The sequence below is a fragment of the Salmo salar genome, chromosome ssa14, assembly GCF_905237065.1.
Source record: "Salmo salar chromosome ssa14, Ssal_v3.1, whole genome shotgun sequence".
Taxonomy (NCBI): domain Eukaryota; kingdom Metazoa; phylum Chordata; class Actinopteri; order Salmoniformes; family Salmonidae; genus Salmo; species Salmo salar.
The window spans coordinates 11371844-11430055 of record NC_059455.1 but is presented as its reverse complement, the minus strand read 5'-3'; the positions used below and the strand labels follow the sequence as shown (position 1 = coordinate 11430055).

The window sequence follows — 58212 nt, the reverse complement described above, 5'->3', positions numbered from 1 at the left end:
ATTTTTCTTTTTCGTACTTCTGCTGTCTCAAAGTCTGGGCTAGGGCTTGATTAATTAAGGGCTGTTCTAGTGCTCCGGCACAGCAGTCACTGTGGCTGGGCTGAGTTACAGAGCTGATGTGATCAGTGTGTGTGTGTGTGTGTTAGTAGGCCATCAATAGAAGAACAGGAACTGGCATTAGCAGCACCAGCAGTTAGCAGTGCACACATGGGTTAGGTAAAGTTAGTCTTACATGATAACCATAGAAAAATAAATGAAAATGGATTGCAATTTATGATCCTAAGGAGAATATAAAGAAATTAAATTATCTGGGATAAAAAAAAAAAAATCTGTCATGAATAAAAAATGGTCAACGTCACCCTTTGTTCAGAGAAATGCAACAAGTTAATGAGTTTACAGCAGCAAAACAATGGATTTGGGGGCACTTTGGGTTCAAAGAGCAAACATATGATATATCGACAATAAAAGCACTAAAATGAAATGGTCTCTTGCAAATCTAGAGAAAATAACAAAAGCTGAGAGAAAAATTTACAAATGGCTAGCTCATTAACTAAATGTGTTATACCAAATCTGAAATTATAGCAAGTCCTCTTGAAATAAAATAACCGTTTAATCCAGATGTATTGAAATTAGTAATATATACAGCAGCTGAATTGTCTTCTTCCATAGTTTAATTACATCATGTGTAAACACTTCACATTCCACCTAGCAATAATCCAACTGGGTCAAAGAGTCTGAAAACAAGTAAATAAGTACAGTATAAAAACACTGAATAGTAGTACCATAGTCGTGAACAGGGTGTATCAGTCACCCAAGTCTATGGAGGCCACAGAAATTAGATTTTGTAAAAACGTCTTCAATTCATATAGATAAACTCCAAGATAACATTGTAGTCAACTTTTAATTTTAGATGGTTACATCATTTGAACACATAAAAAGTGGGACGACAATGTTCCCATAGACGATGATAGTAAAGTAGAATGAAAATACAAATAAAATGCAAACAAACAGAGCAAGCCAATAAAAACCTGCCCTCTGGACGGAAAATACAAATCATGTGACCAGAAGTAAAAAGGACATGGCCAGCTGCCAAGTAGACTCATCTCCTGCCATGTGTCTCTCAAGCAAATCACTCCTGTGAACTGTCACCTGGAAGGAGAAAGGTAGTCCTGGAACTTAGATGCTGGTGGGAAAATGCCCTATTGGCACTCTCGCACCAGGAAGAGGCAGCTTCCTGGTTCTGTCGGCTACTATGGAGACGGAGGAGTCAGTGAAGCGGGCGACATTCAGAAACTGCTAACAACGTCTAACACAGACAGTTCCACAGATCCACTGATGATCTTAGTTTTCCTCCTCTCCCCTGTCCTCTCCCCAGTGTGTGTGACTACGGCATGAAGCCTAGATGAATGGTCCATCTTTCATGTGCGCTAGTTTGTTTTGGGGTAGATCTTCTCATAGAAGAAGTTCTGAGCCAGCAGGTAGAGTTCCCCGTCCTTCTCCCGGACGGCGTGAGCCCGGACAAACTGGAACTGCTCCAGGGCAAACTCGTAGAACTCGTTCTCCATCTTCCAGATGGCGGACTGCTGCAGCTTGGCGCTGGATTCCTTGGTGGGCGGCTTCTTCTCACTTGTCTTCCTAAGGTGGGATTTCTTCCCTGTTGGGTAAGGGGCATATCGTTTTTAGTTAAAGATGGTATGTAGAAAAGTGAGAATTGGTCTCTCACAGAGCAGCAACAAGTGAAAATGTGCTTTTGTTTACACACTTAAATCACCTCTCCTGTGACAAAAGGTACACCTACTGTATATGCTTCAACACATTAAAAAACAGGTACGTCATCATTCTACATACGATTGGCTGACACTAAAATTAAAAAAAAGCTGGAAAAAGACTAAATCAATCTCACCTTAGTGATAAATAGTCCTGAATAAAGTCCTAATCTAAAACGTCCTCTCAGTAGGAAGTAGGCATTGGTAGCGTACCCGTTTTGTAGAGCTCAGTGGCGCCCCTGAAGAAGCGCGGCAGCGCCGCCTCCAGCATCATTACAAAGTCCTCCAGCTCCTCAGTCACCCCCACCAGCAGGTACTCATTGACCAGGTTATACTTGGCCTGCTCCAGAGCCCAGTGGCTGCCCACGTTCCTATGGGGGGGGAATTGATCGACTGTCTATCAAATGTATTTAGAAAGCCCTTTGTACACGAGATGTTCAGATTTACATCTAGAATGATTTCACATTGGATACACTGGCAGCTCCGAGCTGAATTGCAGTATACAGTACAAGCACGGGAAAACAAATACAAAAATCAATAAACTGCGTTACAAATCAAACAAATAGGCTAGTCTCGCATTCTCGACAGTTCAGACAGGGGGCAGAAAGAGAGGGGGGGATGATACAGATTACAAGAGAGAAAAAGCATATCAAAAGGCATGCAATAGTATGTATAATGGAGGTAAGTTTAAATGGATGTTAAAAGGGTTCAACTGTCCATATCCCAGCCCATTAAGAAATGTGTTATAGGTTAAGAATGCAGGGTATGGATGTCACGTAAGTAGGGGTACATACCAGCATTCGGAGTAGTGACCACAGAAAAAGGGGATCTGCAGCCACAGCTTTTCCGGGGCGCAGTCCGAGCCACCCGCCGACACACACTCATCAAAGGTCTGAATCACATCAACGAAAAATGTAATGTGGCATTACCTATGGAAGCGTGTTTTACTGTTCAAATACATTGTATATAGTACGGCTAATAAATCAAATATAATCATTCTGTCCTAAGTGGAACCCTAAAGACGGAATCCGCATTACGGGAAACAGTCCTACTGTTCGCTCCAGCACCTTTGTTATCGTTTTTGTTTTGTGGACGAAACAGAGGTGAGGTGTGTCGAGCAGTAGGTGGGGGAAAAAAACCCAATAAAACGGCAGTACATATTGCGCTGTTCTACCGCGCATGCAAAGATGTACGAGATAACGCAGAGGACTGTGGGACTGACCTTCTTATCCCCCTGTTTTCGGCGCCGCAGGCCGGGCCGGTAGTCGTCCCCAAAACGCAGGAAGTAGTAGTAGGACACCAGGCGCTCGATGGGGTCGCGGATCACATTGATGTAGACGGGCTTCTTCTTCACTCCAAACCTGGGTAAAAACAGAAAGCTAGTGTTAGAATAAATTGTTTAATGATGTCCTACCCGACCCGTATATTACACATATATTGTCTAAGATGACCTATGAACAGACAATATCTTAATCGCGGGCCTGTTCAATAAGTGATGGTGTTATCATTTATTGTATAAGGACTTACGTCTAGCATAAAGACGTTAGAAATGACATATCTAAGATGACCTATGGACACGTCACAAGTTGCAAATCTAGGCCCTGTTCAATAGGACAGCGTTGCTTCAACTTGCCATTACGACACCCCTTTTCATACGATTTAAAGCCGTATCCCTTCGATAGGCTGCAACCATCTGTGACATTCTGAATGTTGCGCAATAGTGATGTAGTATTCTATTAGACCACAAGGGGGAGACAGCAGCAAAAGGGCTATCTGGTAGGATGTGTGCAGTAGTGAGGGGTTCTCACTTTGTAAAGTCCAGGAAGGAGACGTGGCCGTGGTAGAACGCCGGCTTCATCTCCCTCCACTCTGTCACGTTCTTCACAAACCGCACCTGAGCAGGTAGGCAGCGGCAATTAATGCATGACATGTGCCTATGCAATCCCCTCTTCAATCTCTCCCTCCCTCGCATTCACTCTTGCCGATTTTTAAAGTGACACCAGCTGCCACTCGTCGTATGCTGCCAGAATTCTAATGCAGCAATGTTTTGACCTCTGCGGAAGAGCGAGAGAGACGTATAGAGTTACTCTATACGTCTCTTCCAGAGGTCAAAACATTGCTACATTAGAATTCTGGCAGCATGTAAACAGTGGGCGACGAGTGGCAGCTGGTGTCACTTTCAAAATCGGCGGACGGCCTCATTGCAATGGTTGGAATGGATCACGGAAGAAACCATGTGTGTGGAGCCTTTATATTCATTCCATTCCAGCCATTACAAAGAGCTAATCCTCTGATCTCTCCCTCCATCAGCATCCACTGTATGTAATATTTTCCTCTAATCAGCTACATATAGAGGGACGTTAAACCCTTGACCCTCTGGCCTCAACTCGCTCACCTGGTCCTGCATGGACATGACTGGGTTGTTCTTGGTGGTGTTGATGTGCAGCACGTGGTAGCGGTTCTTGCCACACAGGTCGTAGGCGATGTTGGTGAAGGAGGTGCTGGCCGTCTTGGGCACGCGGTTGTAGATAACCACCACGTCCTCGCCGCCGGCCGCCGAGGGGGCCTCCCGCTCCCGCAGGCCGTCCTGCGTGTGCCTCTCCTCGATCTCGTGCACCTCGTGCCTGGCGATGGCCCGCTCTGCCCAGAAGAAGAGGAGTTAAAGGGTTAGTCCACCATATTATAGACCATTTTTTCCACTTAAAAAAAATGGATACCAAACAAAAAACATCATCTTCAAAGTTTTACTGGAAGAACTATGCAGATGCAAAGTCTGGTAACAGAATTTTGGTAAAATCTCCCTCAGTGTGTTCTATGTGACCACGTATTTCAAAAACTCTTAAAATACCTGCTCAAAATGAAAGATTCACAGATGTCTGCAGAAAGAATGGGGTGTCAGCAATGACGTGACACCTTGAGTTTGAAAAAAATCTATTTGGGTTATTGAACTACAGTAAGTGAAGTGAATTTACACGCGGTAGAATAATTGCTTTAATTGAATTTCATCTTCGGTCCCTGATCTGTACTACACAGAAATGCATAATTATAGATATGAATGTCATTCTCTTCATGGTGATGTGTCCTAAATTTGGTACACAAAAAAAAAAAGGTAGAAATATGCAATATCCTCCTTTGCATATTTGATAATAATAATAATAATAATAATAATACAACACACATTATACTCTTATCCAGAGCGACTTACAGGGGCAATTAGGGTTAAGTGCCTTGCTGAAGGGCACATCAACAGAGCCTTGTTGGCTCTGGGATTCAAACCAGCAAACTTCCAGTTACTGGCCCAACGCTCTAACCACTAGGCTTCTTGCAGCCCAGACATAGACATCTATGTTTCACAAATTTGAACATCAAAGTAGAGCTCAGTATAGCACATAACTGTACAGTACAGTCAAGTAGAGTATAATTCAGTACATTATACTACCCTACCAAGCAAAAAGGCAGTAACTGCTCATTTGGTCGAAAATGAATGAGTCATTTTTGCTACATTAAATAGATGCTTAATCATCTCGACAAGTCTCCTGCCTCTATTGTATTGTGTTTTGGAGAAAATGGGGGTCATGTTAGCAGTAACTGCATAAAGTTACTGTGAAACCAAGGTAAATAAAAAACCATTTTTCTCAGTTCCACGCTATGAGCAGTTACTGCCTTTTTGCTTGGTATAGTGTACTCAACTCTAGTGTGCTCTGTGCACCTTACTCTATTGAACTATACTCTACTCTGCTGTCCAAACTTGTGCAACATAGAAGCTTATGATTGCTTCAGATTTGGTCCGTTCCAAATCTGAACCAATCATTGACGTCTATGTTTAGGCCAAATGAAGACCGGTTCAGACGTCTGTGGACGTTGAAATCAAGGCCAGGCTGGAACGATAAAATGGCAACGTCCATGGATGTCTTGTGCTCAGTGGGTGAGGAGACCACCAGATGACAGAAAGAAAACAGATATGAGCTGAACATTACAGTATGCCAGTGGAAGGGAAGTCAGTAGCAGGTGACCCAACTGTGGTTTGTGACTACGATTTCCCCATTGTATCAGATTTTAATTGCAGAAATTCCATTATCAATTTTTCTGAAATTCTGTTACCAATTTGGTAACAGAATTTCAAGTGTTAATCACTTAATTCAAAATTAATATATATATGTTAAAACACTAACTAACAGATAGGGTATACCTTTCATTATCCTCCCTAATGAGGGAAAGAAATGAGAAAATATCTAAAAGATGTGGGCAGGGGTCTTCACTTCAACATTGTGTATGTATGTATTTCTAATACAGTTTAAGACTTTCCGGTAGATGTTTTCTAATCTATTTGAAAATAAATCAAAGCCTTTGCTTATTCCTAATAGGAAATGTATATATGCCTTAAAGACCAGTAGCAAAAAAAGAAAAATAGATAAAAACCAAAATAAATAAAAAACTATGGGTCCTTAGGACACTTTCTATTTAGGTAAACTATCCCTTTAAGGGCCTTCAGCACCTACTATTAAAACAATTGTGTGACTGAAACAAAAAAAATAGGCTTCTGTGTCAAATCAGTTTCAGATTGACTGGTGGTGACAATGGCTCAGATCTGTGCTGGAACACAACAACACTCCTGCACCTAATACTCGTGGGAACACAGAGCCAAGTCAGCCCAGGTCATGCCTATCCATGTAGACACGCTGGCACCTGGTAGAGGGGAAATGAAGATGTAATCTGTGATCACTCTGCTTCCCCCTCTGCCATCCCCACATACACCATCCCCCATATGCCCTCCCAGGCGTCTGCTTATGTCCCACTGATCAAAGCTAGCGCTAACCAACCGTGCTAACAGCTGGTGCTAGCCACGATACTGGGCTGTGACAGGTGGCTGTCTATGGTCGTCTGTCATCATGACCATCGATAAATATGGTCATGAGTAACACCCAAAATAGCTAAGTGACCCCCCCCCCACCCCACCTAAAGCACATAGCCATAAAAGAGCTGTTATCGGACCGTTACAATTTCATAAATCAGGGCCCGTATCCACAGTAGGAGTGCTGATCTAAAAGGCTAAACTGATCTTAGATCAAAATTAATGTGATTATATGGACAGTTGGGTAGCTGATCCTAGATCAGCACTCTCACTCGGAGATGCCATGTGTGCGGATTCGAGCCCAAATCTCTAGGCCTAGAACAGGGGTTGACAAAAAGCGGCCCGCGGGCCAAAACCATCCAGTGTGAAATTTTTGGGGACCTCCTAAGTTGTCAATTTATTCATTTTAGAAGAAAAAAAATTGGGGGGGGGGTAAAAGCCCTAATATCATCAGGAATTCAACCCCCCCCAAAAAAATAAAATTTAATTACATACAGTGCCTTCAGAACGTATTCATACCCCATCACATTGTCTGTTACAGCCTAAATTCAAACTTGATTTGATTTTCTCACGCACCTATACACAATACCCCATAATGACAACGTGAAAACATGGTTTAGACATTTTTGCAATTTTATTGAAAATGCAGAAATATATCAGTTACATAAAGTATTCCCACCAGTCAATTCATGTTATAATCCCCTTTGGTAGCAATTATAGCTGTCTTTCTGGGTAAGTCTAAGAGCTTTGCACACCTGGATTGTACAATATTTGCACATTATAATTTGTCAATTCTTTAAGCGCTGTGAAGTTGGTTGTTGATCATTGTTAGACAGCCATTTTCAAGTCTTGCCATATATTTTCAAGATGATTTAAGTCAAAAATGTAACTAGGCGACTGAGGAACATTCAACGTCATCTTGGTAAGCAACTCCAGTGCATATTTTGCCTTGTGTTTTAGGTTATTGTCCTGCTGAAAGGTAAATTCATCTCCCAGTGTCTGTTGGAAAGCAGACTGAACCAGGTTTCTCTCTAGGATTTTGCCTGTGCTTAGCTCCATTATGTTTATTTTTGTATCCTGAAAAACTCCCAAGTCCTTGCCGATGACAAGCATACCCATAACACGATGCAGCCACCACCATGCTTGAAAATATAAAGAGTAGTACTCAGTGATGTGTTGGATTTGCTCCAAACATAATGCTTTGTATTCAGGTCATGAAGCTCATTTCTTGCAGTTTTACTTTAGTGCCTCATTGCAAACAGGATGCATGTTTGAGTATTTTTTATTCTGTACAGACTTCCTTTTTGCTCTGTCAACTATGTTTGTTTTATGGAGTAACTACAATGTTGATCCATCCTCAGTTTTCTCTTATCACAGCCATTAAACTCTGTAACTGTTGTAAAGTCACCATTGGCCTCATGGTGAAATCCATGAGTGGTTTCCTTCCTCTCTGGCAATGAAGTTAGGAAGGACGCCTGTATCTTTGTAGTGACTGGGTGTATTGGTACACCATCCAATGTGTAATTATTAACGTCACCATGCTCAAAGGGATATTCAATGTCACATTTTTCACCAATAGGTGCACTTCTTTGTGAGGCATTGAAAAAAACTCCCTGGTCTTTGTGGTTGAATATTTTTTAAATTCACTGCTCGACTGAGGAATTTGTATGTGTGTGGGGTACAGAGATGAGGTTGTTATTAAAAAAAGAATTGTTAAAAATCACCATTATTGCATACAGAGTGAGTCCATGCAACTTATTACTCCCAAACGTATTTAGGCTTATCACAACAAAGGGGTTGAATACTTGACTGAAGATACTACAGCTTTCATTTGTAATTATACTGAACAAAAACAACAATTTCAATGATTATACCGACAGATACAGTTCCGATAAACGGTCAGTCATTTGAAATAAATTCATTAGATTTCTATGGATTTCACATGACTGGGCATAAGCCCACCCATTGGGGAGCCAGGCCCAGCCACTCAGAATGAGTTTTTCCAAACAAAAGGGCTTTATTACAGACAGAAATACTCCTCAGTTTTATCAGCTGTCCAGGTGGCTGGTCTCAGATGATCCCGCAGGTGAAGAAGCCATATGTGGAGGTCCTGGGCTGGCATGGTCACACGTGGTCTGCGGTTGTGAGGCTGGTTGGACATACTGCCAAATTCTCTAAAACGACATTGGAGACAATTTCTCTACAATAAACTAACATTAAATTCTCTGGCAACAACTCTGGTGAGCATTCCTGCAGTCAGCATGCCAATTGCACACTCCCTCAACTTGAGACATCTGTGGCATTTGTGTTGTGTGACAAAACAGCACATTTTAGTGACCTTTTATTGTCCCCAGCACAAGGTGCACCTGTGTAATGATCATGCTGTTTAATCAGCTTCTTGATATTCCACACCAGTCAGGTGGATGGATTATCTTGGCAAAGGAGAAATGCTCAATAACAGGGATATAAATACATTTGTACACAAAATTAGAGAAATAAGCTTTTTGTGCATATGGTAAATTTCTGGGATCTTATTTCAGCTCATGAAACCAACACTTTACATGTTGCGTTTATATTTTTGTTCAGTATAATTGGAGAAAAATTCTAAAAACATAGTTACACTTTGGGTGTTGTGTGTAGGCCAGTGACAAGCTCAATTTAATCATGCTGTAACACAACAAAATGTGGCAAAAGCCAAGGGCTGTGAACACTTTCTGAAGGCACCGTATGTGATCGTGTCTCAATGGAATCAAAGCATGATTGTTATTGTCAAATACAATTTATTTTTGGGCTTAGTTGGGCTCAGTTTGCAGTGTACAAATTATTCTAATTATATTCGGCCCACCTGCCGCTCTGAATAAAAATGGTCTGCGGCTGAATCTAATCTAGTTACCTACCCCTGGCCTTAGCCTATTCCCATGGCATGTCCTAAATATTGGAGACTAGTCACTAACTGAATCAGGATCAGCTCTCCCTAGCTGTAAAGCATAATGAGCTGAACTTAAAAACAGGCCCCAAACCGAAAGTTAAGAGCATGGTGTTCAGTACCAACAACAAAGCATGAGTTACAGCCTTGTTGTAGTCCATGGTGTTGAACAAGCTTAGTTAGAAACCCACTGTATCTGAGCAGAGGGCGCCAGACACTTAAGCTAATGGTCGACTCTGAGGTAATTTAATTACTGGACAAAAGGCCTGCTCTTAAAAGAATAATCACTCTGGCCACACAGTGCGCTTCCATTCAGTTCCCATTTCCGTTGGTTCCCCCTTCGCCTCCATATAATTCCAGCTAATTAATGACCTATGGCGGCAACACAGTCTTAAACACTAAACCGATACCTATTATTCTGAACACATTCTAAAAACACCAGCCGAGATCGCAATAGGCTATTTACTACAATTTCACGCTTAATTCGAATTTCCAATCAATCATACTCGGCGGGAAATCCGCAAATGACAGTTTGTCATACATTACGGCCATCTCATAAGATCTGATAATAACAACAGGGGTGATTATCTTTTCTCCAGGCAGCTCATACATCCATCATACTCCGTGGCTATTCATCCTTGTTAGCCCCCCGAGCCAAAGTCTAGGCTAAGGGGTAATAGAGATTGGCTATCGCCAGTCTGAGAGGTAGACGCCTTGTGTCGTTCTGCTTCAATAGCGCTGGATTGCAAAATCAATGGAGTATGACAGGGAGGAGATCTAGGTTGCAGCTAGAAGAAAAAAAAGTAGAAGTGATGTTCCCCCCCCAACATTAGCTTTGCCCCGTTTCCTGGTGGATAATTAGGAGTGAGACACACATTCTCGCTCATGCCGCACATGTATTATTTGTTTACCGTAGTGCCAGGAGTGAATAAAAGTGTGTGATTAGTTGAGGAGGTGCGAGTTGAGAGAGCTACACTCAGTTTCTATTGAAGACCTGCATAGACATGTCAAGCGTATTGTATGAGGGACCCGTGTGCTAACTTTTCACAGCTGCAGCAACTAGAAATTTACAGGAGCCTGATCAACTAAATGCTTCATCAATGACTGTACAGAACTACCGTTTCAAACAAATGCATGACAAAAAGAAACACAGACCTACACAAACATCAGAATCTTGCAGCGTTTGTGAAGAATTGACAGGAAGTGAATGAGTTAAAGCAATTAAATTGTAAGTCTTCTTTTTAGGACAGATTACCGTAGCAGGGGGGATTTTCCTGGCTTGGAGACAACTGCAGCTTTGATGGCCCATGAAAGCTCTCATTCACGTCTAGCCTGGCAGCTGAGGTCTAGACATCTGAGAGAGTCAAGGCAGTTAACGAGAAACTACTTTTTTAATAAAAAATAAATAAAAAAATAACAAAATAATTCGGCTGGCGTGTACAGCCTAGCCCAAGCAAGTGCAGATATTTCTCTGGCGTCAGAGTTGCGGTGGCAACCGTGTAACCAAGCGCTCAGATGCCCCATTTCCACATGCCAATACAAATCTGGTATGTGGAAGTAGCCCATTTCTTGGTGGAAAGGTATCTTGTTAAGTGGCCTATTTTCCTCATGAGAGTTTACACAAGCCTCTGTCAGTGAAGCGAGACAAAACAAACAATCTGTTGTCAGCAGACAAAAGCATGCCCTTTTCAGTTAAGAGAAGGGCATAAGGAAACACCTTTTCAGGCAGCTTTGAGGGAGGTTGTTGTTTGGGGTAAAAGGTCTTACGATGGTCCGATTCTAGCCTTATGACAGGGTAAAAAAAAAAGATAAAAAAGTTACAGTAACATGTCTGGATATTATTTTTGGCGGTATCGCAATATTTTTTGCGCTAGTCGGCTGTACTAGCGGCAAAATACCAGTATTTTTCATCCTATAGCTTGTTCTCCATCTTCCTTTTAAAATGGTAAGACAATCTGTTGTCAGCACTTATTTCCATGACAGTTCAAAGCTCATTTTCTCATTGCTCTCGTGTCCCTCTGCTGCAGACATATAGTGAGCAATACATGTATAGAACATCGAATGGCAATAAAAATCACAGTATCGACATGCCTTCATATAAAATTGGGACACCAACAGAATTGCATCGCACCAGTTGAAGTTAACATACACCTTAGCCAAATACATTTAAACTCAGTTTTTCACAATTCCTGACATTTAATACTAGTAAAAATTCCCCGTCTTAGGTCAGTTAGGATCACCACTTTATTTTAAGAATGTGAAATGTCAGAATAATAGCTGTTTAAAGGCACAGTCAACTTAGTGTATGTAAACTTCTGACCCACTGGAATTGTGATACAGTGAATTATAATTTAAATAATCTGTCTGTAAACAATTGTTGGAAAAATTACTTGTGTCATGCACAAAAGTAGATAAAACTATAGCAAACTATAGTTTTGGCAAGTCAGTTAACAAGAAATTTGTGGAGTGGTTAAAAAAAAAAATGAGTTAATGACTCCAACCTAAGTGTATGTAAACTTCCGACTTCACCTGTATCGTGACAATATCGTATTGTGAGGTCCCTGGCAATTCCCCGCCCAACTTAGTATCATTACGGGTATTCACAATGGAGAGCGTTCAACCTAGCTGGCCTTAAAATCTGTTAGAAAAGATGGAGACCATGCGCTCTTAAGATGAGCATCAATAGGAGTCCAGTCTGTTCTTTAGCCAACTCCACTTTGTGTTAGAAGACTTAGGCCTATCTAGTTCAGTTTCTCAACCTCCGGTCCGTGGGATGCTGCTGACCACATCCCCGAGACGGTTCTGCTAATTTAGTCAGCTCTAGTCTACATACAGTAAGCAGCACACCAAGGAAGAAAAAAAATCATAGCTTGCTGCCGGCACTTGACTCAATAGGGATAGCTTGCCAGTCCCTAGTACAATTTTTTAAAGGCTGAGAATGAGAAACAAGTTCATTGTTTCTTAACCACTGGTTAGGCTGTGGACCAACACTGGTCTCTAGGATACTAGTCCCTCGGATGGTTAGCGTAGCGGACAAGGATTTAGTCAGTTCTTAAGTGCTAGTTTTAGATTTAAGCAATCCTCCAAAAAAAGGAAGTACCATAGCATGCAAGCATGTCTAGAGTCTACAGTACATAAAGTATGGTACCAGGCTACTGTATCACTGCAAGCTTAACAGACACTTGTAAGGGTACAAATCAGTTGCCAGTATGCGCGTACATTGTCAGTTAAAAAAAAAAAAAATAAAAAAATAAGCTTCCGTCACATCCATCCCCCCCCCCAAAGAAAACTGCCAGTTACACAAGAATATAGAGCAGTTTATACAGACGGCAGGCCATAGAGACTAATAATTCAATGCCTTGTTAATGGCCGCTCTGTGGGGTGGACAATTGATTTGACTGGATCTCTTGGCAGGACTGGTCATTGACTAAGCAGGGGAATATCTTCATTAACAGAGATTTGTCCATGTCCACCACCGATTAAGAGATGGTAAGGCAAACTGATCATGTGGGAAACCACACTGTCGTCCACTATCCAAATGTCAAAACTGTTTTTTAAACCCCAGAAAGACAGTTTATATAACAATGCAGATGTACAGTGCCGTGGAAAAATATTTGCACCCTTTCTGATTCTCTATTTTTACATTTTTACCTGAATGTTATCAGATCTTAAACCAAATATTAGATAAAATGGAACCTGAGTGAACATCTAACAAATAAAATAGGTATCAACATTAATATAAAAGAGGTCATACAACACCCAATGCCTGTGCAAAAACAAAATTGCTCCTTACACTCAATAACTGGTTGTGCCACCTTTAGCTCCAATGTCTATAACCAAACACTTCCTGTAGTTGTTGATGACAGCCTACAGGGAGGTCAGTGACCTGGCAGTGTGGTGCCGGGACAACAACAACCTCTCCCTCAAAGTCAGAAAGACCAAGGAGCCAAATTGTGGACTACAGGAAACGGGGGGCGAGCATGCCCCCGTCCACGGGGCTGCAGTGGAGCGGGTTGAGAGCTATAAGTTCCTGTGTCCAAATCACTAAGGACCTTACTTTTTTTTTTTTAAGGACACTCACAGTCGTGAAGGCGCAACAGCACCTCCTCCCCCTCAGGAAGTTGAAAAGGTTTGGCATGGGTCCACAAATCCTTAAAAAAGTTGCACCATTGAGAGCATCTTGATTGGCTGCTTGGTATGGCAACAGTACTGCCCTCAAATCGCATGGCGCAGAGGGTGGTGCGCACAGCCCAGTACATCACTGGGGACAAGCTCCCTGCCATCCAGGCCCTCTATATTGGGCGGTTTGAAATGAAGACCCGGAAAAGCCATAGTCTTTTCTCTGATCCACACAGCAAGGGGTACCAGGCTCCTGAACAGCTTCTATCCCCAAGCCATTTAACCACCTTCTTGCCGGGGATAAGCCTTTTAGATCTCCCGTGCCCATGGCGGCAAGTTTAGGAGTGGCAGTACGTGCACGTCTATTTGAATAAATCCATTGAATATACACCATCACAATGAAATCCGTTACTACATTTGTTTTAGGCAGGTCCCAAGACACATAAAAGACTAATAAAAATGTATTCGAAAGACTCAAATGGCATATTGAGATTAATTATGTTACTGGTCTGTGCAGCCTATAGGGTACATGGCTGTGCCGTACACATGAACTCAATAGTTGTTTTGTTCATAAAAACCAGACAAGACACATTTAGCCTTCCCTGATCAGTCAACACACATACTGCATATTTTCTAGTAGGCCATATGAAATATAACATAATAAAATACAAAAGAAACATTTTCCCACACAACTTGCGTTAAGGCAACGTGTGGAACCACTGTCATATAAAAACCGTTCGTCTTGCCCTCACTCCGCTTTGTTAGGGAGAAGGCGTAGGGTCTTACATTGAGAGCATCTTCATCATGATACCGATTGAAAATAGCAAATGTGTATTTTCAAAAGGATGAATGTCCCGTGTTCATACTACACAACCTCGGCAGGCTTTTGGAGTTTCCGATACGCTACACGTGCCAAACGCATTCCAAGGAGGGTCGAGTGTCTGCAGGTTTTTTGCTCTTCCCTTGTACTTGATGAATTAAAGTCACTAATTAGTAAGGAACTCCCCACACCTGTTTGTCTAGGGCTTAACTGAAAAAAGAAAATGGAGAAAAACCCTGCAGACACTAGGCCCTCCCTGGAATGAATTTGACACCCCTACTACACACGATCGAGCAAAAATAATAGGTCTACACTTGATTTAGGCTACATTATAGCATGTTAAAAACAGATCTGATCAGTGATAGATGAGCAAACAAATACATACCGTATACAACCACTTACTTGCCCAGATAGAGAATTAACCAGATATACAGATGGAGATTCAGTAAAACAAAAATCACATTGAGTAAGACAAGTCACAAGCTTTTTGTCAGGAGTAGTGGATCATTTCTCTTCACTCGCAGTCGTTTAGTAGGCCCAGCCAAGGCCCACTATCAGATTTTTTTTTGCTAGCATGTTATGATCAGTGCTAACAAATGAGCCAACGAGACATCATCATCATCGTCATCATCATCATGAGCAGCACTCACCTCAACGAACACTTTCACAGCCTCCATTTGGATATAAATCGATTTATCTAGACGAGTCCCCACGCTTGTCGCAAAGCAGCGCGAAAAGCTGCTGAAATAGTTGACCACACGCGGGTAAGCTATTGCTTCAAATGTATTATAAACAAGTTTCAGTAAGCAACAAATGATGCCTTCAAATTGCGTTAGCCTACTTTATAATATTTGTCATTCAGTGATATTTATTCACACAGTCATTCTTTATGGATCCATCCAGTTGTGGTTAAGAACACAGTGCATGTAGTAGCCAAGTTGAAGATAGTTACCATCCTAGGTTTAAAAATATATCCTACGCTGCCTAGCAACCATTAAGAGCTCAAGAGAGTAGTGCGCATAGATGCAAAGCAAGGTTCTATCCTATCCTGACACTTGTATGTATCAGCCTAATGCATTCGGAAAGTATTCAGACCCCTTGACTTTCCACATTTTGTTATGCTAAAGCCTTAAAAAAAAAAAATGTTTTGAGTAAGTCCACAATCTACACACAATACCCCATAATGACAAAGCAAAAAACAGGTTTTTATAAATATGTTTGCAAATTTATTGAAATATGACATTTACTGAGTAAAGGGTCTGAGTACTTATGTACTTTGTTAATCACCTTTGGGATCGTTTACAGCCTTGAGTATGACGCTACAAGCTTGGCACATCTGTATTTGGAGAGTTTCTCCCATTCTTCTCTGCAGATCCTCTCAAGCTCTGTCAGGTTGGATGGGGAGCATCATTGCACAGCTATTTTCAGGTCTCTCCAGAGATGTTTGATCGGGTTTAAGTCCGGGCTCTGGCTGGGCCACTCAGACATTCGGAGACTTGTCCCGAAGCCACTCCTGCGTTGTCATGGCTGTGTGCTTAGAGTCGTCCTATTGGAAGGTGAACCTCCTCCCCAGTCTGAGGTCCTGAGTGCTCTACAGCAGGTTGTCATCAACGATCTCTGTACTTTGCTCTGTTTATCTATCCCTCAATCCTGACTAGCCTCCCAGTCCCTGCCACTGAAAAACATCCCCACACCATGCTTCACCGTAGGGATGGTGCCAGGTTTCCTCCAGATGTGACACTTGGCATTCGAACCAGAGAATCTTGTTTCTCATGGTCTGAGAGTCTTTAGGTGCCTTTTGGCAAAACTTCAAGCGGGCTGTCATGTGCCTTTTACTGAGGAGTGGCTTCCATCTGGCCACTCTACCATAAAGACCTAATTGGTGGAGTGTTGCAGAGATGGTTGTCCTTCTGGAAGGTTCTCCCATCTCCACAGAGGAACTCTAGAGCTCTGTCAGAGTGACCATTGGGTTCTTGGTCACCTCCCTGACCAAGGCCCTTCACCCCCAATTGCTCAGTTTGGAGATGGCTGCCCAGCCAGTAAGAGTCTTTGTGGTTCCATACTTTTTCCCTTTAAGAATGGAGGAAACTCTTCTTTGTACCCTTCCCCAGATCTGTGCAGCGACACAATCCTGTCTCGGAGATCTACAGACAATTCCATCGGCCCATTGTGCCATAAAGAAATTCTTTAACTCAGACATTTGTGGATTTTCAAGCATGAACTGCTTGTTTCAAGTCCTGCCACAACATCTCTAATTGGGTTTAGGTCTGGACTTTGACTAGGCCATTCCAAAACTTAAAAAAATTGGTTGCTTTTCAGTCATTCTGACAAATTTGCTTGTGTGTGTCGGCTCATTGCTGCAATACTCGGCTGCGCTTCAGCTCACGGACGGATGACCTGACATTCTTATTAGAATGATCTGCATACAGAGCAGAATTCAGGGATCCGTCAATGATGGCAAGTCCTCCAGATCCTGAGGCAGCAAAGCATCCCCAAACCATCACCCTATCACCTAGGGAGGGTCATGAGTAAGAGTACTCAAAACCAACTTCAAAAACGTAATAAATTTTTTTTTAAAAGGGGCAATCAGTTGCTACATATTTGTTGGCTTATAAATTAAGGATATGTACCCATAGATTCTTGAAGAACATAATTTTTAAATGCCTCAAGCTTAGTTCAACTGTCGTACACCAACAGAACTCAAAATATAAGCTTGGTTTTACACCATGTTTGTAAACAACGTAAATGTAAGCAAACACTTTATAGCCTCAAAACATGGTTAAAACTTATTTTGATGTCATGGATAGTCAGTCCTTGCATCCATAGCTCAGTCTATGAATTTGAGAGGGTCCTTTCCAGCCCCATCCCTCAGTTTTTTACAGAACCAGGGAGGCAGCGTTGCCATTGTTTGCCGCTTTAACCAAATATATATATTTTTTTACAAAAACTGTAAAACTATTTGGTGGACTGTGCTTTGTGGCTGTCTGAACGGACAAGTGAAGTTGTCTTGAAGACGATGTTCATTTGCTTTGACTCTACCCTTCCATTTGTACATTTGCCGGGTACAACCAAGCTGAGCACCAAACCGGTCTTCTCCCCAAATTCCCTTTCCCCTCAGTGTCTCGTTCACTCAATTGCATTCCGACCGCTCCCTCCACACAAGTCAATTTTCTGCTTAAGCTACTTTGCAAACTGCCATTTAGAATTGTTTAGCCTACACTATAACCCACTAAACAGACCGGTTCCACACTGGAAATATTGAATAACATTATTTTATAACTAAGTGTATTTTCATCAGAATCATTAAGCATATGCCTACCCACCAGATGTCGTGGCCGTAATTCATCAACATGCAGTGCTCAATGTGGAATGTCTGTCTATTGAAAAGAAACAGATTTTGGTTTGTAACCCTGAAAAACATTGTCTTTCAACTCACCAAATTGAGCCACGTTTCAAAATTATCACTCTGAGAATAACAGTTCCAGGCACGTGTGCATTCGCACTGGCAACTTTTTTCCTTTGTAAAAAATATTCTGTTATGTTTTTTTACTATAAAATAGGTGTGTCTTGACTGTGATAAGTGCTCGTCTACTAAATTAACAAAACACGGCTATGCCATTGCACAGACGTAGGCTTCTACAAGAAAGCGCAACGGCTGAGATTACTGCCTTTTTGAAGATTGTGTTCCACCATATAATATAAGGGTTACAATAAATTAATCTTAAAATGAAACTTGCTTTTTTATTCACTGAATATACTGTATATTGGGCAATTCAGCAATTAGGATCTGTTATCTGTAATAGTTATGATAAAGTAGGCATTGTTGTGATCTCTTGCCTAGTTAAAATAAACACAACATGTAAAGTGTAGCTGAGCTGAAAGATCCCAGAATTGTTTTCATAGGCAGTTTATTTCTCTCAAAGTTGTGCCCAATTTTCTTTTTTACATCCCTGTTAGTGAGCATTTCTCCTTTGCCAAGATAATCCATCCACCTGACAGGTGTGGCATATCAAGGATTTGATTAAACAACATGATCATTACACAGGTGCACCTTGTGTTGGGGACAAAACTGCCACTCTAAAATGTGCAGTTGTCACACAACACAATGCCACAGATGTCTCAAGTTGAGGGAATGTGCAATTGGCATGCTGACTGAGGAATGTCCACCAGAGCGGTTGCCAGATAATTTAATGTTCGTTTATTGTAGAGAAAGTGTCTCCAACGTCATTTTAGAGAATTTGACAGTACGTCCAACTGGCCTCACAACCACAGACCACGCCAGCCCAGGAGCTCCACATCCTGAAGGGATGGTGAAAGACTAGCCATCCAGACAGCTGATGAAACTGTGAGTTTGCACAACTGAAGAATTTCTGCACAAACTGTCTCAGGAAAGCTCATCTGCGTGCTCGTCATCCTCACCAGGGTCTTCACCGGACTACAGCTCAGCGTCGTAACTGACTTCAGTGGGAAAACGCTCACCTTAGATCGCCACTGGCACGGTGGAGAAGTGAGCTCGTCACGGATGAATCCCGGTTTCAACTGTACCGGGCAGATGGCAGACAGCGTGTATGGCGTTGTGTGGGTGAGCAGTTTTCTGATGTCGACGTTGTCAGAGTGCCCCGTGGTGGCGGTGGGGTTATGTCATGCCATTCAACCGCCACCATCACCTCATGTTTCAGCATGTTAATGCACGGCCCCATGTCACAAGGATCTGTACACAATTCCTGGAAGCTGAAAATGTCCCAGTTCTTCCATGGCCTGCATACTCAGACATGCCAACCATTGAGCATTTTTGGGATGTTCTGGATCGACGTGTACGACAGCATGCTCCAGTTCCCGCCAATATCCAGCAACTTCGCACAACCATTGAAGAGGAGTGGGACAACATTCCATAGGCCACTATCAATAGCCTGATCAACTCTATGCAAAAGAGATGTTTTGTGCTGCATGAGGCAAAATGGTGGTTATACCAGATACTGACTGTTTTTCTGAGCCATGCCCGTAACTTTTTTTGAAGGCATCTGTTGCCAGATGCATATCTGTATTCACAGTCATGTGAAATCCATAGATTAGGGCCTAATACATGTATTTAAAAATTGACTGATTTCCTTATATGAACTGTAACTCAGTAAAATCTTTGAACAATTGTTGCAAGTTGCATATTAGTTGTTCAGTGTAGATAAACGCACACACTTTTTCCAGCACAGGCCTTGTGTTCTAAATTATAAAAATGTTTCTCCCTTTTGGGTACTTGCAAAAATATAATAAATCATGCGAGTACTCAAACAGTCAAAAAATGTCAAATGCCCATCCTTATTACCATCACAATGCTTGACCGGCGTTCTTACTGTGGAATTCAGTGTTTGGTTTTTCACCGGGATCCACGTCGTCCAAAAAGTGGACTCAAGTTTGCCGAAAGGTGCCTAGGGGAACATGGATTATCGTAAAGACTCCTGGAAGAATGTTCTATGGCCAGATGATTCAAAGAAACTTTTTGGACGACATGGTTCCCATTATGTCTGGCAAAAATAAAAAAATAAAAAAATAAAACACTGCATTCCACAGTAAGAACCTCATACCAATCGTCAAGCATAGTGGTGGTTTTGGTTAAACCAGACTGAACACTGCACACTATTGTGAAGTGAAACAATGACAAGCGTCCCATTTAGTCTGGTTTAACCAGGCTACATGAACAACGGCAGTAGCTAATGAATTGACAGAGATCATTCGTCAACATCGAGTGTTCCAAATGGCCTTTCTATGACACACCACTTCTGTGGTAAGAAGCTGTCCCTAGGCAGTCTCGTCAGTGACACACAGTGTACCAGACTGCCAGCACTCACAGTGCACTGCACTGCTGAGGAGAAAGTCTGCCAGAGCAGTAGAGAAACTCAGTTCCCCCTAGAGCTGAAAGTAGGATTCAGTTGCATTTCATTTCCACCTTCTATAAAGCAAGGCAGGAGGAGCGCAGTGGAACAGTTCTGCCAGACTGCCTTATCCCTCTATTCTCTGATAAAATTGGTTGTAAAATGCTGCAGGCATGTGTCTCTCCCCTCTTTTGTTAAGGCTTATGATGGGTGCTACCAGGGGTTTAACTATTTTTGTGTTGAGATGAAAATGTAATTCCTCCCTCCCCTTTTGATACAACTGTAAGCTCTGAAGCGGGAGATAGAAGTCTGAAATTGGGGGAGACCTATCCAAAGGCTGTTTGGCCAGAGGGGATTATAATCTTGCACTGCGGTAGCATCCCAGACTGCAGATTTAAAAAATAAAGAAATAAAATAACATTTAAAAAATTAAAATAATAAAAAATAAAATAAGAGGCCATTTATGGTTATTGACTAGCAAAGGAAGGTCTCCGCTGAAAAGTAATACGATTATCCGTTATGACAGTGCCGGTCTACAGAAGCTCTTGTTTCAGCTGGGTCTCTCATAGGGATGTTGAGCAGTGTTATAAAACGGGATAGTCACCCGCCTCGAATAAAACGACACCTCCCCCCCCCCCCATGCTTAACCACACCGACCCCGGATCGCTCGTCAAACCTCTTGGAAACCGACAAGGGAACAACATGCGCGCGAGGAGAGCCGTCTCAACTATACTCCGTGTTGCGAAACAGTTCACAGCACCGTGATTAGCCTGTCAGTCATCTTGTCGCAACTGTGCACAAAATGTAGCGCAGAACTTCACGGGAAGACATTCTTCTTTAAAGTGGAAGCCAATGTCCATAAATACACCAAATCAGGGCCCTAACTGCTCGAGATTAGGGCCATTAGCACTCTGCCCACACCAAATCCATTCCTGAGACCTGCATTTCCACAAATCGGATCCAATCCATTAGGCACTCAAATGGCATGTTTCAGAGTGGTGAGGGTGAGACACTTAGAGATGTACAGTAGCCACTCTGTAGTGAATGCCAGCCAATTAACATGACTCAGGCCTTTCTATAACCCCGGGAGGCTAAAAACAGCTCCACGGTGTCAAAAGGAGTTCAAAGGGAGTCGGAGTGCGCTGGATAATGGCGACAAAGAGAGAGAGAGCGAGCGAGCAGAGTTGAACTTGGAGAGGAGTCAAGTTGGCCACTCCTCAATTAACCTACTAACGAGGCTAAATGAAATGATACAACCAGGCCTCGACCAAGAGCCATACATTTGCATACACAGCTCTGGCCTAGACTATACAGAAAGGCTGTCTTTTCAGACTCCTGATACTTGTGTGTAATTGATTGTTGACGCCAATGAATGAGTTGGTGTTAGAGTAACAGTTTGTGTTACGCAACCTCACTTCAGTTAGGACTTTTCCCCTCAGGTACAACGTGATAAAAACAATTCAATCAAGCTCTAACCAACCAGCCACACTCATTGGCTATAACATTACTCGGTGACTAAGTTAGCTCATTGCTCCTCAGGGAACATATGGGGACCATAGTGGAGACTGGTGTGGGCGTTAAACTTAGATACATAGCCTAGTTAGTGACATGGGCCATGAGGTGACAGGTTTATAAACAGCGTTTCTATTTACGAGGCTCTTAGCAAGCATAGCATGACTCCCCTCTTAAGTTACGGCCAATGGGGAAAGCATCCAGTCAGTGCCCCTCGCGCTAACGCTAAAGCGCTTTACGTTTCTACAAAATATCTATGCCATCCTTAAATGGCATAAGAGGATGCTAAGAATATATATGTCACCAGATAACACAGGTGATGCGAACACAGATGACGCTAGCTACAGGGTAAGCAGATCGTTAAAGGCAGAGATACCAATATGCCTGGAAGAAAATCTAAATAATAGGAAAAGTGATTAAAACTCTGAGTATAGTAACAAGATATGAATGACACAGGGAGCAAAAAGCAGATAAGAAAATAAGTTGTGAATGGGTAATATTTGAGTGTGCAATAAAATGGGCCATATAAATATACAAAACTTGCTTTCTCAATGTAGACGGAAGAAATGCAGCAGAACCTGGTTAGACAGCCAGGGGTGTCCATCATGTCACCCTGCCTCAAACCTCAGAACTATTTGACTATGCAACACATAGTTCACTGCTCCAGTGTACAGAGACGTTTGATCTGTGGACGGAACAATCAGACGTATTGTAAAGTCAACAAATTATTGGAGTGCGCAGTAATGCTGGCCTTCTAGGCAGAGTTCCTCTGTCCAGTGTCTGTGTTCTTTTGCCCATCTTAATCTCTTCTTTTTATTGGCCAGTCTGAGATATGGCTTTTTCTTTGCAACTCTGCCTAGAAGGACAGCGTTCCAGAGTCGCCTCGTCACTGTTGACGTGAGCAACGCCGTCAAGACAAAAGGGTGGCCATTTGAAGAATCTCAAATATAATTTGATTTGTTTAACACTTTTGGTAAATACATGATCCCATGTGTTATGTCATAGTTTTGATGTCTTCCCTATTATTCTACAATGTAGAAAATAATAAAAATAAAGAAAACCCTTGTAGGTGTTCTCTGTCAGAGTGACCATTGGGTTCTTTGTCACCTCCCTGACCAAGGCACTTCTCCCCCGATTGCTCAGTTTGGTCTGGCGGCCAACTCTAGGAAGAGTCTTGGTGGTTCCAAACTTCTCCCATTTAACAATGATGGAGACCTTCAATGTTGCAGAAATTCTTTGGTACCCTTCCCCAGATCTCTACTGACAATTGCGTCGACCTCATGCCTTGGTTTTAGCTCTGACATGCACTGTCAACTGTGGGACCTTATATAGACAGACAGGTGTGTGCCTTGCCAAATCATAACCAATCAATTGAATTTACCAAAGGTGGAGTCAAATCAAGTTGTAGAAACATCAAGGATGATTAATGGAAACAGGATGCACCTGAGCTCAATTTTGAGTCTCATAGCAAAGGGTCTGAATACTTATGTAAATAAGGCATTTCTAAAAACCTGTTTTCACTTTGTCATTATGGGGTATTGTCTGTAGATTGATGAGGATTTTTATTTAGTTAATCCATTTTAGAATAAGGCTGTAACATAACAAAATGTGGAAAAAGTCAAGGGGTCTGAATTCTTTCCGAATGCACTGTATGTTATGACTACATTGTGACATTTTTGTTTGTTTTGGACTTAAGCTGTTTGGGTTTAGGCTGTTTGGGCACACACAATTTTTCCCTCGAGGCAAGCCGAAGTCGGTAGCCGAAGCCCCCTCGTCGCCGATTGGTCAACAGTAGGGTTTGATCAATGAAGTGCCTGTCGTTATTCAATGAGAGACGAGAGGCTCGGACTCGGGGGAATGGAAATGGAGTCCCAGGAGATGGCGGAAACAAGATGGTGGTTAGGAGTATTTGCAGTATTATGATGAGGAGACGTGTACTTGGAAAACTGAGGGAAATGGAGAGGGTGAGAAGGTCTGAGAGAGAGAGGGAAGAGGGTGAGCTTGAGTCAGGTAAGAATGGTGGAAAAAAGGGAGATGGTTTGTTAAAGAAGGGAAGAAAGTGTAAGCAGAGGGTGCTGAAGACAGGAGAAGAAATGGAAGTGAATGAGGGTGAAGTATCGGAGGTGGTAGGTGTGGTGAAATTATCAGAGACTGAGGCTTGCACCGAGGGTCAGGATAAAGATGAGTCTGACAGTAGGAGTGAAGTTTATGGAAAAAGTGTACTCTTGCCTGATCCATTTGTGGTTTCACGTCGGTGAAGGTAAACAGAATGGGTCTAGTGATAATTGTTTGTGTTTCTGCTGGTCAGAGGGAGAAGGTGCTCGGAGTAAAACAAATGGGCGCAAGACAAGTGAATTGTTTCGCTCTCAAGAAAAGGGTGCCAATGAAAGGAGTGATACCTGGGGTCGCAGTACATATAAAAGTTGACCAGCTGAACTGAAAGATTCCCGGTGTATGTGATGCGACGCAGAAAGGTGGCGAGAGTGGGGAAACAGAAGTCGTTGTCTGTTCTTTTGAGTTATAAATTGAGTCTTTACCCGCCAAAGTGAAGCTAGGATATATACAGTTGAAGTCAGAAGTTTACATAAACGAGTTAAATGACTCCAACCTAAGTGTTTCAGCCACTCCACAAATTTCTTGTTACAAACTATAGTTTTGGCAAGTCAGTTAGGACTTCTACTTTGTGCATGACACAAGTCATTTTTTCAACAATTGTTTACAGACAGATTATTTCACTATCACAATTCCAGTGGGTCAGAAGTTTACATTCACTAAGTTGACTGTGCCTTTAAACAGCTTGGAAAATTCCAGAAAATGTCATGGTTTTAGATGCATCTGATAAATGATGTCAATTAGCCTGAGTCAATTGCAGGTGTACCTGTGGATGCATTTCAAGGCCTACCTTCAAACGCAGTGCCTCTTTGCTTGACATCATGGGAAAAATCAAAAGCAAGCAGCCAAGACCTCAGAAAAGAAATTGTACACCTCCACAAGTCTGGTTCATCCTTGGGAGCAATTTCCAAATACCTGAAGGTAGTACGTTCATCTGTACAAACAATAGTACGCAAGTATAAACACCATGGGACCACGCAGCCGTCATTCCTCTCAGGAAGGAGACGCATTCTGTCTCCTAGAGATGAACGTATTTTGGTGAAAAAGTGCAAATCAATCCCAGAACAACAGCAAAGGTCTTGTGAAGATGCTAGAGGAAACAGGTACAAACGTATCTATATCCACAGTAAAACGAGTCCTATATCAACATAACCTGAAAGGCCGCTCAGAAAGGAGAAGCCAATGCTCCAAAACCGTCATAAAAAGCCAGACTACAGTTTGCAACTGCACATAGAGACAAAGATGGTACTTTTTGGAGAAATGTCCTCTGGTCTGATGAAACAAAAATAGAACTGTTTGGCCATAATGACCATCGTTACGTTTAGAGGAAAAAGGGGGAGGCTTGCAAGCCGAAGAACACCATCCCAACCGTGAAGCACGGGAGTGGCAGTATCATGTTGTGGGGGTGCTTTGCTGGTGCACTTCACAAAATAGATGGCATCATGAGGGAGGAAAATGATGTGGATATATTGAAGCAACAGCTCAAGACATCAGTCAGGAAGTTAAAGCTTGGTCGCAAATGGGTCTTCCAAATGGACAATGACCCCAAGCATACTTCCAGAGTTGTGGCAAAATGGCTTAAGGACAACAAAGTCAAGGTATTGGAGTGGCCATCACAAAGCCCAACTTTGTGGGCATTATTGAAAAAGTGTGTGCGAGCAAGGAGGCCTACAAACCTGACTCCGATACACCAGCTCTGTCAGGAGGAATGGGTCAAAATTCACCCAACTTATTGTGGGAAGCTTGTGGAAGGCTACCCGATATGTTTGACCCAAGTTAAAAAATTTTAAAGGCAATGCTACCAAATACTATTTGACTGTATGTAAACTTCTGACCCACTGGAAATGTGATGAAAGAAATAAAAACACTTATTATTCTGACATTTCACATTGTTAAAATAAAGGTGGTCCTAACTGACCTAAAAAATGAATTTTTACTAGGATTAAATGTCAGGAATTGTGAAACTGAGTTTAAATGTATTTGTTGAACGTGTATGTAAACTACAGACTTCAACTGTATACACACACACACACACACACACACACACACACACACACACACACACCATTGAGGTACGTTTTCCTGAGGTACGTATCGCAAGGCTTCCCGGTGTCTTAATGTAACCTAGCCCTTGATCGTGACTCATTTCAATTACATATAAGAGTCATTGGACGAAGGCGTCTTCTGTAGTTTAAGAGCCGCGATGCTTGATATGAACATAAACACACATCGCTTGTGGTACGGTTTTAGAACCATAAGGACCTTATCTTTCATATCAGCGAGAAATAATTTTCTAATCAAAAGGTTTAATAGATACACACCTTTATAGGGTTAGGGTTGCCACATGACCATATTTCCATGTTACAGCGCTTGTTTACGTGACAAACAGATGGAAGACTGAATGGACTACCTGTACTAATTACCTGTCTGTTAACAAGACAGACATCACAAATGCATTGTCACTGAAAAATACTGTCAGCTGCAACTGTTAAAAAGTGTACAGTAAGTGTGTATTTTAAATTTGTTTAATGATTTTGATATTAAAGTAGAGGGCTATATGTTTCTAGAACCGTATAGCAATTGAGAATCAGTTCACACTTCAAATGGAGTATTTGGCCGTTTTGGCTTCCAGAGCCAATTCACCATTTAAACAGAATATGTAAGGTCCTTGGACTAAGGAGTAACCTTAGGCTCTTTTAGTCCAATATTGGGCTAAATGTAACCATGACTGCGGCCAGACATCAGTGCAGTTTAGTGTAAACAGCGTAAGTGTATGTTTGTGTTTTTGCCAGAAGACACCAATCTCTCTCTCACACACACACACACACACACACACACACACACACACGGGTTTGCCCTCAAAATGCCAGTTTGTCTTTTCACACAGACAGAACTGTCACAAGATAACCCTAAATTGACAACCATGCTGACAAAGGCTAAGCAATGATTCAACCCCTATTGGATGTCAGACTCATTTTCCTTGTTGTATTACCTGCATCATGATTAACATGGACAGTTGGAACGCAGTCTTACCTAGCTTCACCCGAGACTCCTCCAGCTTCTGGATTTGGTTCTCCAAGAAGAACATGGCCACTGCGAATGCCAAAAGCGCCAGAAGCTGAAACTTTGGCGGCATCATGATCCTTAGAAGCCCCATCAAACAATCCAGTGAGAACAGGTCATTCCTTGTTTAGAAAATACAACATAAAAGGAAGTGGAACGTTGTCAATAACAGCCCGAATTTGTCTGTGTGTATGGCCCTGTGCATTTGAATTGTTTTTGTCCAGTGTTTACATCCCTGGTTGTTCAGTAGGGAACACACTCAGTTCCAAATTATTTGTTTCATAGGATAATGTACTCTCATAAAAGAGAACTGCATGAAACCTCAACACCGTCTTGACGTTGAGATGCCCACCCCTCACAAGTGTGTCAACAGAAACGGCCTTGTGTTCCTCGGTGTCTGCGATTCTTCCTCTCTAGCGCTGTGTCCCGTTCAGTTCACTCCGCACGCCTATCTTCGTCGGATGATTTATATTAGTTACAAAATCTCTATTGGTGGAACCAACAGTCCACTAAATTAGATAGGCTTTTCATTGGTCAACAGTCAAGTCTGTTGTAACGGGATTGGACACATTTTAAACAGTTCTTGAATTTGGCAACAGGGGGCGGTGTCCACGTGCGAATGGAATGTAACTGTGTCTGATCAAAGAAGAAATGTCAAAGGTGCCTTTCTGTTAGCCATATGAAAAGAGGAAGATAAATGACAAATTACAACTTTTAGACGGGTAATGATAAACAATCAGATATTATTATTGCGAATATAAAATCACAGTGTGTTGAATATAAAGACAACCCAAAAAGCGTGTATATTGCAATTTACAGGACATCAGGCAGTTGGCAGTACTACTTCCTACTTTTAATGGGTCCTCAATTTCCTTCCCTAACAAAGCAATCTCCAAAATGTTTTGGGAGGTGTATCTCCTGTCGCTTCTTTCTCTCATACAAACGGTAGGTTTATCAACAAAAATAAGAATAGCCACACGTATAAATAGCACAACATTTATCGGATGGCAGATTTTCTTTTGTTACACTCGATTTATACCCACTCCTTTGCTGCGACAGTCTAGCTATCTTGAAACGAATGACGTGGTTTATCAAAATCGCACCGGTTTACGAAAGTTGATTCGTTCACCAGCTAACGTTAGCTACAAATGACAAGACATCTCAAACGTTAACACTTACATACTACACTTTAACGCAAACCCGATTTAACGCGAGTTGTGATAGATGAAAGACTGAAGTGACAAAGGAAAGAGCCAACCACGGCGAGACAGTCAGCAGCTGAGATTATGCAAACATTCTACCTAGCTAACCTCATTGTTGTGTTTCTGTGAAGATGAACGCGATAATTTAAACGGGTTACATGCACACGACTCAATGATGTGTATATAATAAACACGTGTATATAAATTCATGTTTACGTACGGAATTTCCACAACTTTACTTCGTGTTAGTGTAACCGATGTGAAATGGCTAGTTAGTTAGCGGTGGTGCGCGCTAATAGCGTTTCAATCGGTGACGTCACTCGCTCTGAGACTTGAAGTAGGGTTGCCCCTTGCGTTGCAAGGGCCGCGGCTTTTGTGGCGCGATGGGTAACGATGCTTCGTGGGGTGTCAGTTGTTGATGTGTGCAAGGGTCCCTGGTTCGAGCCCAGGTTGGGGCGAAGAGAGGGACGGAACCTACACTGTTACATTAGTAATGGATGCTCAATGAAAGTAACTGTCCTGATTTGTCGTAGAAGCTTGCTAAAAAACTTGAGCAAGCCTTCCTTCATGAACTGGCCTCAGGAAAATGGTATAGAATCAGCTTGATCCCCTCTGTTGAAGACACTTGGACCTTTTTTGACATTTTCAGTTGTATTGTTAACAAACGCGCCCCCATAAAGAAAATGAGAATTAAAAACAGGTTAAGCTCCTGGTTCGACCATGATCTTGCAGAGTTACTCCACCTCAAGAATTGCATTTGGCGAAGGGCTCAGCACCACACACTCAGGCTGACTGGCTCTCGTTTAGGCGAATGAGAAATAAGTACACTCAGGCTGTCCGGAAGGCCAAAGTTAGTTACTTTAAGGAGCAGTTCTCTCTCTGGGTCTAACCCCAAGAAGTTCTGGATAACGGTTAAAGACCTGGAGAATAAACCCTACTCACAGCTGCTCATGTCCCTTAAAGTTGATGTGGTTGTTACTGACAAGAAGAACATGGCTGAGCTCTTTAATCACCACTTCATTAAGTCAGTATTCCTATTTGACTCAGCCGTGCCTTCTTGCCCATCCAACATTTCCTCATCTCCCACCCCTTCTAATGTGACTAGCCACTGTGCTCTTCCCTCTATTTCCCCTGCAACGCTACAAAGTTTCTACCTGCAGGTGTTCACTGAGTCCAAGGTGCTGAAGGAGCTCCTGAAACTTGACCCCCAAAAAACATCTGGGTCAGATGGTTTAGACCCTTTTTTTCTTTAAAACTTCTTATGGGCAGGTGGGACGGTAGCGTCCCACCTGGCCAACATCCGGTGAAATTGCAGAGCGTCAAATTCAAAATACAGAAATAGTCAAATTAAACATTCATAAAAATACAAGTGTTATACATCGGCTTAAAGATGAACTTCTTGTTAAAACAAGTCAAAATTAGGCTCAGTAGTGTGTGTGTGTGGCCTCCACGTGCCTGTATGACCTCCCTACAACGCCTGGGCATGCTCCTGATGAGGTGGCGGATGGAGACACCTGAAACCCCACCTCTTTAAGGAATACATGGGATAGGATAAAGTAATCCTTCTAACCCCCCCTTAAAAGATTTAGATGCACTATTGTAAAGTGGTTGTTCCACTGGATATTATAAGGTGAATGCACCAATTTGTAAGTCGCTCTGGATAAGAGCGTCTGCTAAATGACTTAAATGTAAAATGTAAATGTCTCCTGAGGGATCCCCTCCCAGACCTGGACTAAAGCATCCGCCAACTCCTGGACAGTCTGTGGTGCAACGTGGCGTTGGTGGATGGAGCGAGACATGATGTCCCAGATGTGCTCAATTGGATTCAGGTCTGGGGAACGGGCGGGCCAGTCCATAACATCAATGCCTTCCTCTTGCAGGAACTGCTGACACACTCCAGCCACATGAGGTCTAGCATTGTCTTGCATTAGGAGGAACCCAGGGCCAACTGCACCAGCATATGCTCACAAGGGGTCTGAGGATCTCATCTCGGTACCTAATGGCAGTCAGGCTACCTCTGGCGAGCACATGGAGGGCTGTGCGGCCCCCCAAAGAAATGCCACCCCACACCATGACTGACCCACCGCCAAACCGGTTATGCTGGAGGATGTTGCAGGCAGCAGAACGTTCTCCACGGCGTCTCCAGACTCTGTCACGTCTGTCACATGTGCTCAATGTGAACCTGCTTTCATCTGTGAAGAGCACAGGGCGCCAGTGGCGAATTTGCCAATCTTGGTGTTCTCTGGCAAATGCCAAACGTCCTGCACGGTGTTGGGCTGTAAGCACAACCCCCACCTTTGGACGTCGGGCCCTCATACCACCCTCATGGAGTCTGTTTCTGAGGTCATTTTGCAGGGCTCTGGCAGTGCTCCTCCTGCTCCTCCTTGCACAAAGGCGGAGGTAGCGGTCCTGCTGCTGGGTTGTTGCCCTCCTACCGCCTCCTCCACGTCTCCTGATGTACTGGCCTGTCTCCTGGTAGCGCCTCCATGCTCTGGACACTACGCTGACAGACACAGCAAACCTTCTTGCCACAGCTCGCATTGATGTGCCATCCTGGATGAGCTGCACTACCTGAGCCACTTGTGTGGGTTGTAGACTCCATCTCATGCTACCACTAGAGTGAAAGCACCGCCAGCATTCAAAAGTGACCAAAACATCAGCCAGGAAGCATAGGAACTGAGAAGTGGTCTGTGGTCACCACCTGCAGAACCACTCCTTTATTGGGGGTGTCTTGCTAATTGCCTATAATTTCCACCTGTTGTCTATTCCATTTGCACAACAGCATGTGACATTTATTGTCAATCAGTGTTGCTTCCTAAGTGGACAGTTTGATTTCACAGAAGTGTGATTGACTTGGAGTTACATTGTGTTGTTTAAGTGTTCCCTTTATTTTTTTAAGCCGTGTATTTCAACTGAACAATAGCGTCTTCAATAGAAAGGAAAAACAACGAACGGCGCGCAATCGGTCACTCGCTCAAACAGCTCTGGTTCATTCTAGAGTCCACTGAAAGAATGGTCTCATTCTTCCTCATTATTCAGAATACAAGCCTGAAACAATGTCTAAAGACTTGACATCTAGTGGAAGCCATGGGAACTGCAATTTGGGTCCTATCCAAATACATACAGTATAGGCATTCAATGGAAAAGTACCCACATCAAAAATATCCCAGTTCCTGGATGGATTTTCCTCAGGTTTTTGCCTGCCCTATCAGTTCTGTTATACTCACAGACATTATTTTAACAGTTTTGGAAACTTTGGAGTGTTTTCTATCCAATACTACCATGCATATGCATATCCTAGCTTCTGGGCATAAGTAACAGGCAGTTTACATTGGGCACCTCATTCATCCACAATTCAAAATACTGACACCTACCCAAGAGAGGTTAAGGTTGCTGTCTCTATCATAGCCAAGCCTATCTCAGACCTTTTTAACTTGTCTCTCCTCTCTGGGGAGGTTCCCATTGCTTGGAAGGCAGCCATAGTTTGTCATTTATTTAAAGGGGGGAGATCAAGCTGATCCTAACTGTTATAGGCCTATTTCTATTTTGCCCTGTTTATCAAAAGTGTTGGAAAAACTTGTCAATAATCAACTGACTGGCTTTCTTGATGTCTATAGTATTCTCTCTGTTATGCAATCTGGTTTCCGCTCAGGTTATGGATGTGTTAGTGCAACCTTAAAGGTCCTCAATGATGTCACCATTGCCCTTTATTCTAAGAAATGTTGTGCTGCTATTTTTATTGACTTGGCCAAAGCTTTTGATACAGTAGACCATTCCATTCTTGTGGGCCGCCTAAGGAGTATTGGTGTCTCTCTGAGGGGTCTTTGGCCTGGTTTGCTATCTACCTCTTTCAAAGAGTGCAGTGTATAAAGTCAGAACATCTGCTGTCTCAGCCACTGCCTGTCACCAAGGGAGAACCCCAAGTCTCAATCCTAGGCCCCATGCGCTTCTCAATTTACTTCAACAACATAGCTCAGGCAGTTGGACGCTCTCTCATCCTTTTATATGCAGATGATGCAGTCTTATACTCAGCTGGCCCCTCCCTAGATTTTGGGATAAATTCTCTTTACAACAAAGCTTTCGTGGTGTCCAACATGCTTTTTCTGCCCTTAACCTTGTTCTGAACACCTCCAAAATAAAGGTCATGTGGTCTGGTAAGAAGAATACCCCTCTCCCTGCAGGTGTGATTACTACCTCTGAGGGTGTAGAGCTCGAGGTGGTCAACTCCTACAAGTACTTGGGAGTATGGCTAGACGGTACACTGTCCTTCGCTCAGCACATATCAAAGCTGCAGGCTAAAGTTAAATCTTGACTTGGTTTCCTCTATCGTAATTGCTCCTCTTTCAACCCAGCTGCCAAACTAACCCTGATTCAGATGACCATGCTAGATTACGGAGACGTAATTTATAGATCGGAAGGTAAGGGTGCTCTCGAGTAGTTTCTGTGAAATTGTTAGATTACTTGTTAGATATTACTGCACGGTCGGAACTAGAAGCACAAGCATTTCACTACTCTCGCATTAACATCTGCTAACCATGTGTATGTGACCAATAAAAATGATTTACCATTCAGCCATCAGATTTGCCACCAATGCTCCTTATATGGCACATCACTGCACTCTATACTCCTCTGTAAACTGGTCATCTCTGTATACCTGGTGCAAGACCCACTGGTTGTTGCTTATTTATAAAACCCTCTTAGGCCTCACTCCCCCCTATCTGAGATATCTACTGCAGCCCTCATCCTCCACATACAACACCCGTTCTACCAGTCACATTCTGTTAAAGGTCCCCAAAGCGCACACATCCTTGGGTTGCTCCTCTTTTCAGTTCGCTGCAGCTAGCGACTGGAACGAGCTGCAACAAACACTCAAACTGGACCGTTTTATCTCCATCTCTTCATTCAAAGACTCAAACATGGACACTCTTACTGACAGTTGTGGCTGCTTTGCGTGATGTGTTGTTTTCTCTACCTTCTTGCCCTTTGTGCTGTTGTCTGCCCAACAATGTTTGTACCCTGTTTTGTGCTGCGACCATGTTGTGTTGCTGCCATGCTATGTTGTTTTAGGTCTCTCTTTATGTTGTGTTGTCTCGCTTGTCGTGATGTGTGTTTTGTCCTTTATTTATTAGTTTTTTTTTTTTTATCCCAGCCCCCACCACCGTAGGAGGATTTTTGCCTTTTGGTAGGCCATCCTTTGTAAATAAGAATTTGTTCTTAACTGACTTGCCTAGTTAAATAAATGTGAGATTCCTCCACATTACTGATTGGTATGCCAGCCTATACTCTATCTGTGACACTGTTGTGGCTAAATGGAGATGTACTTAAGAATAAGTGATGTGACAACCAATCCAATGTCTCCCATTGTCTCCTGCTCAGCTGTCGGCATATGGAGCCAACTTGTCCTCAGAGTCATGCAGGGAGCTGGGCTTTTCCAGCAACCTCCTGTGCAGCTCCTGTGACCTGCTGGGGGAGTTCAGCCTGAGCTCGATCCAGCCTGTCTGCAAACAGTGCTGCCAGCAGGAGGCCCATATGGAGTCCAGGAAGGTAAGACATGAGGCTGCATTTAGACTATCTATGGGTATATCAATTGTTGTTGTCTCTGTCCATTCATCTGCACTTATTGGAAAATAATGTGCTGGAAGCTCATTAATAGCCTGAGTTTCACCCGGTCAGTCCTACTCAGACCAGTGCCGAGGAGAGGCGAGGAGAGGATGTAGTGAGCTGTATAAGCAAGGATCGACTATGTTACTTACGTGCATGTCATGGGATCAGCTACAGTGCCTTCAGAATGTTTTCACACTCTTTGATTTTTGTTGTTGTTGCATTTAGTTGTTACAAAGTGGGATTAAGATAGATTTAGTTGTCTTTTTTTGTCAATGATCTACACACAATACTCTCAAAGTTGAAGAACAATTCGAACACTTGAAAAAAAATAGAATGTTAAATAACTATCTTGTATTCAACCCCCTGAGTCAATACATGTTAGAATAACCTTTGGCAGCTGTGGACTAAGCCTGGTTAAGTCTCTAAGAGCTTTCCACACCTGGATTGTGCAGCATTTGCCCATTTATTCGTAAAAACATTTTTTCAAGCTCTGTCGAATTGGTTGTTGATCATTGCTAGACAACCATTTTCAAGTCTTGACAGATTTTCAAGCAGATTTAAGTCAAAACCTTAACTTGGCCACTCAGGAACATTCACTGTCTTCTTGGTAAGCAACTCCAGTGTAGATTTGCCCTTGTGTTTTAGGTTATTGTCCTGCTGAAGGTCAAAATCAAATTGTATTAGTCACATGCGCCGAATACAACAGGTGTAGACCTTACAGTGAAATGCTTACTTACAAGCCCCTAACCAACAATGCAGTTTACAAAATACGAATAAAAAATAAAAGTTACAAGTAGTTAAAGAGCAGCAGTAAAATAACAATAGCGAGACTATATACAGGGGGTACTAGTACAGAGTCAATGTGCGGGGGCACCGGTTAGTCGAGGTAATATATACATGAAGGAAGAGTTATTAAAGTGACTGTGCATAGATAATAACAGAGAGTAGCAGTGGTGGAAAATAGGGGGGGAAATGCATTTGATTAGATGTTCAGGAGTCATAAGGCTTGGGGGTAGAAGCTGTTAAGAAGCCTCTTGGACCTAGATTAGCGCTCCGGTACCTCTTGCCGTGTGGTAGCAGAGAGAACAGTCTACGACTAGGGTGGCTGGAGACTTTGAGAATTTTTAGGGCCTTCCTCTGACACCGCCTTTTGTTGAGGTCCTGAATGGCAGGAAGCTTAGCCCCAGTGATGTACTGGGCTGTACGCACTACCCTCTGTAGTGCCTTTCTGTCGGAGGCCGAGGAGTTGCCATACCAGGCAGTGAAGCAACCAGTCCGGATGCTCTCAATGGTGCAGCTGTAGAACGTTTGGGGATCTGTAGACCCATGCCAAATCTTTTCAGACTCCTGAGGGGCAATAGGTTTCACGTGCCCTCTTCACGACTGTCTTGGTGTGCTTGGACCATGTTAGTTTGTTGGTGATGTGGACATCAAGGAACTTGAAGCTCTCAACCTGCTCCACTGCAGCCCCGTTGATGAGAATGGGGGCGTGCTCGGTCCTCTTTTTCCTGTAGTCTACAATCATCTCCTTTGTCTTGATCACGTTGAGGGAGAGGTTGTTGTCCTGGCACCACACGGCCAGGTCTCTAACTTCCTTCCTATAGACTGTCTCGTTGTTGTCAGTGATCAGGCCTACCACTGTTGTCATCGGCAAATGTAATGATAGTGTTGGAGTCGTGCCTGGCCGTGCAGTCATGAGTGAACAGGGAGTACAAGAGGGGGCTGAGTACGCACCCCTGGTGGGCCCCTGTGTTGAGGAGCAACGTGGCGGACGTGTCGTTACCTACCCTTACCACCTGGGGGCGGCCCGTCAGGAAGTACAGGATCCAGTTGCAGAGGGAGTTGTTTAGTCCCAGGGTCCTTATCTTATTGATGAGCTTTGAGGGCACTATGGTGTTTAACGCGGAGCTGTAGTCAATGAATAGCATTGAAATCGTCTCCCAGTGTCTGGTGGAAAGCCGCCTGAACCAGGGTTTTGCCTGTGCTTAGCTTTATTCCGTTTTATTTATTTTTATCCTGAAAATCTCCCCAGTCCTTAACGATTGCATACCCATAACATGATTCAGCCACCACTATGCTTGAAAATATGGAGTGGTACTCAGTAATGTATTAGATTTGCCCCAAACATAACACTTTGTATTCAGGACAAAAACTTATTTTTTTGCTGTGTTACTTTAGTGCCTTGTTGTAAACAGGATGCATGTTTTGGAATATTTGTCTACTGTACAGGCTTCCTTTTCACTCTGTCAATTAGGTTAGTATTGTGTAGTAACTACAATGTTGTTGATCCATTCTGAGTTTTCTCTTATCACAACCATTAAACTCTAACTGTTTTAAGGTCCCCATTTGCGTCATGGTGAAATCCCTGAGCGGTTTCTTTCCTCTCCGGCAATTGGGTTAGGAAGGACCCCTATGTCTTTGTAGTGACTGGGTGTATAGGTACACCATATAAAGTGTAAGAACTTCACCATGCTCAAAGTGATATTAAATGTCTGCTTTTCTTTGCAAGACATTGGAAACCTCCCTGATGTTTGTGGTTGAATCTGTCTTTGATATGTACTGCTCAACTGAGGGACCTTACAATTATCTGTATGTGTGGGCTACAGAGATGAAGTAGTCATTGAAAATCATGATAAACACTATTATTGCACATAGTGAGTCCATGCAACTTATTATGTGACTTGTTAAGCAAATATTTACTCCTGAACTTATTTAAGCTTTCCATAACAAAGGGGTTAAATACTTAATGACTCAAGACATTTCCGATTTTCTTTTTTAATTGTAAAAATTTTGAAAAACTTTTATTTTACTTTGACAAACCTACATTTGAATTCATTTTAAATTCAGGCAGTAACACAACAACATTTTGAAATAGTCAAGGTGTGAAGACTTTCTGAAGGCACTTAGCTCCCTCAGTTGAAACTTGTGCCCCTCAGTTTTAGTTTTATGTCCCTGTATAAAAATTGAAAAAAAAGTTCAAATGATTTGAGTGACAGGTTAGCGACGAGAATACCGATTTTGCGCCGTCAGCACAATAGACAGAGCACACCACGATGTGTGTAGGGGTGCTATGGAAAGCCACTGGGGCACAGAGTTTCCGTTAGCAGGTAATTGCTGACTTTTGGCCAATAAAATAAATTGTCCGGGGCTGCTCCGCTGCTGAGGAGAGAGGGAGAGAAAGCGAGAGAGAAGCCTTTGCCTAGGCTAGTGTTGATTGCAAAGATGGAGGCCTTTTTCATTGAAGTGAAACAAAAGTTAGAGTATGGGTATAGTGAAAAGCCTACAAGGCAGGGCTCCAGACTGCAACCCTTTAGTCCCTTTTTGCGACCATTTGACACCTGCCTGTGGGAATTTTAAAAATGAATTGGTTGCATTTGCATGGGCTGTACATTCACCACCTCACTAAAAACAGCCTATTTATTTTTTAGGAGGCTAAAACCACGATTTAGTCAAACAGTAAAGTACTTTATCGTCATGATTCCTGTAATGAAAGTGTCTGCCTGCCTGCCTGCTCATGTACCTGTTTCACCGGGGCCTGCTGCTGTGTCGAGCGAGTCACACTCTCTCATTTCCCAGAGGGACAAATGCTCCGTAAGTGTTATGATTGAATAACATTTTAAAATCCAATTGCTGGGGAAACACAGCTATCCTGTTGTCACAGCTGGGAAGAGGATGCTCTTAGCTTTCTGTAGGTTTACTTTCAATTTCTCAACTCTCAATTATGAGTTGGATAGCAAATGTACAGTTAGATGAATACATTGCTACTTTGTGTGCGTTTTATCTTTAGTTTGTGATCTACAGTGTATTCGGAAAGTATAGTACCACCAGAGATTCAGTTATATGGATTTTTGTCCATATTGCTCAGCTCTTTTTATTATTAGATCGCTGTAGAGGCTATGATTGCTGGGAAGATAATTATCTTTGGGTCTTTTCACCATTATCACCTGACCAGTGGAGGCTCCTCAGAGGAGGAAGGGGATGTCCATCCTCAGTGAATTTCATAACAATTGTGAAAACATTAAAGTTATCCTTTTTAGATAAAACTATACTAAATATATTCACTACACCAAATAATTGATTAAAACACACTGTTTTTGCAATGGTCTACAGTAGCCTCCGTGGCACTCTGTAGGGTATCACCGTGGTGTAGCCGGAGGACTAGCTAGCTTCTGTCCTCCTTTGGGTACATTGACTCTAATACAAAACCTAGGAGGCTCATGGTTCTCACCCCCTTCCATAGACTTGCACAGTAATTATGACAACTTCCGGAGGACATCCTCCAACCTCAGAGCTCTTGCAGCACGAACTGACATGTTGTCCACCCAATCAAAGGATCAGAGAATGAATCTAGTATTGAAAGCATAAGCTACAGCTAGTTAGCACTGTATAAAATGTGCTGAGTAGTTCACTCAGAAAGCAAGAGAGACTATAGTTGGAAAGTTTTGAACAAGTTCATTTAGAGATAAAAAAAAACCTCACGCCCTGTTGTAAATTTTAGTAGAAGAAGACTTTCTTTCCCGCTTCAGTTTTAACCCAAGGAATTTTCTTTGTTAGAGTTTCGGCGGGAAAAGTCTTAACACGGTCAAACGTGAATAATGGAACAATAATTGGAAAACTATGGAGCTATGGAAAACAAATGTAATATTGGTTTTCATTTTGTGATGTCATTGACTGTATGAACAAAATACTGTAACTTGGAAAGTATATCCCCTTTATCTGTCAAGTTTCCATCCAATACGTTGTGCATATAATATGGGAAATGATGAACGTATTTTTGTTAAGATATGAATGTGATTTTAGGAGGTATAATTGAATCTATCTCCTATAAACTGTGCATAAGTAAGTAGCAACGCCCCGACAAGGTCAGAGAGCATGGCATGCTGACGGAACCGTCCCCTATGCTTCAAACTATCCAATCATACTATGAGTCTCAAATCACTATATTTGCCGACTATCATCATCAATGGGAACCGTCAACACGGCTGGCTGTATTCCAGAGTGAACTTCAGTAGAAGAGACGGGTCCGGACTCTTACAAGCGTGCCGCTGAAAGGCCACTAGCCATTCTTGGGGGAGGCCCCCCCTTGTGGCCCCCCTAAATGTGGAGTATGAAATCATTTTTACATAACTAATTTTTGCAATTTTTTTTTTACATCCGTTATTAGACAGTGGCAACGATGATGATTATGAACATGGTCTTTTGCCTGCTAATGCCTGCAATGCAGTGAAGAAAACGATATGACAACAATAACATCTAATGTAACTGGCCCCTCTAACAGTACAACTGGCCCCAGCTTGGCCCCCCCAGTTGAAATGGTCTAGAACCGCCACTGTGAAAGGCCAACCCACATCCGTCCTAAGAAGGCCTGTTTCCAACAGAGATAAACGGCAAACACAGGCACTCATAAGTAAATACATTCATGATTTCGAATTCCAAATGGGCGGCAGTTTGTGTGCAAAGTATATGATTCATGTGTAACTTGGGCGGCAGGTAGCCTAGTGGTTAGAGCGTTGGGCCAGTAACCAATATCTCAATTCTTATTAGCCAATGCCCGACACGGGATACAAGTGAAGACAGACGCAACTGCTCGCGTCCATATCGAATTTAGAAGCGCATATTGAAGATGTTGGAAGAACTGTCCACATTTACTATTCGTCAGCCAACAAGATGAGTAGGCCTAACGAACAGCAAAAGCACTAGCCTATGTCAATCTACTATCCCCCATAGTACAAAAGTTGACTGATTTCTGTGCGAGAAATAAATATTCCAAACATAGTCTGGGACAGTTGTGAGATGCGATAGATCCCAGAATTAATACAATCACTAGCATAAAAAAAAAGCAACAGACCAGAACTTTTAGCTTACATTTTTTATAAACTATTAGGCTATTTCTACACATTTATAAGTGCAGCAATGCGCACACTGCGATCAATTGGCAGGAAAACACCGATCGCAAATGTGATTATGCATGTAATGCTTTTATTATAAAGGTGCATTTTTTTTCTGCAAAAATTATCTTCCCCAAACTTGAAACTGACACGCTGCCTATGTATACCAGTTAGGCTCTACACCCGTTGTAAAGTGGATTAATTTCCTTACTTTTAAGTTATTTGGCCACTTTAGTTGTGATACAAACCTTATCAAAACATGTAGGCATATGGGCTAGGCTACATGAGGTGTGCGACTATGATTTTTTTTAAAGTTGAGGAAAAAAGGCATGCACTGCTACTTGCCTTACTGCAAAAAAGCTGGGCATCATTCACAAGTGATAATATATAATTAACAAGTGATAGGCTAATATTGTCACCCATCAGACTATTCTTGATTTAATCTAGTCTTTAGATATACTAAATTATACATGCATACATACATACATACCTACTCATTCCAGGGTTTTTCTTTATTTTTACTATTTTCTACATTGTAGAATAATAGTGAAGACATCAACTATGAAATAACACACATGGAATCATGTAGCAACCAAAAAAGTGTTAAACAAAATATATTTTAGATTATTCAAAGTAGCCACCCTTTGCCTTCATGGCAGTTTTGCACACTCTTGGCATTCTCAACCAGCTTCATGAGGTAGTCACTTGGAATGCATTTCAGTTAGCATGTGTGCCTTGTTAAAAGTTCATTTGTGGAATTTCTTACCTTCTTAATGCATTTGAGACAATCAGTTGTGTTGTGACAAGGTAGGGGTGGTATACAGAAGATAGCCCTATTTGGTAAAAGACCAAGTCCATATTATGGCAAGATCAGCTCAAATAACCAAAGAGAAACGACAGTCCATCATTGACTGACCTTCATGTCTTAAAGCAATCTGGAAAATGTCAAGAACATTGAAAGTTTCTTCAAGTGCAGTCGCAAAAACCATCAAGCGTTATGATGAAACTGGCTCTCATGAGGACCGCCACAGGAAAGGAAGACCCAGAGTTACCTCTGCTGCAGAGGCTAAGTTCATTAGAGTTACCAGCCTCCAGAAATTGCAGACCAATTAAATGCGTCAGAGTTCAAGTAACAGACACATCTCAACATCAAGTGTTCAGTGGAAACTGCGTGAATCAGGCCTTCGTGGTCTAATTGCTTCAAAGAAACCACTACTAAAGGACACCAATAAGAAGAGACTAGCTTGGGCCAAGAAACACGAGCAATGGGCTGGTGGAAATCTGTCCTTTTGGCCTGATGAGTCCAAATTTGACATTTTGGAGAGTGATGGAGTGCTGCATCAGATGACCTGGCCTCCACAATCACCCGACCTCAACCCAATTGAGATGGTTTGGCATGAGTTGGACCGCAGAGTGAAGGAAAAGTAGCCAACAAGTGCTCAGCATATGTGGGAACCCTAACACTGTTGGAAAAGCATTCTAGATGAAGCTGGTTGAAAGAATGCGAAGAGTGTGCACAGCTGTCAAGGCAAAGGGTGGCTACTTTGAACAATATAAAATATATTTTGATTTGTTTAACACTTTTTTTGGTTACTACATGGTTCTATATGTGTTTTCATAGTTTTGATGTCTTCACTGTTTTTCAACAATGTATAAAATAGTAAAAATAAAGAAACCCTTGAATGAGTAGGTGTGGCCAAACTATTGACTGACTGGTACTGGGTGTGTGGCTAATTTTTGTGTCAGCCAGGTAGGCTATACTCATGTTGTAAAGATAAGCATTGTGCTTAATATTAGGACAGTTGAGAAATAAATATAGTAGGCATAGCTTATAGGAAGCTGATGGGATCCTCTTTCTAATAGAGGCCATTTATCTCGGGTTTTCTCACGCAATTGCGTAGCCTATAGAATTGTTGTGCAACATGAGCTCGTGGGCTCTCTTTTACATTACATTTGCTTTGATGTCAGAGTGATTAGAAAGACAATAGTGATGAGTACCAGGTTTGGTAGGCTACTAATGACCATCCGCATCAGAGCTCGCAGAAGCCTAATGACCGTGACTAAACGGACACGTTGAACAGCCCTACTCCCTCATCTTAAACGGCAACGACCGCCACTGCAGCTTACGTGCCCCAGTGTTTGAAACTTGGTCAAATGTTGCAGTTAACGCAGTATCAACCACACTACCAACGGTGCCACTCTATCCTTAACAAGCCTTCGACTACTCAAATAGACTAAAATCTGATTCAGGTGGTGGAGTACAAAACAACTGTCATTTCTGCTTGATTAAACTAAGCCCATGTGCTGCGGTATCCTAGCAACACTACTTAGGAGAGCAAGCCTACAGAGAGCAGTGTGAGCAGCAGCACACCTCATGTCACTTCTTGATTATTACCTCAGTCCTGTAATGTATAATTATACAGTGGGGGGAAAAGTATTTGATCCCCTGCTGATTTTGTATGTTTGCCCACTGACAAAGAAAGGATCAGTCTATAATTTTAATGGTAGGTTTATTTGAACAGTAAGAGACAGAATAACAACAAAAATATCCAGAATAACAACAAAAATATCCAGAAAAACACATCTCAGAAATGTTATAAATTATTTGCATTTTAATGAGGGAAATAAGTATTTGACCCCCTCTCAATCAGAAAGATTTCTGGCTCCCAGGTGTCTTTTATACAGGTAACGAGCTGAGATTAGGAGCACACTCTTAAAGGGAGTGCTCCTAATCTCAGTTTATTACCTGTATAAAAGACACTTGTCCACAGAAGCAATCAATCAATCAGATTCCAAACTCTCCACCATGGCCAAGACCAAAGAGCTCTCCAAGGATGTCAGGGACAAGATTGTAGACCTACACAAGGCTGGAATGGGCTACAAGACCGTCGCCAAGCAGCTTGGTGAGAAGGTGACAACATTTGGTGCGATTATTCGCAAATGGAAGAAACACAAAAGAATTGTCAATATCCCTCGGCCTGGGGCTCCATGCAAGATCTCACATCGTGGAGTTGCAATAATCATGAGAATGGTGAGGAATCAGCCCAGAACTACACGGGAGGATCTTGTCAATGATCTCAAGGCAGCTGAGAACATAGTCACCAAGAAAACAATTGGTAACACACTACGCCGTGAAGGACTGAAATCCTGCAGCGCCCGCAAGGTCCCCCTGCTCAAGAATACATATACATGCCCGTCTGAAGTTTGCCAATGAACATCTGAATGATTCAGAGGACAACTGGGTGATAATGTTGTGGTCAGATGAGACCAAAATGGAGCTCTTTGACATCAACTCAACTCGCCGTGTTTGGAGGAGGAATGCTGCCTATGACCCCAAGAACACCATCTCCACCGTCAAACATGGAGGTGGAAACATTATGCTTTGGGGGTGTTTTTCTGCTAAGGTGACAGGACAACTTCACCGCATCACAGGGACGATGGACGGGGCCATGTACTGTCAAATCTTGGGTGAGAACCTCATTCCCTCAGCCAGGGCATTGAAAATGGGTCGTGGATGGGTATTCCAGCATGACAATGACCCAAAACACACAGCCAAGGCAACAAAGGAGTTGCTCAAGAAGAAGCACATTAAGGTCCTGGAGTGGCCTAGCCAGTCTCCAGACCTTAATCCCATAGAAAATCTGTGGAGGGAGCTGAAGGTTCGAGTTGCTAAACGTTAGCCTCGAAACCTTAATGACTTGGAGAAGATCTGCAAAGAGGAGTGGGACAAAATCCCTCCTGAGATGTGTGCAAACCTGGTGGCCAACTACAAGAAACATCTGACCTCTGATTGCCAACAAGGGTTTTGCCACCAAGTACTAAGTCATGTTTTGCAGAGGGGTCAAATACTTATTTCTCTCATTAAAATGAAAATAATTTTATAACATTTTTGACATGCGTTTTTCTGGATTTTTTTGTTGTTATTCTGTCTCTCACTGTTCAAATAAACCTACTATTAAAATTATAGACTGATCATTTCTTTGTAAGTGGGCAAACGTACAAAATCAGCAGGGGATCAAATACTTTTTCCCCCCACTGTATGCCACTTGGCAAACACTTTTCCTAAAGTGACTTAACAGTAAATGCATACGTTTATACTGTGTATGGGAACCCTCCAGAGCACCACCCTCTTGACAACTGTGCCACAAAGGACAACATGTACTGTAAGGCTGTGGTTGCCATTTTCCATGTTGAGCTAAAAACATCACATTTCTGCCCCTCTTCTTAATCCTTAGGAGACCTGGGAGATGGCACTACTACATTCTACTGCATTATTAATATTTGCGAAAGGACTTTGTATGGTTTTAATGAGCCTCGATGAGCATAGAGGACATTTGTCAATCAAATCTCTCTGTTTGTCCAGAAATGATCCTTCAGTTGCACCTACGGCCCTGCTGCCTCTCTGCAGGCTAATATTACTGTCGCTCCAGATGCATTAGTAGAGCAAGCCAGCAATGGCCTTTTGGGTTTTGGCCCATTCTAATGAGTTTTTACTCAAAGCGTTTTAGAAAATGCCCAAGAAATGGGCATTACATTAGGGATGGGCATGGTTATTTCAATATGGTACTTCCACTTATACCATGGTATAGTCTGACTCATGAAAATGTACCATGGTTTTAGCCTTGAAGTATGGTGGTACTGCCATGCACGCTAATAATAATAATAATAATAATATTATCGCTTAATTTATACCATGGTAGTTGTGGATCATGGAAATTCCATGGTTTTAACCTGCATTATACATTCTACCATGGTAATGCACAATTATGAAAAATGGTACCAATAATTATCATATGGTACCATCTTTATTAATTGTGCGTTACCATAGCACAATGGCAGTATAATACATTAAATAAATACCCCCCCAGGTCAAAAGAGGTTGGTATTATATTGATTCATTTATATAATCATATGGGCAAGTTTGTAATGAAGTCAGAGGCAGGCTTCTTTTGTTGGTCCCAGTTTGTCTGTAACATCAAAGAAAAAGGGCAATAGTTGCTGTGAAAAAGGGGTAGTAATTTCTGTATTAATAGTACTGTTTTTGCTCATGTTTAGGTTTCCTGTAGAGGGAGGGAAAGACCAAATTTTGGGCATTTTGTAATTTACAGTATTTATCGGCAAGGGGTGTTGTGCTTGTTTTGGCCCGCAGAGGGCGCCGCTCGCTCTAGTTGTTGCATCACGCACTCTCGCACTAACCTGCCTAGTAAGTGAGTCAGTTGATTGAGAGCCAACTGAAAATTGTATTGAAGAGGGAAGCACCAGAAACTATTTCCTCACGGACCCTTGTAAGCGCAGAACGGAACATGGCTACGTTCAATCCTCGCGCCTTTACATCGCTGAAGACCGTGTACCTCTAGATAAAATCATTTAAATTGAATCCCCGCATGTCGTGGGCCATTTTTGTAACTTTTTTACATTTATTAACCTGTTGGGGCTAGGGGGCAGTATTTGCACGGCCGGATAAACGTACCGATTTAAACTGGTTACTACTCTTGCCCAGAAATGAGAATATGCATATAATTGGTAGATTTGGATAGAAAACACTCTAAAGTTTCTAAAACTGTTTGAATGGTGTCTGTGAATATAACAGAACTCATATGGCAGGCCAAAACCTGAGAAGATTCCATACAGGAAGTGCCCTGTCTGACAATTTGTTGTCCTTCAGTTACATCTCTATCGAAAATACAGCATCTCTGCTGTAACGTGACATTTTCTAAGGCTTCCATTGGCTCTCAGAAGGCGCCAGAAAGTGTAATGGGGTGTCTGCTGTCTCTGGGCGAAGAACAGCAGGAGAATTTGTGAGTGGTCAGCCTGGGAACAGTGACACTGGAGATGCGCGTTCATGAGAATTCTCCATTTTTTTCTTTCAGCCTTTGAATGAATACAATGTCGCCCGGTTGGAATATTATCGCTATTTTACGAGAAAAATAGCATAAAAATTGATTTTAAACAGTGTTTGACATGCTTCGAAGTATAGTAATGGAATATTTTGACATTTTTTGTCACGAAATGCGCTTGCGCGTCACCCTTCAGATGGTGACCTGAACGCATGAACAAAACGGAGTTATTTGGATATAACTATGGATTATTTGGAACCAAAACAAAATTTGTTGTTGGAGTAGAAGTCCTGGGAGTGCATTCTGACAAAGAACAGCAAAGGTAATCCAATTTTTCTAATAGTCATTCTGAGTTTGGTGAGGGCCAAACTTGGTGGGTGTCAAAATAGCTAGCCGTGATGGCCGGGCTATGTACTCAGAATATTGCAAAATGTGCTTTCGCCGAAAAGCTATTTTAAAATCTGACACCGCGATTGCATAAAGGAGTTCTGTATCTATAATTCTTACAATAATGTATGTATTTTGTGAACGTTAATCATGAGTAATTTAGTAAATTCACCGGAAGTTTGCGGTGGGTATGCTAGTTCTGAACATCACATGCTAATGTAAAAAGCTGGTTTTTGATATAAATATGAACTTGATTGAACAAAACATGCAAGCGTCCCACCTCGCCCAGACAGGTTAAACTAGGCAAGTCAGTTAACAAATTCTTATTTACAATTATGGCCTACCAAAAGGCCTCCTGCGGGGACGGGGGCTGGGATTAAAAATAAAATAAATATTGGACAAAACGCACATCACGACAAGAGAGCCAACACAACACTACATAGAAACCTAAGATGACAAAGCATAGCATGGCAGGAACACATGACAACACAGCATGGTAGAAACACAACATGGTAGCAGCACAAAACATGGTACAAACATTATTGGGCACAGACAACAGCACAAAGGGCAAGAAGGTAGAGACAACAACACATCACGCAAAGCAGCGACAACTGTCAGTGTGAGTGTCCATGATTGAGTCTTTGAATGAAGAGATTGAGATAAAACTGTCCAGTTTGTATGTTTGTTGCAGCTCATTCCAGTCGCTAGCTGCAGCGAACTGAAAAGAGGAGCGACCCAGGGATGTGTGTGCTTTGGGGACCTTTAACAGAATGTGACTGGCAGAACGGGTTTTGTATGTGGAGGATGAGGGCTGCAGTAGATATCTCAGATAGGGGTGAGTTGGGCCTAAGAGGGTTTTATAAATAAGCTTCAACCAGTGGGTCTTGCAATGGGTATACAGAGATGACCAGTTTACAGAGGAGTATAGAGTGCAGTGATGTGTCCTATAAGGAGCATTGGTGGCAAATCTGATGGCTGAATGGTAAAGGACATCTAGCCGCTTGAGAGCACCCTTACCTGCCGATCTATAAATTACGTCTCCGTAATTTAGCATGGGTAGGATGGTCATCTGAATCAGGGTTAGTTTGGCAGCTGGGGTGAAAGAGGACGATTACAATAGAGGAAACCAAGTCTAGATTTAACTTTAGCCTGCAGCTTTGATAGTACACTGTCCTCTCAGCACATATCTAGCCATACTGCCAAGTACTTGTAGGAGTTGACTACCTCAAGCCCTAAACCCTCAGAGGTAGCAATAAACCTGTGGGGAGAGGACTATTCTTCTTACCAAACCACATGACCTTTGTTTTGGAGGTGTTCAGAACAAGGTTAAGGGCAGAGAAAGCTTGTTGGACACTAAGAAAGCTTTGTTGTAGAGCATTTAACCCGTAATCTGGGGAGGGGCCTGCTGAGTAGAAGCCTGTATCTGCATATAAGTGGATGAGAGAGCTTCCTACTGCCCGAGCTATGTTGTTGATGTAAATTGAGAGGTGTGGGGCCTAGGATTGAGCGTTGGGGTTCTCCCTTGGTGACAGGCAGTGACTGAGACAGCAGATGTTCTGTCTTTATACGCTGCACTCTTTGAAAGAGGTAGTTAGCAAACCAGGCCAAAGACCCCTCAGAGAGACACCAATACTCCTTAGCCGGCCCACAAGAATGGAATGGTCTACCGCAGGGGTGCCCAACCAGTCGATCGCGAGATGATTATACATTTACTCAAATTCAGCCACACAAATCAATGCCTGTAATCTTTCTGTTTTAATGTTCGACAGTCCTCCATTCACAGCAATGTCTGAAAAGTCAGGTGATTTACATAAAATATGACCAGTCCCTGCCCACTTATTGACGTATGCCGAGTTTGCGTGTGTCAGGTTCCCCATGCCAACTCCAAGTCGAGGTCACGGTGATGCCAGGCAGGTAGCTAGCTAACTTTGTAGCCAGATGTGTCCTTAAGTTGTGTGGTCAACACGCAGCAATAATGAGTGAAGGATACAGAAAACAGGAATGAGTGGAGGATTATTTTTTCATCATGTCCAACTCAAAATGTGTGTGCCTCATCTGCCATAATAGCATCGCTATCCAAAAGAAAGGTAACAGAACGCCATTTTAAAACCACACACAAAAGCCCAGGAAAGTGATTTTCAAGCAAAGACTGAATTACGACTAAGAAAGGTATAAGAACTAAAAAAATCAACTGGCAGCGCAGAAGTCAATTTTCACAAGGCCTGTGACTAAAGGGAAGGCGGCAACCATAGCATCTTGTCGCGTTCTTGCTAAGCATAAAAAGTTGTTCAAACATGGGGAGATGATCAAGGAAGCAGTTATTGAGGCTGCAGACTCGCTGTTTGGGGATTTTAAGAATAAGACTGAAATTATGGCTGCCATCAATGACATTCAGTTGTCCAGAAATACGGTGACAAGAAGATGATGTGGAATAGCGGAGAACCTCAAGGATCAACTGAAGAAGGATATTGAAAACTGCGAGTGTTATTCCCTACAGTGTGACGAGCCCACAGATATGGTAGATGTGGCACAGTTATGCATTTTTATCCGAATGTTATTTGACAACATGAGTACAAAGGAGGAACAACTCGTCATTTTGCCACTAAAAGGACATACAAGAGGCGAAGATATTTTTCAAGCTTTTATGGAGTTTGCTAACAAATTCCAACTGCCCTTTTTTGTAAGCTTGTTTCCATTACTACCGATGGGGCACCCGCTATGGTAGGCCGCATTAGTTAGTTCGTTGCATTGTGCAAACGAGATGATTCTTTCCCGGACTTTCTTAGTTATCACTGCGTAATTCATCTGCAAGCTTTGTGCGGGAAGATGTTAAACATGAAAGAGGTGATGGATGTTGCGATGAAGATTGCTTGTTCTATTCAAGCAAGAAGTCTACAGCGGAGGCTATTTCGCGCTCACTTAGAAGAGACTGAAGCAGAGCACACAGACCTGCTGCTGCACACGGATGTGCGATGGCTGAGCCGAGGGACATTTTTAGGGAGATTCAGTGAGTTGTTGCCTGAAATCAATGAGTTTCTCAAGGTCTCCAAACATGCAGAATATGCACAGCTAGAGGACACACAGTGGCTTCTGGATTTAGCTTTTCTCACTGACCTAACTTACATGCTTAAAAACCTCTTGGGGCTATGTGGGACGCTAGCGTGCCACCCGTGGTGCACCCTATCAACAGCAGGTGCATTTCAAGAGCGGCAAATTTGAAACCAAATAAATGTCAAAATTCAAATTTTTCAAACATACAACTATCTTACACCCTTTGAAAGATAAACATCTCCTTAATCTAACCACGTTGTCCGATTTCAAAAAGGTTTTACGGCGAAAGCATAAAGTTAGATTATGTTAGGAGAGTACATTGACAATAGCTGTGTGTAATGTTTTGTCAATTCAAAGACAGGCGTCACCAAAACCATAAAACCAGCTAAAATGATGCACTAACCTTTGACAATCTCCATCAGATGACACTCCTAGGACATTATGATAGAACTAAAAATGCATGCATTGTCTATCAAGTTCATATTTATATCCCAAAACAGCGTTTTACTATGGCGTTGATGTTCAGGAAATCGTTTCCCTTCAATAACCGGCAGTCAAGTCAGCACCACAAATTAAATAATTAAAATTAGAAAACATTGGTAAAATATTATATTGTCATTTAAAGAATTATAGATTTACATCTCTTGAACGCAATCGACTTGCCAGATTTAAAAATAACCTTACTGGGAAATCACACTTTGCAATAATCTGAGCACTGCGCCCAGAAAAATACGCTTTGCGATACAGACAAACGGCCATGTTGGAGAGATCGAAAATACTATGTAAATAATCCATTACCTTTGATTCTCTTCATCAGATGTCACTTCCAGGAATCCCAGGTCCATAACGAATGTAGTTTTGTTCAAAAAAGCTCATCATTTATGTCCAAAAAGCTCCGTGTTGTTAGCACATGATCTAAGCCCGCCGGACTTCACTTCATGAATGAGGGGAAAAAATATATTTACGTTCGTTCAAACATGTCAAACGTTGTATAGCATAAATCATTAGTGCCTTTTTTAACCAGAACATGAATAATATTCAAGGTGGACGAATGCATTCTCTTTTAAAACGTATTGGAGCGAGGGTACCCAACATGACCTCGCGCGCCAGAGTCTAATCGGCCATCACCGTTCCAAGGCTCTTGTTCGGTCAGATCTCATAGTAGAAGATTCAAAACACTTTGTAAAGGCTGGTGACATCTAGTGGAAGCAATAGGAAGTGCCAAAACATTAATCAGCCCCTGTGTGTTTCAATGGCATAGGCTTAAAGGTAATTCAACACATCAGGTATCCACTTCCTGTCAGAAAATGTCTCAGGGTTTTGCCTGCCAAATGAGTTCTGTTATACTCACAGACACCATTCAAACAGTTTTAGAAACTTTAGGGTGTTTTCTATCCATATATAATAAGTATATGCATATTCTAGTTACTGGGTAGGATTAGTAACCAGATTAAATCGGGTACGTTTTTTTATCCAGCCATGAAAATACTGCCCCCTAGCCCCAACAGGTTAATGAAATGAATGTAAAGCTGCAAGGAAAAGGCAAACATGTAATCAACATGATCAGCTCTGTGAACACTTTTAAATGCGAACTACAACTGCTCACGAGAAAGCTGCAACGTAAGGACCTGCACTTCTTTCAACACATGCATTCAGAACTTGAACGTCAGGGCAAGGATACAGCACAGCTTGACAATGCACGTTACTTGGAGCAAGTCCAGAGCATCTCATCTGAGTTTGACAGTCGTTTCACTGACTTTGCATCACGTGAGTCTATTGCCACATAAATGTGCTTGCCGTTTGGCACAGACATAAATTTGGAAGTCGTTGCCTCCAAAATGGGATCACTTTTTCAGTTGGACACAGCTATAGCAGAAACTGAAATTCTCACCCTTCAAAATGACATTCAGCTGAAATCCAGGGCAACCACTGAGATGAAGGAAGATTTCTGGGAGCTACTGCTAGAGGAGAAGTATCCCAACATAAGAAGATGTGCTCACAACCTACCTCTGTGAGTCTGCATTTTCTCATATGAAGATAAAGTCCAAGTACAGATCTACTATGACTGATGACCACCTTGTGGCCTGCGTGAGACCTGCAACAAGCTGCTAAAGCCCTAACTATGAAAAACGACTTGCCTCCACCCAATGCCAAAAGTCACACTAAGGTAGGAAATGAAATTAGTTGCACTTACACTTGTGGAAAACATGTTATTGGTCTACATTATATTTATGTATCAAATGGGTATCAGAGTGGCAGGTCCATACTCAGTGGTGTGTTGCATTTCATACATTTTGATGGTTGGTTTAGATTTAGAGACTGGTAGACCTCAACAGCCTGGCAAATTTAAAAAGTAGATCTCACATCAAAGAAGGTTGGGCACACCTGGCCTACCGTATCAAAAGCTTTGGCCAAGTCAATAAAAATAGCAGCACAACATTGCTTAGAATCAAGGGCAAAAGTGACATCATTGAGGACCTTTAAGGTTGCAGTGACACATTCATAACCTGAGCAGAAACCAGATTGTATACCAGAGATAATACTGTAGACCTCAAGAAAGCCAGTCAGTTGATTATCAAAAGTGTTGGAAAAACTTGTCAATAAACAGGGCAAAATAGAAGTAGGCCTATAACAGTTAGGATCAGCTTGATCTCCCCCTTTAAATAAAGGACGAACCGTCGCTGCCTTCCAAGCAATGGGAACCTCCCCAGAGAGGAAAGACCGGTTAAAAAGGTCTGAGATAAGCTTGTTGACGATAGGGGCAGAAACCTTAAAGAAGAAAGGGACTAAACCATCTGATCCAGATGGTTTTTTGAGGTCAAGTTTAAGGAGCTCCTTTAGCACCTTGGACTCAGTGACCGCCTGCAGGGAGAAACTTTGTATCGGGGCAGGGGAAGAAAAGGGAGGAGCATCGGGGCTAGTCGCATTAGACGGTGTGGGAGATGAGGAAATGTTGGGCGGGCAAGGAGGCATGGCTGAGTGAAATAGGAATCCTGACTTAATGAAGTGGTGATTAAAGAGCTCAGCCATGTTCTTCTTGTCAGTAACAACCAAATCAACTTTAAGGGACATGGGCAGCTAAGCCGCTATTTTTTTGGTTTGATAACAAATGACATTTTTAGCTAGTCATGTTACCCAGCCTAGTCAGTGGTAGCTAGCTAGGTACACATTTTGGATGGTACAGGAACTGAAAAGGAATAGGCTACTCAAAGAGATGCTTCAAAGGTAGGCTGCATATGCAAGAGAGAGTGTATGTGAGAGAGCAGGAGTATGAGAGAGCAAGGGTGTGGGAGGGAGAGTGTGTAGGCCTATGTTTGTTAAGTTATTTGAACAGTACAGATGGTTAGTGTTTTCATAACATTGTTGGACACGTTTTTTATAAAAAAAAAATAATAATTAAGATCTTTGTTTTTTATTGATTTATTTTCCCTATAGTCACATTTAGAATGGCTGAAGCTTTAAGTACTGACGAAGTTTAAATGCGTGCACACACTTTTAAGAACATTGATAGGGAATAGGCCTACTTAAACATTGGGAAGCTGCAATATTTAACTTTTTGGGTGACCTGACCCAATTCAAATAGAAATGTGTTACAGATCTGTCATTCTCATTGAAAGCAAGTCTAAGAAGCGGTAGATCTGTGCTTCCTGTTCTTAAGTTTCGTTTTTGCGTCTTTTACTTTCGGTTTTGTACACAAGCTTCAAATGGCTGAAAATACAATTCTTGGTTACTGAAAATATATTTAACAGCCGTTTAGGTGGTACAATGATTCTCTACACTATATATTGCTTGTTTTGCCACGTAAACTGAAATTAGGTGAACTATTCTCAATTTCGCTGCCAGGAAATGGCAGAGGGATTTCTGCATATTGCACCTTTTTAATAGCTGTATGTTAGGGACGTTTGTGTTTATGGTGAAAATGCTATTAAAAAAAAATCTGATATAGATCATTTTGTTTTCGTCCCTTACAATCAAAGCATAGTATGACTTTAACTCAATGCCCTGCTTTTTAAATAGAATAATCTTTCTTTAGTGTCAAATTTGAGGAAACGTTTTTTAAATTATTTACTAATACTTTCCAAGTGGGGAAACTTGGCCCTCGTCTTTCTACAAGTTTCCAATTCTGAAATGTTTGTCTGAGTTCCGACTTGTCTTGAACGCGGAAATAGCAATGAATTAATGACTGATCTCTTGTATGTCGTCACTTATAAACTTGACGTTCTTAAAGTGTAAAATGTTCAATGTAATGCATCTCAATAGGTAGTATGTAGAAACCTAATGAGAAACTTTTTATCATTTTTGCTTTTTGTAACAAACAAATGTCTTTATAGTGTTAAATATTAGTTTACAGGGCACATGTGATTTCAAAAGTAGCTAGAAATGTATATAGGCTAAATCTCAATCAATTTAGAAATCTTATTTTCTGGTGCTCCTAAACTTTGTTGTGCTCCTAACTTTTTAAAGTTGGGAGCACCAGTTCTACCAATGGAAAATGTTAATTTAGAGACCTGTCTGTGTCCAAGGCTTTGTCGATATGCACCCATAATCAACAAAACTGTGACTTCCTACCATTCAGTGTGTTGTGAGAATAAATGTTGCTGTCCGTCCTGGCTTAGGGAAAAGGAAGCTTGCTGGTGTAATTTAATTTGTGTTCCCAGTAACAGCGTGCCTGTGAAATACTGCTGTGACACTCCAATTTCCGCTAAGTTATTGTGTTTTGGTGTGGAGCTTTGATTACCAGCGGGCCACAAAGCTGCCATCCGTCAGAACCTTTCCATATGCAGAGGCTCACAGTTTAATGACCCTGATGAAGAGCCTGTCTACCACGTTTATGAATCAGACTGCCCAGAATCACATTATCCCAACTCAACGCCAGGAGCTTCTCTGTGGGTGGGCATCAGTGTGTAAAAATGAATAGTCAGGAAGGTAGTTGGATTGTTTATTGGCCAAATGATTGCGAAGATAAATCTCAGCATTGGTTTAGGACAAAGGTGCTCCAATTCTTGAGGGCCGTAGTCCTGCTGTTTTTTTTTTTTTCTCTCCCTGGCAATTAATGAATGAATTAATGTCATTGACTGACCAGTGATGGCTAGTTACCACGCATGTTTAAAAAGGCAAGGAGGAGAACTAGCTTGTGGCCCTTGACGTCTGGAGTTGTTTTTCTGGTTTTAGTGATGAGCTGATATATTAGTCAAATGTCTTCTTTTTTTTAATTGATGTGAGCTGAGCTCCCAGGGCTTAGTCTTCCTCCAGTAGAACAACATGGACACCCTGAGCCGCACCCTGACCAACCAACCGTACACTACAGGACTTAACACAGTACTTTCCCCTCCACAGCTCTACCCTGGGGCCATCCTGGAAGTGTGTGGATGAAAATTGGGGAGGTTCCCTCAAGTCCAAGGTGAGTTGTGTCAACATGTTGTCGCGGGACCACCTATCTTGTAACGCTTATTGGTGTCCGTTGTCATCTTGGTATCAGTTGGCTGTGAAGGGGCTGTTATTGAAGCTTGCCTTTGTGTGGGGTAGAGCCTCGGCGCTCTCTGCCTTACGGACAGCTGTACGCTCGCCTTCACAACTGTGGTCCCTTTTAACTTGATTACCGAATAATGTTTTCCCAACGGTTTCTGTTTACAAGCTTTGTGCCAAAAAAAATAGAACTGTCCATCAATTGATTAATTCATTAGACCTTTTTGATATTGTTGACCTTTTGTGTCCACAGCTTTTGTCAGGTCTGACAAGCCGAAGATGTTCAAGGGTCTTCAAATTAAGGTACAGCATGAATTGTAGATACTCTTGCCTGTTGCGTACAATTAATTAGCTGAGTTAAATACAGTAAAGAAGTGGTTGTTTCTCTGACTGCTTTTATACAACTTTGGAATGAAAACCACATTGTCTTGAACATAATCTCCTGTCATTATGTAAAAGCATGAACCCTATGCTACACCGTATAGGGAGTTTTTATTATCTTATAGGCATTACAATGGCTGTTGGAATTGGTTAACTTTGTTTGGCCGTAGTCCTGATAGTCCTCTGCGTGTTTTTTGTTTCAGTATGTGAGAGGCGCAGACCCTATACTAAAGCTGCTGGACGATAACGGGAACATCGCTGAAGAACTCAGCATCCTCAAGTGGAACACGGATAGTGTGGAAGAATTCCTGAGCGAGAAGTTGGAAGTATATAATACCGATTTGTAGTACTCGTCACCAACATTTTTTGTGCTCTGTTTTGGATTTTATTGTTTAAAGGGACTGCACTATTGGACTTTTCTTTGTAGTATCTGAAAAGATTTTGTGAACTGACATTGTGCCAGGATGTAAAACGGCTGTTTATAGATTTGTAAAGATTGGTGAAGTACATGAACTTACCTGCAAAATACCTGGCATTAACATCAAAATTATTGGAATGAAGTAGCCAAAGAAGGACTAAAGATGTTCACTGCTTGGTACCTATTTTGTTGTTTATTTGTTCTCCCATCTGTCAGTTGTCCCTGTAGTTTAAAAAAAGATATTACTTGTGGGATCTTAGAGGGGGGGGGTCGTTCGCTTCATGCAGATGTTTTGGGGAGGAACACATTAGTGAAGGCCTCACAGTAAACCACATTTTGGGATGTGAGACCCGATGTCCCTGTGTGTCACTCTGGGCATCTTGCAGTGGAGAGAGATTGGATTCCCCAGTGTGTGAATTAGAAAGGGGAGGAAAAACGCTACAATTAATAAAATGTCTCATGTTATTTTTTTTAATGGTTTGTGTCTTCTGTTCAAGCATACACTGCATTTAATTAATTGTGCTGTGTTGTATATTTCTGGTAGTATGACATGGAGGGTAGCTGTGATTTGCCAAAGGGTGTAACATTCATGCCATCTAGTGGAAGAAAATAGTATCACATGTTGATCATTTCCAGGTACAGTATGAGTACAGTCTACTACTCAGTTTAACTCAATGTTATGGTAGGCCTTTTGAAATGCAGAAAATACGCTTTTGATACATAGAGGGGTTTTAAATATTTATTTGGTTCATTACATTATACAAATGAAAGCTTCATCAATAAACCAAGCTTGAAACAAATGGTTATTGCCAGTATAAAAATGGAGCCCACTTTTAAATGTATGCAGTAAAATGTATGAAAACTCTTCTAATGAATCTAGCACTATATTCTGAGCAACATTTAAAGACCTACCCCTATCCTTAATGCATAATCTAACAATAATTATTTATTTTTGGTTGTCTCTGTTCCCATCCTCTGCATGGTGGTGATCATCTTGGCTTTAGAGGAATCCTCCATGCTGCCCATTTTACAGCACTTGAGCGAGAACAGGGCTATCATCGCCCCAATAACACCCAGGACTATGCCCACTATCATCAGTGTCCTCACTGCCTGAAAGGTACCTGGAAGACCACACCAGATCACCATCAATAACAAACCAAGCTGTGATATCTTCTTCAGAACAGAAACCTAATTAGGTCAGTGAATATAATCAACTATGTATATTACTGACATATGAGCCACATAATGTATGAGTTTACCAGTCAAATTGCCAGGGATCAAGGTTCCAATATGAATAACACACTGAAATGTATTCTGTTGGTATTTGAATTTTGAATCTGATTCTCTGTTATGTGTTTTGCCTGTGATAATGGTGTTGACTGAACATGAGCCTGGCAAAGAACCATGACACACAATTGCATACTGCTAGGAGTAGGCCAGGGCAAAGTGTGGGAGAGGACAAACTAAAAAGCAGAATCACTCAACGTTTTGAGGAACCGAATTGCTCTCCATACACTGAATCATGGCCACCCGAATTGGACCAGAGGCCCTCTTACAAGTCAATGTGTAATTAGAACCCTGAAAGACTGTCTCGGTAAAAGCCACCACACCAACCTAAATGTAGACATGTTGGCATGCATCACCCAGGTGGGCTCTACTACACATTGGTGGTGAGTGAATTCCCCCAACCTTACAATGTAAATCAGTTGGAAAAGAGCTTTGAATGCTGTGTTTACACAGGCAGCCCAATTTGGATCTATTGCCCAATTACTGGCAAAAGAGCTGATATTCTCATTGGTCAAAAGACCAATTTGTGGGGAAACATGAGAATTGAGCCGGCAGCGCCTATCAGGCCCAGGACAAATCCACCCGTCTGGAGTGCCGTGGCCATACTCTACGCCTGGTATAGAGGTCCTGGATGGCAGGAAGCTTGGCCCCAGTGATGTACTGGGCCGTTCGCACTACCCTCTGTATTGCCTTGCGGTCGGAGGCCGAGCAGTTGCCATACCAGGGAGTGATGCAACCAGTCAGGATGCTCTCGATGGTGCAGCCGTAGAACCTTTTGAGGATCTGAGGACCCATGCCAAATCTTTTCAGTCTCCTGAGGGGGAATAGGTTTCACGTGCCCTCTTCACGACTGTCTTGGTGTGCTTGGACCATGTTAGTTTGTTGGTGATGTGGACACCAAGGAATTTGAAGCTCTCAACCTGCTCCACTGCAGCCCCGTCGATGAGAATGGGGGCGTGCTCGGTCCTCTTTTTCCTGTAGTCCACAATCATCTCCTTTGTCTTGATCACGTTGAGGGAGAGGTTGTTGTCCTGGCACCACACGGCCAGGTCTCTAACCTCCTCCCTGTAGGCTGTCTTGTCAGTGACCAGGCCTACCACTGTTGTGTCATCGGCAAACTTAATGATGGTGTTGGAGTTCAGGCCAAAGAGTTCAATCTTGGTTTCATCAGACCAGAGCATCTTGTTTCTCATGGTCTGAGAGTCCTTTAGGTGCCTTTTGGGAAACTCCAAGCAGGCTGTCATGTGCCTTTTACTGAGGAGTGGCTTCCGTCTGGCCACTCTACCATAAAGGCCTGATTGGTGGAGTGCTGCAGAGATGGTTATCCTTCTGGAAGATTCTCCCATCTCCACAGAGGAAACCTGGAGCTTTGTCAGAGTGACCATCGGGTTCTTGGTCACCTCCCTGACCAAGACCCTTCTTCCCTGATTGCTCAGTTTGGCCGGGCGGCCAGCTTTAGGAAGAATCTTGGTGGTTCCAAACTTCTTCCATTTAAGAATGATGGAGGCCACTGTGTTCTTGGGGACCTTCAATGCTGCAAAAATATTTTGGTACCCTTCCTCAGATCTGTGCCTTGACACAATCCTGTCTCGGAGCTCTATGGACAATTCCATCGACCTCATGACTTGGTTTTTGCTCCAACATGCACTGTCAA

The 58212-nt window shown here is 42.3% G+C and overlaps 1 protein-coding gene and 1 pseudogene across 3 annotated transcripts; one reads left to right on the top strand and one right to left on the bottom strand.

The window, feature by feature from the left end:
* Nucleotides 1-591: 591 nt before the first annotated feature.
* hs2st (Heparan sulfate 2-O-sulfotransferase 1) lies at nucleotides 592-27492 on the bottom strand. Of its 2 annotated transcripts, XM_045693651.1 has the most exons (8): nucleotides 27359-27492; nucleotides 27008-27159; nucleotides 4162-4406; nucleotides 3575-3660; nucleotides 2989-3127; nucleotides 2561-2658; nucleotides 1980-2137; nucleotides 592-1654 (listed from the first exon to the last, which is right to left on the bottom strand). In XM_045693651.1, the coding sequence occupies exons 2-8, from the start codon at nucleotides 27129-27131 to the stop codon at nucleotides 1428-1430; spliced, it is 1077 nt and encodes a 358-aa protein (XP_045549607.1). In that variant the 5' UTR covers nucleotides 27132-27159; nucleotides 27359-27492; the 3' UTR covers nucleotides 592-1427. The 2 variants fall into 2 exon arrangements, with proteins under 2 accessions (XP_045549607.1, NP_001167199.1); NM_001173728.1 differs by having other exon boundaries at nucleotides 650-1654; nucleotides 27008-27437.
* Nucleotides 27493-27838: 346 nt separating this feature from the next.
* On the top strand, nucleotides 27839-55741 carry LOC106568991 (selenoprotein F-like; annotated as a pseudogene). The gene is made up of 5 exons (XR_001320427.2): nucleotides 27839-27982; nucleotides 33616-33783; nucleotides 54344-54407; nucleotides 54726-54775; nucleotides 55057-55741. The product of XR_001320427.2 is annotated as a selenoprotein F-like (transcript).
* Nucleotides 55742-58212: the final 2471 nt, after the last annotated feature.

Bases quoted from the DNA above. Each gene is read 5' to 3' on its own strand.
- hs2st (XM_045693651.1), bottom strand. From the start codon at position 27,131: ATGGGGCTTCTAAGGATCATGATGCCGCCAAAGTTTCAGCTTCTGGCG. The intron at 2,659-2,988 runs GTCAGTCCCACA...GATGTGATTCAG, and splicing joins GAAAACAGGGGGATAAGAAG to ACCTTTGATGAGTGTGTGTC. The intron at 2,138-2,560 runs GTATGTACCCCT...CCCCCCCCATAG, and splicing joins GGTCACTACTCCGAATGCTG to GAACGTGGGCAGCCACTGGG.